Source organism: Dermacentor albipictus, chromosome 4 (assembly GCF_038994185.2).
Source record: "Dermacentor albipictus isolate Rhodes 1998 colony chromosome 4, USDA_Dalb.pri_finalv2, whole genome shotgun sequence".
Lineage (NCBI taxonomy): Eukaryota > Metazoa > Arthropoda > Arachnida > Ixodida > Ixodidae > Dermacentor > Dermacentor albipictus.
In genome coordinates, this window is record NC_091824.1 from 141,847,226 (window position 1) to 141,919,314 (window position 72,089).

Genomic DNA, 72,089 nt, shown 5'->3' on the forward strand with positions numbered 1-72,089 from the left:
GAGCAACCTTAGTGATAGGAGGAGCAACTTTAGTGCCATATATTCACCCTTTTCGCGGTGATCCCATGGGCGCTGCCATGTTTGATCACGTGATGAGGCGTCCATTGCTTGCCTCAACTGCCTCCGCGTTTACAGCGGGTGTGTGTGACGCCGGCGCGGCTTAGCAAACCTATGTTTCGGGAGATATCGTAGACGGTGACTGGGTGGACGACACGAAGCTTTGGTCACAGCTTCATAGAGCATGCGAAAGCGCTTTGTAAGCTGATTAAGCTATGTCCAAACGGCGCGAGCAGCGTATATGGTGCTTGTTTTAAAAGCGAGGCTAAATATTTATTCCAAGCTATCCAAACTTTTTCGCTCATGAATCAGGATCAGTGTGTCTTGCTCTTCGTTCTTTATTTGGCAAATATTTTGAAGCAGCGGCTTGTCACATTTCTTAGTAAATTTCCTTGGTGCGTTCACTGTCTGATTATTTCTGCCTAATGGCTCGCGGGTGTGCTCAGTTCCGATAGATTTGTTCTTGCTGCGCACAAGGCTTGAAACGAAGTCATTCTGTGCATTGTAATACCTTGTAACAAAGATGAATTATCGCTAGGAACTCGCTTACTCCTGTGGACCGTCACGAAACATTCAGCTTCGAACATCCTTGCGCTATCGGTGTAGTCCGTCATTTATTGTGCGATTATGGTGCACATATTCAAGTCCAATTTTTATTCAGCAACGATGTCAGTATTACAAAGAATAGTATACAAAAGTAGCACTACACAGGGAGCCCCAAAGTTAGAAACTTTCAGGGGGACTCCTGTACATAAACAAAATGAAAAAAAAAACGAGATACAAATCAAGCATTGGTTACGGTGACTTTAAAGACAATTTGATAAAATAAGGAAAAGTGTGAAAGAACAAGAAAATAAAAAGCTGTTTAGTAAGACAAAAATTGCGAAGAAAACTTCTGTAGTTAACAAGCAATGCAAATTTACAATATAATGAAAAAGGAGTAATATAACATGCAGTATAATAGCTAAGTCAATTATGATTACATTCACAAAGTCAGTTGTTCGGATGAAGTGAGTTGCAGCATTAAATATTTCTTAGCTTGATTCTTGAATATATGCTCTGTGGGGGATGATGTAATGGCATGTGGAATAGAATTCCAGTTTTATTCCCGCAAATGTGGTAGTGAACATACCATAGTTTGTGCGGACTTTAGGTAAAAGACAATTATCGAGTTCAGAGAACCTAGTAGTGTCAGTATTTACAAAAGTTTCAATAACAAAGCCATCTATATGTGAAGTATTACGAAATAACTTATAGATCACGATTGTTATCTTTAACTGAAAGAGCTGATGAAAAGGATTAATGTTTAAACTGCAATAAAGTGGCGTTGCACTGGATAGGAACTGGCTGAAGGTCATGAGGCGAAGCACCTGATTCTGCAGGCGTTGAAGTTAGCTGAGGTCTGCGAGGTATGTTTCCCCAGGCTGATACGCAGCAAGATAAATGGCTGTGAATGTGTGCATGATAAAGGGAATGGATAATGTGCGGCTGAAAATATGAGCGGGTTTTCATTATGGCACGTATTCATAAAGAAATTTTACGGACAAGTGACTGCGCATGAAGGTCGCATTTCAGATGCCTGTCTAAAACTACGTCAAGGAACTTTGTGCTATCAGGCATTGATATTAAGTTGTTTTCAAGACACACAGATATAGATTTCGAAATTAGTGTCAGGAAGGAATGAAAAACAACAAAAACCGTTTCCAGCGGATTGATGCACAACATGTTCTTTCGACACCACGAAGTTATGTTATGCAGATCAACGTTAACATTTAGCTATAGCTCGTCGACATTATTAGCGCAAGTAAAAATAGTCGTGTCGTCTGCATATAGTATACAGTCGGTAGTGGTCAGAACATTAGGTAGGTCGTTAATAAATAGTAGAAACAGCAGCGGGCCAAGGATCGAGCCCTGAGGAACACCTTGATATATGTTCTTAGCAGATGAGAGTTTGCCGTCAATCTGAACAACTTGAGTACGATTGGTTAGGTAGCTAGAAATAAGCTGAAATGGCGGGCCAGTTTTGCGTAAGATTGTAGTTTATGTATTAGAGCTGTGTGCACATCATTATTGGTGTCAAAAGCTTTTTGTTAAATATATAAATACACTTCCAACCAGCAAGCCTTGGTCGATTGCCTTCTTGGCTTTATCCGTGCAGGTTAGAAGCGCAAGTTCAGTTGAGCAACCCTGCCGAAAGCCATACTGTTTAGGTGATCGTAGATTAAATTTTGCTAGGTAGGATGATAAACGTGTATGAACAAGTCGTTCAATTATTTTACTGAAAAATGAAAGAATACAAATAGGTCTGTAGTTATTCAGAAGTTCACCATTGCCTTTTTTGTAAACAGGTGTTATTTTACCACCTTTCAGAGAACTGAGAAATATGCCAGCTTTAAACATTTTGTTATTTTGTTAACAATATCTGCTATGATAGGAGACAATTCATTAGAAACTAACTTGATACGAGATGGGTGAACAGAGTCTAGGCCAGATCCAGTAGACCTAAGCGAAGATATAACATGCAGAACTTCCTTTGCATTCGTAGGTCGCAAGTAGAAAGAATGCAGATGACGAGGCAATGTCGGTAACGGGGGTTTGTTTGAGAATCGCAAGTACTACTAAAATACTCACTGAAGGCATTCGCGATATCAGCTGGGTGGAAGTATGTTTGTGTCTCAGTTTTTATTTTTGTTGAATGGTCACGACATTTAAGAACTCGTTGATGGCCTGCCAGTTGCGCCTTGTATTATTGCCATTATTCAAGATCTGGTTCTGAAAGCAATCTAGTTTAGCACATTAGGTGCGACTGCAAGTGTGTTAGAATATATTTTTTGAAACAAGGTTTAAGTTCACAGTTAAATGGCTCACAAATTACCCTTTTGTGGAGCCGATTTTTCTTCAAGATACATCGAAGTAGCGCTCTCGTGACCCAAGGTTTTCGAGGGGAACTGAAGAAACGAGTTATGATAGATGTAGCATACAGTGCATTCATGAATGCAGCGTGTAACTTAAACCAAGAACAAACTGGTAAGCCTCTTCAGTGCAAGATTCACAGAGTACTGCGGTCCAGTCATTTGACTGTATCATAGAGATAAATTTTTGAGAGTCAAAATGTACTTTCTCTTTTTTTTTCAATCGATTTAGAATTGTCTGTACCTAAAGGAAAAAAATATAGCGTAGCGGTCGGTTATGCTGTGCTCGACGACTCCTGCTGTATGATCTGTAGTAAAGTTGGTTAATATCTGATCAATTAACGTATTAGATCCTGCCATGTCACGTCTAGTGGTAGACGTAATTAAAAAAGCAAGGCCACAGATAAGAAAACATCCGAGTTAATCAGAACATGATGGAATATTATGGTCGATAATGTTTATGTTGTTGTCTCCGCAAATAATAACATTGTTGTTTTCGTTCGCAACAGTGTGCAACAACTTTTCAATCTGTAGAGGAGGAGGAAAAACTTTATTTGCTCTAATTGATTAGAAATTAGCGGTGGCAGATGTGGTCGGCCGTCTTCACGGTCTTATTCCCCATCTGCGCAGGGTCGACGCCCCTATTCCAGGGCACCACTGAGGGTGGCTACTCGGTTAGCGTGCCTTACTAGTCCATGCTGGACTTTCGGGTCGCTGCTGGAGAGCACCCTCTCCCACTGCTCCGCACTCGGGTCTTTTACTTGAAGGAATTGATGATTCTGAACGCATTCCCATGTAATGTGGTATAAGGTGGGCGTGGCGCCGCACCAGGGGCAAATGTCTCTATACTGGGTGGGAAACATCTTGCTTAGTGTGTTTAGATTTGGGTATGTTCCTGTTTGCAGCCTCCTCCAAGAGGTTGCTTCATGCTGATTTAGGCTGTTGTGGGGTGGAGGGTATTTGATTCGGACTCCCTTATAGTAATTCAGAATGTCTGAGTAGCTTGCGTTGGCTGGTATGGGTTCCTCAGGGTCGGTGCTTGTGGCCGCTCGGTTTGTGTGCTCTCGAGCTGCCTTGTCCGCCCTTAGGTTCCCTTCTATTCCAGCGTGTCCCCGTACCCAGAAAATTGTATGCCTGACTTTGTTGTTAGCCCTGCAGGAGCGGAGGATGTGAAGCGCTCTGCGTCCTATTCTGCCGTTCATGTAATTCCGACACGTAGCTTGCGAATCGGTGAGTATTGTTAAAGACAAAACTCAGAGTATGACGATGATGGTGAACGATAAATGCACGCTAGCAATGTGTTCCGGCCATCAACTGAAAAAACACCCCGATGAAATCCTAACCATATAGACTCGCAGAGCAAATTATAAAAGGCAAGATCATTGTGGCGTTTGTATGGCAAGGACGATTTAATAAATATGGCAGATCCGCCGCCACGTGGCGTAGCACGATAGCAGTACTCTGCATTGTACTCTGGTAGCGCATATAAATTTCTATCATCCAGTGACAACGATGTCTCACATAGACAGATAAAAGAGAAGTTGTGATTAACTATAGGAAGAAATGCTATGGGACTGTCAGAGTTTTTCGTAGACTACAAATATTAAAATGTATCAGCGATAACTTGGGAGTTTCATCACTGAAATATTTGTTAAGATCCTGAGAAGAAACCATTATTGCGCAGGTTTAAGATACGCAGCCGCAAACACTAGTAAGCTATAGGTGAAAACAGATCACCCGCACTAGAGATAGGGTAGACACGGCTGGTCATCTGTCTTTCGCGCCGTGATTACGCAGTGGTCTGTCCAGAGGGGTTTCCAGCCTCTTGTTTTTTCAGTTCAAGAGCTTGTGCGAACAGCCACTTTCTTTCTTGCGTGAGATGTTCGTTTACATATAAGGGCTTCTTACCCTTTTGTGAAGAGCCAAGGGTCGCAGTGGTCAAGCGAGCCTGGAGTGCCTTTTCCACGATCTCAGGTATTTTTTTTTTTCGCGGGAGCAAAAGCGTGCAATAATATTTGTTTCTTTTTTTGGCTGGTACACGATGTGCAGTATCGACATCCTCAGGAGTGATTTTGCATCCTATAGCATCACCGGTAGACTGAACAACCGCAAGGCAGCTTTCACCTTTGGTTGCAGGGACACCTTTTATTTCTACGTTATTTAGTCGGGAGTACTGTTCCAGTTCAGAAACCCTGCGTGCCAAGTGGCTATTTTCATCTTTCAGGGCCCTGTTTTCAACAGCAAGATCGGTATTTTGCTTCTCAGTCGTCTCGAAAAGTTCATTGAACATTTTAAGGCTGTCACGCATCACAGCAACCTCAGCACGTAAGGCGTCCATTTCTTTTGCCGACTCAGAATTTATCGTCATTGTGTAAACAGCACGCAGTTTGGCAGCAGCGGTATACACAGAGAAAAATATGGTTGGAAAGCAAAGAAAAAAAAACAAAGACTAACAAGTGGCAGAAGTAGGAGTTGTGGGATTCTCAGCCGTGTTCTTGGGACAAAGGAACGACAACACAGTAATGCAAACAATCACAAGGGCATTTATTGCACCTTTCATAGATCAATGCCTGCTAGCCGAGTTGCTATCCCCAAAACATGCCGATGGGCGCGCGACAAATCGCGGAAGTCGGACTCACCGCGACCGGATAGCGAGCGAATATGTTCGCCCCATGCTGGATCCCAACGCCTGGTCGTTCACGTGTACGGTCACGCGAACGGTGACGCGTTCGAACGAGCCCTCGCGAGACGGTCTCGGAGAAGCATGAATCGACACGTCCGCGCTGCTTGCCGATCTAGAGCCACAGAAAGCGCCTTCTCCTTCCCGCGCCCAAGTAACCTCGCTGGTAGGCGGCGTTAGCAGCGCAACACTGGCGCCATCTCTTTTACTGCACTTCAACCAGACCGACTGCCGCAGGCATCACTCAGGCCACGCGGCGAAGCCGGATTGCAGGAGACGGAAGCTATGTGGGAAAACAACATATCGGGGCACGCGTGACAGTCGCGTATTCCCACAGAGTAGATTAGCGACTTGCTCGCGACCGCAGCCGCAGCTGGCAAAAGAGACAGCGCCAACGATGTCAGCTTATATGTTGGAACTTGGCCGGTAGAGGGCAGACGCAGCAGACCAGTCACTGTCGTGACGAGGTAGTCACCTGGGCACCCCACGTGCAGAGGTGATAGCCTTTCCTTGCTTCGGTTCGTAGATTGTTCCGCATGTGCTGTCCTGTGGCAAAAGTAGGAGTAAATTAGCGCCTTGCCAGCGACCACAACCGCTGCTGCGAAAAGCGAGAGACAGCGCCAACGATGCCAGCTTATATGTTGGAACTTGGCCGGTAGAGGGCAGACGCAGCAGACCAGTCACTGTCGTGACGAGGTAGTCACCTGGGCACCCCACGTGCAGAGGTGATAGCCTTTCCTTGCTTCGGTTCGTAGATTGTTCCGCATGTGCTGTCCTGTGGCAGAAGTAGGAGTAAATTAGCGCCTTGCTAGCGACCACAACCGCTGCTGCGAAAAGCGAGAGACAGCGCCAACGATGAGTAGATTATCCACTTGCTCGCGACCGCAACCGCTGCTGCCAAAAGTAATATTCAAATATTGACACGTTGGCGATAAAGTGGGCATAGGATTCCGTGCCAGTTGGGGAAGATGTGTGTAAATACTGTGTACGAAACGTATAGTACGACAGGAAGCGGCGCTACTCCCTTTGTCATTGTTCAACGGGTGGTACTCACTCTTGCCGACGTTCCGAGGCTGAAACACTTTCTGTGAAAGTTAGCGGTACAACGCTGGTGGAAGAGCAAATTTCTGTATCCTCGAAGAAAGCCGTACGTCTCGAAGGGCCGGTGACACGTACAGACAGTTGCAGCAACGGTCCGCCAACTTGGCTACACAGATTCATTCCATTCCTTGATATGCCAGTCACTACTTTTGCAGCCAACTACTGCACACGTCTTCAATCCACACCATCCGATCCGGCATGATTAGAGCACAATACGTTAGCGAAAACTCAGTTGCATTTCCGACAGCTGATCGCACAAAGTGGAAGCGGTAATGGTTTCGTATTCGTGCGCTTTAGCCATTGCTGTCGATGAGGCAACGTGCGCCGCGCCGCCAAAAGCGCCATCTCGTTTCTCTAGAACAAACTTCCTGGCGCAGAGGGTCGGTTGAATGCTTCGCGGCCTCAAATACTGCCGATATGAAGAGCTGGCCAGTTTGTTTGCACGTATAAAAAAAAATGGCTGTGGCTTAGGTATAGGTTAAGCCCAGGATGCGAAGCATACTAGCCTTTATTTTAGTTGTTGAACGACTGTTTAGCTGGGTGAACTGCTGTTGCTTGGCTATATTTGGTTCGGCTAGACGAAGAAACAACTCATGCGTTACTCTGCTTCGCCTTGGACGCCCCGCATTGGACGCGGTGAGCGTCGAGCAACGCAGCGTTCGGCGCGGCAACGAAATGTGCGCCTGAGCAAGCGACGCACGCCTGAGCTTTTAGAAACAGCTCGTTTCTAAGGCAACACCGCATTCACTAGAAGCGCTTTTGTACCGCTTTGAAGCATCGTACTCGTGGCTCAGCGGTAGCGTCTCCGTCTCACACTCCGGAGACCCTGGTTCGATTCCCACCCAGCCCATCTTGCAAGTGTTGAGCCAAAGCCACTTCTCCTCTGTTGTGACGTCACGGTGTCACGTGGTATTCAAGGCGACACCGCCGCGCCTGAGGAGCTGGGTTGAGCCCTTGTAATATGCTTCGCATAAAAAAAAATAACCGGCAGATCTCACGCCCTGTGGGAATCGATGTTACGCGAAGCAGTGTGCGGGGAAGCCTACCAAGCAAACGAAACGACCATGAGAGAGCTCCAAGACGTAGGCGACTGTTTCATGACCTATATGGCACGCATGTCATAACATTCATGTCCCAACCTACCGTTTCTGTTCATCATACGCTCTTGTCATACTATGCGAATTTTGGTACGCACTAAGACGTACGCGGCTGTTTGATGACCTACATGACACGCATGTCATGGCATTCATGTCATAATGCATCATTTATGTTCGTCATACCCTCTTGTCATACTATACCAATTTTGGTACCTCTCAAGTTAATGAAACGACCATGAGAGCACCAAGACGTAGATGGCTTTTTCGTGACCTACATGATCCACACGTCATGCTATTCAAGTCATGACCGATTATTTATGTTCGTCACATACTCTTGTCATACTTTGCCAATATTGGTACATGCGGTACATTAACGAAACGATCATGAGAGCACCAAGACTTTGGCGGCTAGATGGATACTGTCAAAGAGGCAAATGTTCGCCAAGAAATGCTTGGCATTTAGAAAGAAACTTAACTAGGGGAATGAGGATGACGAGGGCATAGTAGAGAGAGAGAGAGACAAAAGAAGGGAAAAGGCTTAGAGGTTAACCAGATGGGAAGACGGTTTGCTACCCTACGCTGGGGAGAGAGGGAGGTAAAGTGACAGCAAAGTAGAGATGAAAGAAATGAGCATATACATACAATCACAGTCGGTCACTAGCACCGCATACCGTCACCGCACGTGCACTTGCAGCACTATAAATCTGTTGAGGCTAAATGCAGCCGCTTGTCCAATTCTGCTGCCCTTAAAAAGGGCAGATAGTAGGTTGCAATTGCACACATGGGTTTGACGGGCCCATTCACAGCCTTGACTCTAGGTCTGCGTTAACTGCAAATTCTGCGAGAGCCTTGATGGCTTACTTCGTTAGTATTACGGGTGAACACTAGGAGGTTTCCACCCTCCCAGGGAGGGGAGGAGGAAAGCCCCGGCTTCCATGGGTAAATGAAAACTTTCCGCCTATGTATGTTTCTCAATAAGTATTCGTTAGAAAAAAAAAGCTGATAATGTCTTTTCTAATCAAGAACGAGAAGTGCTGTGAATTCTTCAAAAACATGAAAACATAACACGCTAGGACTTAAATACACGACACACGAAGACAGAACCAGAGACGGCAAGAAATGCAACTGAGCTTACGAAATTATAAAATTTCGCAAAGGTTGCTTTTCCCACCAGACATAAAGAGCGAACGCAGTCAGCGGTACACGTGGCGCCCTCTGTTATCCAGCAGGCGAAGTAAACTAGCAATTTGGCGAGTACCAGCGGCACCGACCAGGGTAGCCTACGATTGGTAGTGACCTTGTTTGGCATGTAAGTTGACTGCTTATTCTCTTGTTTACGTCGTAGTTGAAATTACCTGTGACTAGCAAGATCATCAAAAGTGTGAGGCCGAATCTGCAAGTTTGTCTGTCGATTTACCGCTTTCCTGCAGCCAATTAGGCCTTTCCTTGTGTGTCGGTGGTCGTTGCCCTATATTGATGTAGTGCCGTCAATATTGGATAGCCCGTGAAGTAGCCCTCAGGCGTCTAAATGAGCCGTGGGTAGTCACCAAAGTGAAGCGATATCTTTCACTGCATTGATTTGCGTGCTCACAGAAGAACAAATAAAGTAGATGACCACTGTGAAAAACATGATAAAATGTAAATCGACGAAGATGCCATGTATGCCTCTTAGAATTTTACTCATAGTCACCAACTGGTGCCTTAGCGGTCGCTCCCTAATATTTATTCAGAAAATAGATGGGACATTGAAGAAATTGGGAACAACAATGGATGCTGCCTAAGCGATGCCGTACGTGCGACTCTTTCTTTGGAAGCCTTGAACCGCATCGCAAGTTTTTCCGGGCAAGGCTCTTGGTGACTGAGTGCGGCGGGAAGAAGTGTGACGAGTCTTCGCTACTCGGCGGTGCTCTTATGCGTGGTTCTAAAGTAAAACTTGTTAGGAAGGTTACTTAGGCGCTTGTGCGGTGTGCAAAACGGGACCTTGGCGATCTGCCGCGCTCTGAACGTGCCAAAACTCGTACGCAGTGATGATTTCGTGTTCATAGTGTTTTGCGATAATTCGTCGCCTGTAGGGTTCGTGCAGAGTATGCTGCAGATGTCTAGTAAATGTGCACACACTGCGAACGCTTACGCAGTGTAAGACATCTGGGGAACACTGCAGACTGCACACAGAGTACATGCTGTAGTATTGCTTGTTCGGTTGCTGGCTGTCCAACGGCTTGTTGAGCAATGATAACATGTGCACATGCGCACGTCGCTCTTGTCAGCGGTATGTAGCCGTCGTAACGTGTCACCTGATGGTTTCAGATGAGTGTGCCCGCCTGCTGCCGCTACCTGTCGCCGCAAAAATGAAAAGACCAGGAAGGTGACACAATGACATCTGCTATCCTTGGAAGATAGCTTGAGGTAACCCACCTTATGCCTTCGAAATTTAATGCTAAACTGTGTGTTTCATAGTGTTGCTGTTGACATGTCCAGGTATTTTCACACCTCCACTGCATTGTTCACGGTCTGACTTTTTGTTGCGCTTTCTGACTGTTTCCGTACATGCGTCAAACTCTGACAGAAATGGCCATAGTTTTCATGTCATGAAAGTTGCATTTTGATACATACAGGTAGAGAAATAGATAATGCGCGAAGTTGCATTTTGCAAAATGTATGATGAGCTCCGTCAATATCATTCAATATTATGTCCACCTAACCTGATCGTAGGGTTGAATTATCCAGGGCTGTAGTGCCACTGTGGTCATTGGCAGGTCAAGAATGCAGGAGGCACTCCTTTCACTGAAATAAAGTGACTTGTCACTATTGTGCTGCGATTGACCTCTGTGTCTTAACACTCTCAGAAAATAGTTCACTTACAGTTCAAATAGGCGCAAAGGTTATGTGCCACAGTTGTCAGCAACAAAGAACACACCATGTCCAGGCACGAACAGCCAAGATCAGCAAGTATGGGGAAAATACAGTCCAGGGTATAAACGCATGCACAGTATTTAGAGTACACCGAAAACTGATTAAAAAGGGGCCTGTCTGACCTCTCCCAACTTCAAGAGAGCCTCATTGCCTATAGCTCAGAAGGTACAACATGGAACATTTATGATCGTACTAATTCAGTGTACTCGTATCTAATCCTTTTAGAGACAGGTGTATATGTCATATATCATGAACATCATAACTACTTGCTTCCATGACTTGCAGTATGACAGCATCTGAGCAAGAAAAGGTGAAGTTGATAATAGGTAGGCAAAGGAAAATCCAGATGAGGTAATTCCATGGTGCATGTGTACATGGCTTGGAGGGCCATGTCCCACTGCGTTCTTGACCTGTCATCAAATGTTGATGTGGGTATCTCCAGTCTTCCTTCTTTTGTATACTGAAACTCTCAATACCAAAAATGCGAGCAGTGCCTTTCTCAGTAGCAATTCAGTTCTGTATAGGTGCTTTCACACAGTTTCTTAAAGTCCACAGGACAAGTTTGCTGGCACATGATGACTACTTTCATTTCAGGGCTTATTCTTGACTGGGAGGTGCTGTCTCGCTCGTCAGAAGGAGGCAATCCTTAGGTGAGGCACACTGGGAATACATGAGCATGTGCACTTTCTGGATTGGCTGCTTTCTTGCGAACCTAGCACTCAAGGCAGGACATCGCAAAAGGCGCACTGTAGGGAAGCACCGTTGGCGGTGTATAGGCCATTGCTGCTCAGTAAAAGTATATGGCAATTTTAGCTTTGCATATGAGGCAGTCGCACAGGCAACAAGACACTTTCATAGACAACTGAAACACATACACGAGGCATCTAACACTGGGACGCACTACACAAGGGTGGCAATGCCATCAGGAGGAAGACATTGTTTGTCCAGGTCACAAAATGTGGAGGTTGTTGTCCTGTGGGCACTGGCAGCAGTGTTAATTTTAGAGCTGTTGTAGTAATGGGCACAAAAATTTTTATTGTCCTGCCTGGTCGCTGATCACATGCCACTGTAATTGTCCTCTTTGCTTGTGGCTTTACTGCCTGTGTTGGTGGTGCATCTGCATGTCTACTCCTGCATCACAGCAGCTGCATCTAAGGCAGCTCTAGCAATGTTTGCTTGTTCACTGCACTTTTGTTCTATCATTCATACATACCTCATTATGAGCTAGAAACGTTTTGGTGATGATAAGGGCTTGTCTAAAGTAAGTGACTTGCCATGGTGACTCAGTGGCTGGAGTGTTCTGCTAATGAACATGAGATCGGTTCTTTGATTCCAGGCCCCAGCGGTTGTACATTGACCGGGGGCGAAACGCAAAAAAGCTCATGCACTCTGCTTTGTGTACATGTTAAAAGAATCTTAGGTAGTTAAAATCGATCTGGAGCTCCCCGTTACAGCGTTCTTTATATCCCACTGTGCAGCTTCAGGGCATAAGGCTCACAATGTGAATTTTAAATTTTAAAGTAAGTGAAGTTGCACCATTGCCTGTGTAGAGGCCCATCTAGCCTACATCGATACTTGCTAATACATACAACACATGGTAGTTCCGTCTCTTATATGATATGCCGCTTAGCTGTCCCCGTGCTTCAAGTCATTGATTTGCCCTCTCTCTGCAATCTGCTAGCCTTCTGGTTAGCTAAGCTGCTCGAGTGACTACCCCACAAAATTGTTAGTGCCAAGTTCGATCCCTGGACCAGAACAGATTTTTCTTCCAACTCCAAAGCTTTCTTTCTGAGAAACCAGTTTGGGTTTCCTTTGTAGCTTCTTGCTACACATGGAAGGATGACAATTTCTCCCTTTTGTGCCACTTAATATTATAACTGTACCAAAAAGCCTTTATCAACAGAACCGTGCATGCAATTAGAAGTATTTGTGAACTTCTAGAAGTTCAATTGAGCAAAATCTTGGTTTGCAATAAATAGTTGGTTGTTCATTTTGGAAGACACAAAATGACTCTAAAGCAAAGGGACAGGATTGTAGTGTGTGAGCAGGGAAGTCTAAGTGTTGACGGTCCTGCAGCTAAAAATCACTTTTTACTTTGCTCAAAAGCTTAGTACACATTATCTTCGACAATTTAGCTTGCGCACATAACTGCTTCAAACTTTGTTGTGAGTTCTATGCAGTCTCCTTGCCCTCATATGTAACTACGCCAACTTTGATGAAGAAACTATCCTTCAGTACAGAACTAACAAAATAACAACTAACAACTACCTCTGAAACATGCAAGTGAGAAACAATAATTTAATTGGCTTAATTAAGATGTACTGCTGAATAGTAGCACAGAGTAGAAAAAATATGTTACTCCTTCCCTTACCTTTCTTGAAGCCAGGCAATCATAAATGCATGCCTCTTGTTGAAGTTCAACTTTGGGGGTTCTTATGCATTCTTTGAATCTTATTTGACCTCTCTATTCACACCTACCTTGCCACCGCACTCACATTTAGATGGGGGTGAAATGAAAAAAAAAAAATACCTGTGTACCATCCATTGGGCACACGTTAAAGCACCCCAGGTGGTCAAAATTAATCCGGAGTACCTCACTACAGCATACTTCATAATTAAATCGTGGTTTCGCCATGTCAAACCTCAGAATTTAATTTAATTTAGTCACAGCTACTTTCTTTATCTGTTAGATCACTGTACTGCCGTGTTTAGATATACCACAAGCGCGTGACTTGCAGAGCAGCCAGTACGGCAGAGCGTTGGCCACTGAGACAGCACTCAAGGCTGACATGTGGTCATTGACTACAGGTGCTGCACCTATGGTCATGATGATGACTCTGACCCAGTGGCCAGCGCTCTGCGATGCTGGTAGTTTCACAAGCCATGCACTCGTATGTTTCGGTTAGGTCTGACGATGGCCGTACAGTACCACATTGATTATGATTTGCTTTTTAAAAATAGAAATAGAATACTCCTGCATGTTTGTGTTCAACAGTGGGTCCATTTTAGTCTTCTGCTGTGATCTCATTAGTGGTGCTGAAAGTAGGCAACAGTGCAGAATAACTCCTCCCTGCGTGTGATGTGATTGTCCCTAGAAAAGTCATATAATGTTTACAGGATTCAGTGTAATGCTGCCTTGCAATCCTCTGATGGCTTCTGACAATCTCGGCCGAGTTTTATGGTTTTGTCTGAGGTACTGGTGTAAAATGCTACTAATATTAAATGTAGGCAGGTCATGTGCGTTCTTTTTGTGCGTTCCCCGTTACAGCGTTCTTTATATCCCACTGTGCAGCTTCAGGGCATAAGGCTCACAATGTGAATTTTAAATTTTAAAGTCATGTGCGTTCTTTTTGTGTGTCTATAGTTGGTCTGTTCTATGTTGCATTTTCGCTTGTTCATGCTTTTGCTTTTCTCTTGCAGGCAAGGAAAATGAATAATCGAGAAATGCTTGCAAAAGCGGTCCTCAACAATGTGTCCTGTGAGTTATGTTTCTTTCTTTGCAAACATTAGAGGTCTGTTGTCAACAACTTCAGTGCTGTAATGGTCACTGGGAGACATGCACTTCACAGGCATGTTAGCAGAAGGATTTGTGTGGTCATGACGTTAAGTGATAATGTTGGCTGGTTGTATGTATGTATGGTTGTATGTCCCAGGTCCACAGGTTTTGTCACACTGGAGCAATCCTCATAGAAACGAGGATTCACATCTCAGCTCCTTTCACAGTGTAACGGGACACTAAAGAGGAACATTGTTTACTAAAATTGATGAGCTATTTCTTCAAAACTCCGTGTCATTCATTTGCTGAAAAATGTTGATGGACCATCTGTGCTACCCTCTATGGCTATGAATTCTCCCAAGAGATAAAGATCTGTTAACCTTTACATATAAGAAGGTCAACAAACTTCCTAAATGAAAGGAAGACATTTATGGTTAGAGTTCCATGAGCAAACCACAGCATTGATGACATCAGTACAGATTTCACTATATCTTTGTGTGTTTCAGCGGCTTTTATGCAGAAAATGTGCTTAAAAATTGCTAGTTTGAATATTAGCATAGCTTCAAATACAGTGTAAGCGTACTTAAAGGGCCCCTCACCAGGTCTGGCTATGTTGAGCTGACAAGCGCAGAGCATACATTGCACGGTAATGATTGTGTCTGCAAAGTATTACATCGCTACGTGCTGCGGAAAGACCTGACATTTCAAACCGAACACAGTTGTCCCTTCTCCTCGCCGCTGCCACACTCCAAGCTGGAGGATGACATACATGTGCTAGTGCACCTACGTACATGTATTTGCACTACAACGTCACTTGTGGTGACACCTGACTTCGAGAATTATTCAAGGCAACATCTGTTATTTGTGTAATATGTTGCTTGAATAGACGAATTAAAGCTTAGAGAAATAATAAAACACACAAACTGTGAATGTCTGCACGTTTTTGTTTTATTTCCGTAGCAAGAGGGATGTACTTCTGTTTCGTCTGCTTGTTCCCACGTTGTGCAGTCCCACGTGCAGACACCGAAACGATGTGTTATTTTGTACCATGTTCCAGCGCGGGATCATGCTCTGTGATCTGCTTGGGTCTGCCTCGGCATTCGTGTAGCACTGAGTTATAGCGTTAGTCAGGTATTCTCGTGCACAGTGCACAAAATGGTGCACAGTGTACAAAATGGTGCACTGCGAGAAGCGAGACGATCACAACAGCTCGCGCGCAATGCCCTCAGTGGAAGTGCGCCATGCCGCAAAAAAACAAGGAGAAAAAGAAAAATGAAGGCGGGCCCATGACGTAGGTGTCATGCGATCCTTGAGGTTTTGTATGGGAGAACGCAGGAAAGGAATTTTGCTTGCAGAGGCTAGACGGGGTAAGTGGAGAGAGTGTCTTGCTTGGCAGTAGAGCTCGCCTCCTGCAATATTTCTATCTCCGCTATTAATGAGCTGATTTGAAAAATTTTTGCAGCAGAATGCTCCCTAGAGGACATGTAAAAACTTCCAGCGTATAACCAAAATTTGCTCTGGGGTCTGATGAGGGGCCACTTAAAGAACAGACGCATGACCAGTACCGAGTGAATACTAATGAAATCCATGTAGTCACAGGGTAGTAATACGGGAATATCAAAGTGGCATCACCATCATCCATAATGAATTTTGTGTCTCTTCTGGCTTGCCAAGCCTCTGCTCATGGTCAGATGAACCTTTTTAGAATCGCAGCAGTGTAATGTACCGTTTAATTATAATTATCTTGAGTGCCCCCTTGAGCCATCTTGTTCACATTTTTCACATCTTGTGCGCATTTGGTCCACGGACACACACAGAGGCGTCTATGAGAGGCATTTTTTCTGGAGTGGACTAAAAAGAAGGTTGTGATGAATAGTATTTCAAGTAGGAAAACACAGTTTTGATCTGTACACTGGGTAATGGCAACATTTTTTTCCCGATAATTTGCAGTTATGATTCATCATTGCAAACAGCATCGAAAGCCTTAGTTCCAACTGGCAATAACTGCCATATCACTATTTAGCAGTTATCCCGTTGAATTCACTAACATTTGCCTGAACACATAGGGAGACTATTGAAGGACAACAAGCTGAAGTGTGCAAGATCGTAGCATACCACACTGATATTTGATGCACTCAAGCATATTATGCCGTGTTATTTCTGCTAGTTTTTTTTTTTCAAATCCTGTTTGCTAAGCATTAATTACTCTGCATTCTTTTTACTTTACTGTTGGATCCATTCATGTAAATACTTGAAGTAATTGAGGTATTGCAGCTGAAACAATTGCAACTTTCTTGCTTCTTTCTTTTCCTTCATTTCACAGGAGTTAAAACAAATGGAATGCATATTTTGGCATCTTTGCCATTCCATAGCACTTTAGCTATGCACACATCATTAATTTTACCACTAATTGCTGCCATCATTCATGCCATTGCAAGAATACATGCCCTCGAGTAACATTTTCTTCTTTTATATCATCTGGAATTACATAAAGCAGCAGCTTTCCGTTTAGTTTTGTTTCTGTGGTAACCAAAAGTCTTTTGCAGTGCATTCTGCTGTATTACATAGATAATACTATTGAATATTATTATTGAAATTATTTGATAATATTGAATAGAATCGTCCTGTCAGTAGCTATGTCATTTGGCAGCTGAGCACGAGTTCGCGGGTTTCGATTTCTGGCTGCTGAAGCCGCATATTAATGGAGGCAGAATGCAAACATCTCGTGCACTTAGATTTAATGCATGTTAAAGGACCTTAGCTAATAAAAATTAATCTGGAGCCCTCCACTGCAGCGTTTCTCATAGCCCCAGCATTACTTTTGGGTGTTAGACCCCACATATCAGTCAGTCAATCATCCTGTCATTAAGGCCTGTGTTGATTACAGCGATCTCCTTTCTACTTGATGTGTGATGATACCCATTCATGAAGGGCTGTTCATGCAATTAACCTTGCTGTGTTTCTTGCTTGTTGTGCAGCAAGACAAGTTCCAAGTCGCCCTGAGCATCGCCTGCCACCTTCTGGCACTTCATTTTCAAGCACACCTGTTCCAACTCAGTTGACTCGGAATAGTCACGTGACTGTCACGTTAGATGGCACATCAAGCGCACGAAACTTGTTGCAACAACATACTCGACCATACTTTGACTCACTTCTTCGACGTCAGCTGAACAAATCTGCCATGGGCCCAGCAGCAGCAGTAGGAACACCATCAGCAGCATCCAGCAAGGGCCAGCCATTAGCCCCTGAGAGGAGCCTACTTGCCCAGCACTTAGCTCAGAGAAATAGTGAGCCAAATGGTGTGGAGCTAACCCCCACTGAAAGAGTGCGCGTATTGAAAACATCGGGTGGGACAGTAACGGTGCGTTCGCTCAGCCCTGTGGCTGTGCCCATCAGGGTACATGCAGAACAAGCCAGAGCACCTTATAGCACAGTGCAGACTGAACCACCTAGGGCACCTCCCCGTAGCATAGAGCATGGTGTTGCCAGTGTCCCCTTGCAGAGGAGAGCACCACCATCATCGCCCATCGTAAGTGCACCTGTTGCGGTACCACGCAGAATATTGCCCAAGCCCGTGCATAGCCTGGCCTTCATGGCCAATGGGAGCCGTACACATCAGAATTCATCCGTGGTCTCTGTTCAGGATGCAACCTCGAGAGTGAGGTATGTGGATGCGCCTGTTCATGCCAGTCCAAACGATGTGATCACTGGTCTGAAGAATATGGCGGTAGTTCACCCTCAGGTACGACCTGCCATGTCTGTTAAGCCCATCGCTGCTGATGAATTAGCCAAAGATGTGCAGCTGTCAAAGACAACCCTTCAAAATATGGCCGCTAGCGTGGCACAGAAAATGACACAGTCAAGCACCACAGAAGTCGCTTCTGCTGCTGAGCACAGGGCCCTTTTAGAGCCAAACCTTGTCGTGCCAGTGTCAATCCAGCGAAGTGTTCCTGAACCTGTACAGCATGTAGGAGAAGATGAAGGCAGGAAGTCGAAAATGATCATTGTGGACCTCACAGAACCCACAGAAACTTCTCCAGCCGCTAAGCAGGATTCATCTGCCATGAGCGCACGAGCTGAGATGAGGTTGTCAACGCCTCCTACTGCGACAGATGAACCGCTTCAGTTGGAAGCGGGTTGCCTCCAAGTGCCATCGGGCCTCAAAGTGGACTTTATCAACTTAGACGACTTGTTAATAGGCGACCTAAGCTATCTAGCCAAGTACTTTGGCCTGAGCATACTGGAGCCCCTGTCTATGGATGATATTGCCAACAAGGGACTGTCAGAGTGGATAGATATCGCGGATGAAGCCGAGGTGGAAAGGACATTTGTAGAGTTGAAGGCCCTGAATGGGAGCCCTGGTCAGCATCTTTGCTGGGCTAATCAAATGACACCAGAAAGTTCAGACGTTGCGTATCCCATTATAGTTCCTGAATATGAAGAGCTTACCACTAGCCTCCCAGCTGATGTCACAAAATCTGCATCAACAACAGTGGAAACAGCTGATGGAAAGGCTTCCCCTGCAGGAGCTAGCCGCAGTCCAAGGGGCACCAAGGAAGGCACAGCCAAGAGCCCTCTCATCTTGATAATCAAGAAGGGAGCCAACAGCAGTGCTTCAAGTCCAGCATGGCAACTGTCTCCATGCAAGAGTAGCACTGCAAAGGAGGAAAAAGAGGAGTCCAAGACGCTTTTCTGCAATGCACTGAATCTACTGCCAAGTTCGGGGGAACAGCTGAAGAAGATGCGCAAGGGCAAGTCGGCCCGTGCACTGGCTGTGCTCAAAGACAAAGTGATGTCGGAGTACCTCAAGAATCACTTTGTGCCACTGAACCGTGTGCAGGGCATGTACCGGTATTTGTTCAAGAAGGGCCACTTACGGGAGGGCAAGCTGACGTATGCCTGTGAGGTTTATCGGAACCTGCGAAGCCGAGAGAACCGGCCAAGGGCGTCTCTGGTCATGTCACGGTATGACGATGAGGGTGAGTCACCTGAGCCATGGTTTCTTTGGTGTGCAGACATTCTGGTCTGTTCAATTCCTGAACACTAGTACATGTAAAGTTTAAGTAATGTGAATAATATGATTACAAGTGCTGGGGTAGGTCTCTGGATCTAGCCATGCTTTTTTTTCCAGGGGCTAGCTTTCTCAAGTTTGGTGCCATCCTTTGGGCCCCACATTAGCTTGATTCCGTGATCTAGTAGATTTTGGTGTGGCTGAAGTACTATGGTTGGCCTTGCTGTGTTACACGTCTGGTGAAAGCGTTCATTGTGCTGCTTCATGAAACTTAAGCTGGGTGTACACCTTTTACAGAGGTTAGTTTGCAGAGTAAAAGAGAGGGTGCTACCAGCTACAATGCCGTGTGACTCTATTGCTCGCATTCTGAATGCAGCCAAGTACCTTAATTGTGTCAAGAAGGCAATGGGGTTGTGCCAACTATTGACTGTATAGGCTAACATGTGCATATGAAGCAGGATTGCACACCAGAAAAAGAATCTTCCGACACTATACAATCTTCACATACCCTGCAGCACCAAGAATGAGTGAGATTTGTGTTTTGCGGACATTGTCCTATAAGTGGTGGTACTGGTCATGATTAACAGCTATCTACAATATCAATAAACTATTGTATATTGTAGGTGACTGGGTATTTTTAATGTTTAGCTACTCAGCTTTCAAAAGAAATGTTTAACCACAGCGGGGACCTTGTGGTTTAGCATCCAACTCGTATTCAGGAGGTATTGGGTTCAAATCTCAGTGTCACCGGAAACCCACAGGATTTTCTAATTAGTAGAGATGCCCCCATGCCTGATGCTTAGCTTATCTTCTCAAAAGCATCTCCAAAGAGATTTCTAGGAGGAGTCTCTGGATGCTCCTTGCTCATTCACTGTTAGCCTTTGTGCAGAGCATCCACCGCGACTGTGGGAGGCAGACTAAAGCTGCCACCAAATACCTACTGGTAAAATAGGTACAAGCATGCTCCCTGCTTGGTGATCGGCCATTACGGGACCTCAGCACTTGGAAAGGGGTGCTGCTTCCCAATCCAAGGGTGTTCTCTCCTTATAGGTGCTTTAGGATAACACATGGAAGATTGCTGCCATGGGATCAGCCTAGGTACCCTTTCTCAGGGTTTTGCTGTGCCCACCAGGTTTCATGGGGTTGGCATGGTGTGGGCTTATTTGAATATTCAGTTGGTAAACGGCAGCAGCATGGCTTTGAACCCATGTCCTCCTGCAGCCGACGTGGACACTCAACCACGAGGCCACTGCTGTGTTTCCAGCTCCGATATGAATGTATGATATATATATGCTTCAATATGAATGTGCAGGCAAGTAGGTAATGGTCTAAACTCTCTAAGGACTTAGTGGCAGTGATGAGGATCGCAAGCACAGGTCTCAAGACAGTTTTAGAGAAGGCCAAGAGATGGCGCTAGTAGTCGCAGACGCACTGGGAAGCCAACGTGTTGGTGGAGGTGGAGCAGTGAATAATGAACTGTTGATTGGACATGTGTTCTTCCCTCCTGACAACTGATTCAATACTTCTCTGTAATATTCCTCAGGTATTCACAAGTATTCATAATATCAACTCACAGGGCTTGTGCATTTTTATTGCATGCTGTTTCAGTGCAATTGCCTGAACATTGTCACATTTTGTTACTGCTTTTGCAAGCTTGCTTCAACTGATGAATTCTCTAAATAGTTTGCACAGTTATGTATACCTGCAACTTTTTTGCCCCCTGCAGACTTCATTCCCAAAAAGAATCAACCATCATCTCCGGGCCTTCTTTGGCACTTGAAGAAGAAGAAGAAAGTTACTTCGAAATATGGTAGGTACATAGATATTACCTCTTGTCTTTTCACAAGGGCACCTCAAATCAACAGCCATGACGTAAACATTTTCATAAGTGCATGTAAAATCCTAGAGGGATGCCTCCGCCTGAAAACAGTGGCAAAATAGGTGCCATTTTACATAATGGCAGTTTTCAGACTTGCATGAAATTTTATTTTAGCGATTCATGTGGCAACAGCACACCATGCGTAAAGACACTGCTGAGTCTTTAACTGGGCAGCTTTAAAAAAAAAAGGAAAAGAAAAACATGTTTGACATATTTACTCAGCAGTAGCAGTGGCTACCAGTGCAGTTTGTATTGCAATGTACACTTGTCTAATGCCTAGGAGGGTAATACTTTAATATTGCATTTGTAGAATTCACATGTGACTGGACTTCACACAGTTTCTGTGTAAGTGTGCACTGTTGCATGGACCGTATTTTATGGTGATAGCTGTGAGAGGCTCTTTTCTGGCATAGCTTTTTAGCATACTTTTGTTCCGTGCTTGTATTATAAAAGACATTGCACTGGTCTGAATGTGGTTTGTTGCATTTACCCATTCGCTTTTCTTTTGTACTGTTATCCCACCCTTGCTGTGGCCTACCAGAGCTGCAGCATGTGTAAATCAGTGAACAAATAAATAAGTGGCAATAAGCAAAGTAGAAAGAGCACTAGACAAGCTAAGAAACCAGTTTTGTCAGTTTGCTGTACAGAAATTATCATAATTTTGGCATTAAAGCATTCAATTTCCAAAGTTCTTGTTAATGCCTCAGCATGCCCTCGCACTGCCTTAATAGCTTTGTGCAGAGCTGATGTCGTATCCAATGAAGTGACAACTGAGGGCGACTATTGATAGTTGACTTACTAGCCATCACTTGAGAATCGATGCATTTCAAACTTTGCATTGCATGAGGGATGGTGTTGGTCAGCTGACCAACACAAATCAAAAGGAGCTTGGAAGTCAGAAGGTTGATGGAGGCAAACTGATTGAATGCAAGAGCAGCCTCAGCAAATTCTCAAAAAGCCCTTGTTAGGTTAATCAGATATGCATTGTCACTGGGCTAAACTGACTTTCAAGCATTTCGTCAATCAAGAGAAGTTGTGTATCCAAGATCTGTGTCATCTGTCTCACAGTTGAGTCTTATAGTACCTCCTCATCAGCAAAAGGTTAGGTGTGGCCTGTCCCAATGCCCCGTAGTTGCACATGTAATGTGTGTGTCAGCTTGTTTAACACAGCACCCATATCTGGAGTGCCTACTGTCTTTTCCATGTTAGTGGCTGCTGAGGACAATGCTGGCCATTGCATTAGTCGGCAGTTCGTCAGCCAATTAGCCGACCAGTATCTCCTTAGCAAGCTTGGGAAATTGCCCTGGGCAGAGTGTAGTTGTGGGTGCTAAAGAACTGCCATGACGGCAAACATTGAACGTGCACTTCAGTAACCCTTGGTCCTTCCTCCTGACAGAAATGGACGATGATTACATCCCAAGGAAAGGTCAAGTCAATGGCCAGAAACTTCGGCGCAGCCTGTGGGGCCGGCCAAAAGGTTCCTGGAGGACGGCAGCAGCTAACAGCGATGCTAGCAGCAACAGCAGCAGCCCATCTGTTGAAATAGCTGCAGCCAGTCTAGCAGAACTCGAAAGTTGCTGCATGACGCCACTGTACAAGCTGGAAGCAGGCAACTGGACTCCCAAGTGTTCCGCAGACGACTCTAGTCGATGGGACATCTGGGTCTCTGAGAACTCTCTCGAGAGCAAGATGTCGCGTCCCATTCCAATGGTGGTCCTGACCAGGATTGAAGACTGTGATGCAGGTTAGTTGGGGTTGCTGCCAGCGATGTGGCAGAGGTGTTCATCGGCAGTGTTTGACCTTGTAGTCTGTAGTCTACAACCTGCTCGCATAAACATTGTCAGTAAAGATAAAGATAACAAGAACCTGTGCTGGTAGGCATAAGCTTGCGTCATGTAGATGGGCAAGCATGACGTTGTATAAGTACAATGAAATCTACAATTTCAACTGGCTGTTATAATTCAAACGATGGGTTCCTGTCATAATTGCATTAATTTTGATCTGCAAAAACTTTCTGGTATAGCTGGTGTCAATATCATGTTGAGTGCCTAGAAAGATAGAATGAGTGTTAATTCTGTGGCCACCCAAAGCTGTGCTCCTAAATGCCTCATTCACCCTGTATTTCTTTAAGCAGTGTCTAGTTGGCACTATAACAGAGTCCTGCTTATGCATAAGGTTTTGCATGGCCTCCGATATTGCGCAGTTCCGCTATTGCAGCAGCACATTGCCCCATTGCCTTGAATGTCACGTTTTAGGCACGTACTCACACCAGCAAAATGTTTTGTACATTTGCTGAAATGTACGGGGAAAGAAACAGTGAGTTTGTCTATTGAATTGCATTTTGAGCATTGAAGACATAGTCGACAGCCAACTCTAAAACACTCGTTGGAATAGCTTCACCAGCTTTTATGCAACACGAGTAAGCACTGAAGCTATGGCTGACGAAATCTGCAGGCATAGGATGGAGTTGGCTGATAATGCAGCTGTGGAATGCCTTCACTTCGGCTTGGCTCAGCTTAATTATGATCGCACAGCTAGCTAACATTGTAGAAGGCGTATGACATGAAGCACTCTGCTTAGGGTTCTTTCGTTGAGCAAAGTCTTTCTTGAGTGCGTACAGGAGACCAACATTGGAGATGGACTGTTGTTCCTGCTTGCCAAGAAATGGATTCCAGATAACAAACAATTTCTTTCTTGCACATACTTGCATTTGTGGACCATGCCTATAGGGGAAACTTTAAATATTGCCATGGTCTACACAGCTTCCAACCTGGAAGGGCCATCTAAATTTCCTTGCTTGATAATCATGGTGCATCACATCAATCTGCCTCTTTCATTTTCCTGTGCTGCCGCATGCCGCTGAAAACGTTTTGGAAGGGTCCCGGGGCTTTCGCCGGTTGACTTGTGTACCTGCGCCCACGTTGACTGCGTGTCTGTTGAGCATTTCGTGCATCACGAATCATTATTAGTGGCTTCTTCGGGACAGCATGTCATTCCTGAAGCCATGTAGCACTCAATAACTACTGGGTGAACAGGCCCGAGTGCGCTGTTCTGCAAAAAGTGCGGCCGATAAAGCCACGCATAGTTTCGTTTGGCGGCACGGCTGCCTTGGAATTTGTCACCAATTTCTGCACTTGAACATCACTTATTGTATTCTTTTTACACATCATTTAGATGTTTCGCACATTCAAAAAGTCTTCGAGCGCAGCCTTCTGCGTCGGATTTATTAAAGTGGTGCACTTTGTTTACATCGACATCTATAGCCGCAGGTCGTTGTTATCGTCAAATATTGTGGAAAAGGTCCATCGCCGATATGAAATACAGTGAAACCTCATTAAACCGTAGTTGGCCGCAGCTCGGAAAAAGTACGTACTAAACAGTAGTACTGTTTAACCGAATAGCATGAGATCGCCCACTTACCTGTCGAAAACGGAACTCAAAGAGAGTGCGATGAAAGGGGAAAAAAAACATGCAGTATTTATTCTCTTCGTGCGACAAAAGTGTTATTTTCATTGTTATTTTATTGCCGGGTGCCGGAGTTTGGAATACTTTTCATTTGGAATAAAGTTACGCTATCGCGCCTCTGTTCTCGTCGCGCCGATTGCATTTATGAAGCTGACGTAACGCGCAGCTTATGCCACTGTCGCCCCTGAATCGCCCATGCTGTCGCATTTCGTGTCGTCCTCATCACTGTCGCTAGTCGACACTTCGGCAACAACACAGGCAACGATGGCGAAAAGTCGAACCTCGTAGCCGACATCTCTTCGCGGTCGCAGCAGCACTGCCGAGCAACTTCGCATTCCAAATGCCACACACTGTAGTCAATAGCAGATCCCTGTTGCATGCCAGCGCCGACTTCTTCGTGTCATGTTTGATAGCACGGACGATGTCTAATTTTTCTTCTATGCTGAGCACCAGGCATCTTTTTTATTGGAGCTTCGGAATGACACGAGCCACCGAACGATGCGAGCTTGCACAACGCCATAACGCTCTCTGGCACGGCGTGGAAATGGTGTTGATGTTGATGTGGCTTCACGCGCAAACCAACAGAGCGCTTGGAGGCCGTTTTTCCGATCTCTGAGGCTTGTTGTTCTGCCGGGCCGCCCGATGGAGAAGGCACACCGTCGTGTTTGCACAACGAAAAGTTGAAACGCTACGTTTTAACCGATGCGTACGCAATAAGCTGGTACAGTTTATGCGGATACAAAACACATTATTTTCAATGGCCGCTGAGTCGGGGATTTTACTTTACTACTTTTAAAACGAAGCTACTGTTTAAGCGGGTACGGTTTAACGAGGTTTTTAGTGTCAAAATGTAGCAAAACATGCATATCTGCGCAGATGTGCCATGTTGTTACACCCTGAGACGAGTCAATATGAGCGGCCGAACCACTTAAACAATGGCAACTGTGATCCAGATACATATATTGCGGGCTGTTAATTAGCTGATTCTCGCTTTTCTTTAACTCCATCATACTTACAGTTTTAGCCTGCCATAGAGCATTATTAGAGAAAACTGTGCTAGCATAAGGGTTTAATCGTAGGCCATGTTGTTCTCTCAGGAAAATGCGCAGATGCCATTGCTCACATGGCGTCGGTATAAATGAGTGAGGCAGTTGTTTATGCTTCTGTATACCGAATACACCGTCTCGTGTTTGCTGCTTGGCACAGAGACAAACAGTGCATCTCTGAAATTGAGAAATGTGTCTGCAAAGCAATATACGTAGCGAATGCGGCCGACAGCCTACAGGTACGGTGACGTACAGATGTTGGCACAGCGCTCTGTTACCGCTTACCACTTATTGTGTACCGCCGTGCGAAGTGAAGTGTAGCTGATTTCAAATCGTTCAGTCCAGAATTGAACTATAAAAGCAGTTTCGTTGAACCTAACTGCTTACATTTCAGTTCAGGTCCGCCGGTAGCGAGTGCACGAACTCAACGGCGCCAGGTTAACCTTCGCTGAACAGGATTGGCATTGGCTCAAACATGTGGGCACGGCTTGAGAGGGCTAAAGCTTGTGCATTTCAACTTGGTAGGCGTGCTTGACTCATTTTGAGCACGATTAATTATATATATACAAGCAAAGACGCTGTCGCTATTGTGTTGTCGGTTCGATGGCCGATTGCACAGGGTTCAGTCGAACGATGGTCGGCATGCTGATTTTGCCAGTGCCTTCGACAAGAAAGCCTGTCACAGTAGAATTTGCGCTCGTCAATTGCATTGTTATCGACCTGGTATGATAAAAAGGTTTCAGTGACGCACAGTAGTCGGTCAATCATTAGAGTTAGCGTCTTGTCGGTCTCGTATCGACCCAGTGTTGCCGGACCTTACGAGTACGTGCAGTCGGAGCCCGCTGCCACCACCACCAGCAAGGGAGGATCGACGCTGCAAAAAGACTTCGTCAGCAGCGTGATGTACTTAAGTGTTGCCCAAGTGTAACGCATGGGTTTTTCGTTAAATTAGCGAGCCATTCATAAAAGGCGGCAACGGTGCAGTCCGGACAACTCGGACGATGCCCTGGCCGCCTTCTCTTTTAAAGTGGAGTTGCAGTTTTATGCTACGCACGTTTTCGGCACCGTGCCGACGTCGAGCTACCAGTAGAGTTTCAACGTGGTACACGGCAGGAGTGTTTGCAGCAGCGCGCGTCCGAGCGCTTTTTTTATTCGGGGGACTTCCCAGCGTGCGGCCACGTGCGCGACCCTTCCAAAACGTTTTGTGACTAATCCGCTAGGGCAGGGCGCATGCGCCGTTGCGCCATGAAAGAGGCGGATTACTGGTTGTGCAGTCCACAATCTTGTCTCCGTGACTGTAAACATACTTCAGAAGACCACATATATAGGTGCTGAGACCAAGTTTTGAATGATTCCATATCTGTGGGCACTGGTGTTATAACTTGTTTATTTGTGTATTCTTTTTATGTGGACACTGAAACTCTTGTATGTAGCAAGAAAACCCTACCAATCTGTAGACAGTGCTGCTATGAACATGTAGGCTAAATATTACTTTGTCACATGCAGCAGGAAGCCCGTCCACATTCTTTCACGATAGCTTGCATGCTTTGTCCCATGGCTTTTCAGGCCCCTGCTTTTCCATACATTGGCAATGACGTTACAGCCAGCGTAATATCCATAGGCACCCGGCCACTGGGCAATTGTTCATGACCATGAATTACTTGTAAACAGAAGCTTGCGCATTCATGCGCACTCTTCCCAGAGCTAGGAAACTGAAGCGGCGGTCATTAAGGCACTCGTCCACTCTGTCACTGCTCTGTTGTAGTCCTCAGGCATCTTTTTCAGATGCCCATCCAGAAAGATTACCATAAGCATATCGCAAAATGAAGAAGAAAAAAAAGAAACGTGCGGTAAGTGGGGCACGTCTATTCGCACTGCTCCATCTAAGAGAAATCAGTAAGTTGAGGGGGAATGAGGAAAGTAAACATTGTGCTATCGCTGTTAATATTTGAAAAATTTCTTCAGGAATAAGTTCCTTGAAAGGCATTGCACTCCAGTGTGTTTACCTGATATGAAGATAGGTAGTGTGGGGGTCCTGCTTAAGAACAGCATATTGTAAAATAAAAGTGAACCCATATTTAACCCTTTGAGGGTCGAATTATTTTGAAAAAAACTTTATTATTTTGTACAAATTACTTTATTGTAGATCTTGAACGTACAAAATGTATAAAGTCGGGAATAAATAGTAAAAAAAAAAAATTAGGAACAGTGTTTTGGTGTCGGCATCACTCATAACTGCAAAATGTTCAATAATATTTCAGTGTGGTACTCCTTGAAACACGGGTCTACGCACAGTGCCTTATCAGAGTCTGCACACCTAAAACGCGTCTGTTCTCCTCTTGGAGCGACGAGTTGTGTTGGCACACACATGACATCTCTGTATGCGGCTGCCTTGGGCAGAGGTCTGAGGCACCCTCTCGCGTAAGCGCGTTGCCGCAGAGAGCGAGAATACCTCGCGAGCGGCGGTGATAAACTAGCTAAAAGCAGTACCAATAAAGGTAGAAATCAACGTCTGCCGCCCGTCCAAAGGAGTGCCGACAAAGAGAAAAATCACGTTTCGCGGGCCTCCATTGCAATCACACGGCGAAACCGGAACCGCAAAAGGGGTGTTGCTGCAGTCTGTGCAATACACTGAAGCTACAAATCAGTTCTGTTTATCTCCGCAAGGAGTTAGCACAAATTTCAAATGCTTCTTGTAAGTCCTAAGAGGTGGCAGCACCTCCCAGTGAGCATGCATCGTCATTATGGCGTGAAATTTCAAACGGAGGGTCGAAACTGCACCCATACGGCAAAGACCTTGCGGGACAGAAAACCGCCGCCGTACATGTACGGCAAAAACCTTCAAAGGGTTAAATTCAGCACATCAATATGTACGAGAGCTGCAAGCTGCATCAATTCGTAATGGAAAATAAGCAATATGGTTGTAAGGAGCAAGGTTCACTTTAACCCTTAAAGGATGGCAAAAAAATGAAAGAAAGCTTGCAAAGGAGTTGGAACCTTTTTTTCCTTATGAAAAAAATTAGATTGATCATATAAAGCAAAACCAAGGGAAAAGTTAGTGTCAGAAAGACGTTTATTAGAAAAACATTTTATGCTGTTATGAAGGTGGGCTTTGCTACACACTGGTGCATTTCACCACTAACAGGATTTTTGCACCGCCTGGTACTGTTCACAACTGGCACTGAGCTAATGACAAGCTGAAATTGTCCTGAGGTCAGCATGAAAAATAAAATAGCTCTGGATGAGTGGGACTTGAAATCCGTCTTTTTGAAAGTACAGTAAAAGCTCGTTAATTCGAACCGCAAGGGGAAGCCGCTTCAGTTCGAATTAACGAAAGTTCGAACTAACGAAAGTGAAGGAGAGCAACAGTACACTGCGATTTGGAAGCAGTAGGGCATGTCAGAAATTTGGCGAATCAGAAAGTGATGCCGTGTGCCGCGGGCACACGCCATCTTCGAGTCGAAGCTCTGGGTCCGACTGTGCCACACCACCGATGTCCAATGAAACAAACGTTAGCCGGGGCTTAACACCATCACAATGAATCGCGACGGCCGATGCCTCCTAAGCTGAAAACAGAGGCGCACAACCGATGAAGACTGCCGAGACAAATACGCTGAACATGTGAAGGTGGCGAAGGCCCTGATTAGTTGGTTCTTGATTGCAAGCGCAGCTGCGACGTACTTGATTCGCTGTGTTTTGGCGCTTGCCGTGCCATCTCCGCACAGCATTAGCAGCTGTACAAGATTTGCGAAGCCTCCGAGATTCGCAGCAGGCAAGAAGTCTCGGAGCTTACGTAGAACGGAGAGGCGGCAGCCGCCGCCGCCTTCTGGCTGACCCCGCGTCGGTTAGATTTTTTTTCCGATTTTGCCTTCTCTCGCCGTTCTCTCCGTTTCGGAGGCAATACAGCCTTGTTTGTAGGCAGTAGGCGCGTTTCTCTGGCCGTGGGCCAGGCGAGCGTAGTTCGAATTATCCGTGAGGGAACCTTCTCGTGTTCGAATTAACGGACTTCTTTATACATAGACTTCTGTGGAGCTTGGCCGGACCAAATCGTAGTTCGAATTATCCATAAATTCGAATTATTGAAGTTCGAATTAACGAGCTTTCACTGTATGTGCTTGACAAGCTGAGGTCATCTTCTATATGGAGACGGTTAAGTTCAAGTTCAAGTTCTTTTATTGATCAAATGAAGATAAGCATGTTGGGTATGGTGTAAAGGCCCTATAGCTCTCATAGAAGTTTTGAAGGGCCCCCTAGGTTATATGCTGTTATATAAGTACTAGAGCTTGTGAGAAAAGAACTATATGTGAGACAGTACAAATACGGTACATACTCATTCAGCAAGTGATGCGAGCAAAAAAGTAATGGTTAGTTTTGTAGCTGATAAATGGCTGTTGTGCTTTTAGGTCTGTTGGTAATTTATTCTAGAGCTGCGATACAGTATGCGAGAATGTAAATTATCTATAATTAGTGCGAGATTTTGGAATGGTTAGAGTTTTTGAGGTGACTGATTATAATGGGTAGGTGGTATTTCTGTAATTTTTACAGAAGGATATAGTATAATTTTTTGCATGATCTTGTAGAGCAAAACGAGAATGTAGTAATCAATGCAATGTGTCATGGGTAGTATAATAAGTAACGGGTATGCGAATGTGATTGAATTCTATCTTTTTAGGAAGAGAAATAGCCAGAAGTGCTGTATTTTGTGCTGTAATAATTGGCAATAAAGCAGAGGGGTACGCAAGTCCGTATATTGCTAGAGCATACGTAATATGGGAGTGTACAAAACTGACATAAAGAGTACAGAGTGTGGTCAAAGGAGAAATGTAACATAGTTTATACAGTATTGGAATTTTCTTATAGATGGTTAGTGTAAATTCATGGATATGTTTATGCCACTTTAGTTGACTGTCGAGGTAGATGCCTAAAAATTTTGGCTTGGTAACTCTTTGTAAAGGAGAGTTGAAGTTTAATTATGCAGTGTTCATTAGTGAGGTGTTTTTTGCAGCGAAAACTATATAGTTACTTTTCTTTGTGTTTGCCAGAAGATATATTGAAGGCAGTTAGATTTAGCTGGACATCATTACCTTTTCTGTATATATCTGTTTCCGTACCAGTGGTCAAGAAAATATTGGTATTGTCTGTGTATACAATGCAGTCTTCTGAGAGATAGTCTGGTAAATTTTTGATGTATGCTATAAAAGTGCCTAATATAGATCCTTGGGGAATTCCACTGTTAGTTATAATTTGGGATGACAACATACAAATATGAACCACTATGTACTGCTGCCGGTTTTTTAAATATGTGCTAATTAGGCTGAAAAGTGGTCCACAAATACCATATTTTCCAAGTTTTTTTAGTAACATGTCGTGGTTCGCAAGGTTAAAAGGCTTGTTTAGGTCCCTGGAGGTACCCATGGTTGATCGTTTTCTTTCCAAGTTTATTTTAGTTATTTCCACAATGCTAATTAATGTTGTTTCAGTCAACTTTCTTTTTATGTATCTGAATTGCTCTTTGGCATAAACATTGTGCGCTGTGAAAAACTTATCTAGACAGGCTAGCACTACTTTTTCAAAAAACCTTAGAAAACGGGGACAATACGGATATTGGTCAGTAATTGGACATATTCATCTTATCCCCTTTCCTAAACATTGGCACAACCTTGGAAACTTTTAGTAGTGTCGGGAACAACCCTGAAACAAACATATTGTTCATCATATGTGATAGGGGTTCACATTGTAGGGGTTGAAGGACGGACTTCGCGGATGAAAACCACAAAACTTGGGAGTATTTATTCTACATTATGTACAGGGAGGTGAGCGTCAAGTGACAGTTGTACAGTCATTACGGGCCGGCAGCAACTCGGACGCTGCGGCCCGCGGCAAGAAGTTCGAGAGAGGTGAATCAGGGAATCAGGGAATGTCCCAGCATGCTCAGGTCTCTCTGGAAAGCTTCTTATAAACCCTTCGAGCACTGTAAGTCACGTCATGTTTGACCAATGAGAGAGTCCGCTCCGATGACGCCACTTTCAGCCAATGGTAGGCGCCCGTGTCGCGGTGTCACACCTGGCGGCTCTCTGCGGTCTTGCCTCGCAGACTGGCAATGCACTTCTAACGAGGAGAAGGGGAGGGCTGCTCATGCTCCATTGTCCGAGGCCCACCTGCTAATCCCGGCGGCGCACGAACTTGTTGGCACGTGAACTTGTTGCCTTAAACTTGTTTGCTCGGCCGCTCCTCTGGAATGTGCTTTCCTGCTTCGGCATTCCTCAATTAGCTGTGCTGCGACTCGAAGTGGTTTGGGGAACTCGAAGTAATCGCAGGAAACAGCTCCATATCTAACAACATATAATAATCAGTGTTTTAGCAGTGATACAGATACGAAGTCTAGACTGTTTGATGAAGCATTTCTTAAAAAGAGAAGTATGTTGTTGACTTCATGAAGGTCAATAGGCCTAAGAGAGAACTAGAAGGGTTAGTTATTGTGACTGTCTGATTGTGATGTATGTGAGTTATTTACAATTAAACTATTGGTCATTGTAGTGAAGTAACTGCTGAAGCTTTCAGCAAGAATAGAAGGATCACTTACTATCATGTCATTTACAAGGATTCCACATATACTGTTTGTGTTGCACGTGTCTAGGGCGGTGTTTATCGCTTTCCATGTAGCTTTTTAGTCACCATGTGCTTGTTTAATTTTAGCGTGAAAATAATTTCGCTTAGCAACCGTGATTAGACTTTCAAGCTTTTTCTTGTATTTTCTATACTTGTTTTTTAAAGTGACATGTGGTTTTTGCTTTAGTTTTCTATACATTGCCTTTGGGATGTATTGACTTCAGAATACCGGCTCTTAGCCACAGTTATCGCTTTGTGCTTCTCCTGGATGCCGTTGAAACACACTCACCTAGTATTTTACATCTGTTAAATATTTTCATGAATTGTTCGTATTTGTTGTCGATTGTGCCTGCCGAATATACAGAGGGCCAATTTTCTTTCATAAGGGCATCAAAAATGATGTCATATTTGTATGTTATATGCTTTTGCTGAGTACATAACTGGCTACTGGATATGATAGTCGCAAAAATAGGAAGGTGATCAGCAATGTCAGATACTAATGTTCCACTTGTAAAATTGATCTCCGATATGTTTGTGATTATGTGATCCAATGTGCTCTGTCTTGAGTTAGTAATGCGTGTTGCTAATCTGATTACTTTTTGTAATCCGTAGCTTGTTATTAAGTCTGTGTGGTTATGTCCGTTTGATTAACGTCAATGTTGATATCACCCAATATAATAATCTGAGCAGTATTGTTACTGTTGTTATCAAGCCACTTATCTAATTGAGATACAAACTCATTTTTGTTGTTTTGCAGTGACCTGTAGATGACGCCTACCAATGTGAATTTTTTTTGGTGAGGTACAAAGCTTCTGGCTGCTTATTTTTTTAAGTTTCAGTTTCAGTTTATTTCTTTAATAAGTGGATATACATGCTTACACAAGTATACAGAAGGAGGTCCCAGAGCATTGGGCTGAAAGGGGACCTCCTGTCAGAAAATGTATGCATTTGTGCCAGTACGCAGCAAAGAACGGTAATACAGTAGTCACTAGGTAGAAAATTATACAAAGTAAATGTAGTACAAACTGCAAAATAATATGAAGTCAGCAGCTAGTCGTAGAATTAAAGCAGTAGTTTAACGTGTTCGTAACATAACGAACCAAAAATATTTTTAAAGGCTACAAATGAAAAAAGCAATAAAGAAAAGGAAAAACGGAAAGGAAATAAGCAAGAGTGAAGTGAATATAGTTCAGATATGTGGATTATTTTGGCCATTTAGCAGAAAAGTGAATAATGTTTTTTTTTTTAAGAAACCTAAAGACAAAGAGCGCTTGACATCTAGTGGGAGGCTGTTACAAGTAGATAATGCTGCGATATATCCAGATAGCTTTCCATAATTAGTATGTATTGGTGGGAATAAGAAATTGTTGTTAGCTGCAAATCTTATGCGGTTCAAGTTAACCAAAGTAGTCTCAGAAAATATATTTACTATGGGAGGATTACGTGTTACCTTAAATAACATTACGGCTAATTTTTAATGAACAAGATTTTTTACTGAAAGTATTCTGTGGTTGTGAAGCATATCAGAAGCACTGCAGTAGAATGAGCTGAATGATAATATCCGGATGGCTTGATTCTGCAAATGCTGTAGTGGTGCAATGTGAGTTGGATATGTGTTATTCCATGCTGCAATGCAATAATGGAGAGGGCTGTGAATAAAATAATAATACAAGGTTAGCAATGTTGGTTTGCTAAAATAATACGTAGATTTATGTAAAATTCTAATACCGGGAGAAATTTTGCGCTTCAAATAGGCGATATGCTTCATAAATTTTAAGTTTGAGTCAAGAATTATTCCAAGAAATGAGCATTCGCTAACTGCACTGATGTCAAGAAAGTTTAGGTTGACAGTGGGAATGAATTCTGGTGTCCTATGATTCGAATGAAAAAGCATAAAAGACATTTTGGTAGGATTTATTCTTAACGAGTTAAGCTGACACCACGTTAAAATATTTTTCAGATCACTGTTTAGCTTAGTAGTTAGAGAAGGTAGTGAACAATCGGTTGCAAGTAAGGTAGTGTCGTCAGTGTAAAGGAAGGCCTCAGTTTCGGGTAAATCATTTATATAAAGCAGGAATAGTGGACCAAGTATAGACCCCTGCGGGACCCCTTTATTGGTTATTCTGAAATTAGAAAGTGAAGAAATAAAATACACAGCTTGTTTCTATCTGGTAGGTAACTTTTTATAAGTGCTAATGCTGGGCCATCGACGCCTACTGCCCATTGTTTAGCAAGTAAGATGGCGTGGTTTATAGATTCAAATGCTTTGGATAGATCGATAAAGACTGGTCCTGCATAGAAACCGGCATCTATAGCGCTTTTTATTTTATCCGTGAAAGAAAGTATAGCACAGTCAGTCAAGGATCCTACCCTGAAGCCAAATTGATTTGGCGAAAGAATGTCAAATTTTGAGAAGTATTTGGTTAAGTGCGTTTTGATAACCTTGCTACAGAAAGGAAGTATAGCAATAGGGCGATAATTAGAAATGTAGGAGCGGTCACCCTTTTTAAATACTGGAATAATTTTTGCTATCTGGTGGTATTTTGATAATGAGTACTTTGCACCATCTAGATTTAAAAACTCTGTATACTACGTTGTTTCTTACATAAAGAGCTACACCCCCATGTACAGTTTCGTTACTTTTAGTACTTGATAGCTTTGCCTACAAACGAGCTCTAGGTTATATCCAGGGAGTGGATATGTTTGACACATGTTTTCAGGTAACCAAGTTTCTGATAAAGCAATGGAGTAAAACGTGTGTGGTGTAGTGTTGCGCAAAGGTCCACAAATGCATCGTAATGTTCCTGGAGGCTCCTTATGTTCAGATGGAGTAATGATAAATCAGATGATATAGGTGACTGATTAATAAATGTTCGTGGTTCTAGGAGTTCGAACGCCATCTTTTTTTCCCCTTCCATCTGTTGTTGAAGCTTAACCTTATGTGTTGACATGCGACTCATCTGGTGGTCTTGTGGACAGCACTGGTCATGGTTTTTCTGGTTTTTGTGACACATTGTTCCGTCCACAGGAACTGTCATTGTTTGCTTTTCTTCAGTTTCAATGCTTCACACAAGAGTGCTTTGCTTTGAGGACTTAAGTGGTTGTTAAAAAACACTTGGCTCATCTTTTGTTTCGCCAAGATCTTTTGCAGTCACCCGTCGCTACGCACACCTCATCGGCCAATCGAACAGCCCTGATTGTGTACACTGCCAGATGCCCGAAACACTGCAACACGTACTGTGCGACTGCCCAGCATATATGCTGGAGCGAAGGACGTTAGACAGTTTCCTAGCCAGCGTTGACAGACAACTACTGTCGGAGGAAGCTATTCTCAGCCCATGGCCTGACACTGCAATTTCAATGCGTGCCACAAAAGTATTGTTGAAGTTCCTGCAGGACACCAAGCTCGACGAGCGGCTCTAGCGAGGCAACTGTCTCATGTACATAAGCACTCACCACTTCTCTTATCATCATCATCCATCCCAATACTTTCACTCCCCTTCCTTCTTCCCCAGTACAGAGTAGCAGACTAGAGCGCACTAGCTCAGGTCGACCTCTCTGTCTTTCCTATCAATAAATTCTATTCATTCATTCGCAGTCAACCGAGCTTTCTTGGCTCTTCTCTGGAAATGGTTATTTTTGTCTCTTGAGACAAATTGAACAATTAGGTTATTTGCTCTCGCGTTATTAGCAGTGGGCACTCTGTGAACGGTATCAATGTCTGAAGGGGTTATAGGGCATTGTACTTTTGTGCCTACATCAACTACTAGTTGTACAAGGTTTTTGTCTGTAGTGTTTGGTATGCAGCGTATCTCAACATCGTTCAAGCGCGAATATTGTTCTAATTGAGTGATTTCTTTTGTGAGGACGGCATTCAATTTTTTCAATTCCTCATTTTCTTTATTCAGAACATTGCCCTCAGCAAGTATACCGTTTTGTTCAGCTTTAATGCTGTCATACTCATTGCTCAAAAATCTAAGACTGTTTTAAGTTTCCAGAATTTCCTTTTTATGAGATAATGCATTTTTCTCACTGAAAGCAAGTGCTCTTCGAAGCTCGCCTGCTAGCTCTTGAGGTGACGTCTTTAGGGACTTAATCTCTTTTTCAAGTTCTGTATTTGGCGGCATAGTGAATACCAGATAAGCGATCTGCAAGGGCCCTTTTCAGCTGCGGTAACAATATAAAAATGAGCATTACATATCTGAAATCTGACAGAAAGATGTTTGAGCCTTTCCTGCGGTTTGGGCTGGGGCTGGGCTATGTGGATCACTCAAATGGTGACAGTGTCGCTGTGTTTTGTCTTTGAGTAGGTGTTGCCAACAGGTGACGTTCCTGGAATTTTAATAAGCTGCAGGGTAGGTGCAGCAACTATCGGATACTTGTCAGCTTCGTGGCGACAGCAGCAGCTTGCAGTGAATGCAGTCTGAAATGTGACAGAAAGACATTTGAGCCTTTTCTGCAGCTTGGGCTGGGGCTGGGCTATGTGGATTGCTCAAATGGATGTCGAACTGAAATTGTGACATGCTTCAGTGTGTGATGTGTGGACTTTGCTCTTGCAGATGCTTCAGGGACTTCCAAGGTTGAGTCGCCACAGCACACAGTGGTGTCCGAGTTGTTCTGCAGCCAGTGTTCCTACAGCTGTCTCAACAAACCTTCCTTGGTGAACCACTTCTCTTCGAAGCACAAGGAAACAGACATCTCCTTTAGGACTGTGGTCATGAAGTGCCGCATAAACAAGACTGCCCCTGCTGCTAAAGGTAATGGTAAGACTGGCCGGTCACTTAGCAATCATTTACAGAGTTTACATGGCTTATAAGTTCGAAAATGTTGGCAGTGGCTTAGCTAAGCTAACCCTGGATATGCAAAGCGAAAGCTTGGTTTGTTTGCCTGGTCAAGTGTTGGTTTCACTTGGTTAACTTTTGATTTAGCTGTAATTATTGTACTCAGGTATACAATCATCGTTAAGCCAGGTACGATGGCTGTGCCTAGGTCAGTGGCTAGACGTGACTGTGATTAGGCTTAGGTAGAACACACATCGTTCGACGCTGCGACAGCTGTTGTGCCACAGGGAAAGCACAAGTGCTAGACATGCAAAGAGACGCTGGAAACATGCGCAGCATCGAAGCGCAAACAGATGGGGCACGAACGCGGTCGCTATATTGATCTCAACGGTGTGGCACATGTTGCATTCTGAACCCTCTCGAATGAAGCAGCTCGCCGGGCAATATCTGTGGGGAGGTCAGACGAGGACTCAAAGCCTCCCGCTCCCATGCAATGTTAGAGAAGACGGCCTGGCCTCACTCTCATCCATGGCCAAGCTTGCACTGACTAGGCAAGTGCGGCGCTCCTCTTAGCCAGACGCATGGTGTGGTCAGGCGGCGACCCAGCTGCGGAGAGAGCATGCGCCGAGCTGCCACCACTGAGCTACGTGCGGCAAGTCACGTGATGCGTTGCCAAGGCTACGGCGCAGCTGCAGTCAAATTAAGGTCAAATTGCTGGCGACGGCAAAACTCGGTTCGGCGTGGTTAGTAAAGCATTCAATTTAAAAACACTTCTTAAAGGCGTATTAACATATGTTCGACTCTTCATTTCTTGCATTAGATAAAGGTCAGGGACCTCCAAACCCTAGAAAAGATACTGGCAAGCCTCAGAGCACCCTAAATATTTTATATAATAGCTTTCCTACAGCCGGTTTTGTTCTTGTTTTTCACTTTGTCGTGATGTCATGATGCAGAAAGTAGTCAGGTGGGAACAGGACATTGTGATGTGATGTTTTGACACTGGCTCTGGCTCGCTCGGTTGTCTGCTGTGCTGCTGCATCATCTCTTAGAATGAATCGCAGCATAGGAAGTGCCGACATACACAATGCCAAAGTTGTCTGTTCTGGCACATACCCAATGGCACATACTGAGTGGCACATACCGTATTTACCTGAATATAACATGCTGCTGATTCATAAAATAAAAGTAAAACATGACTGCCACATTTGTGATTAAAAAAATATGAGACATGCAGTATTTACCTTAGCATGCAAGAATATTTTTAAAATAAACTTTCATAATGAAAACGCTGCGTCGTCATTTGCACTTTGATGTCCATACACACCAAGCAAGCTGGGGCGGTATTCTTGAGCGGTCACTTTTAGAGATGCTACTATCACTTTCGCAAGTCTCTGCATTGGACTTGTCAAAGCACGCGTCTGACAGAGTTCCTTGCACTGTGCACTGATAGCAATCTTGGCATGGCACCAGAAACGCTGGGGCATCTGGGGCCGAGTCATACGAAATCTCGCGAGAGTGATTGTATTCCTGAAATCTTTTGACCAAAAATACCGCTCTAGCAAAGAGCACAAAATGAAACAACAGCAACCTTCACAAACACTGGAGACCTTCCTTTTCATATTGGCGTGAACGTCTTGCACATATGTGAGTTGGGACAGATATCTAGGGACTTTTGCTTCACGGAATCTTTTTTCTAGGTACTGCTGTACCACGGAGGAAGGCAAACTTTTTCAATGCGAGGTGTACTAGGCGACAGCAACTAAATACTCCACAGTGAGCCTTCTCTCCATTAGTAATTCGTGGCACTGCAGGAAAGCACTGCGTTCATGACCGGGATGTCTATAGTTCGAGTCACGTCTTGGATGGGCTTTTTTTAGTCTGCATTATTATATAATTTTTCCCTTTTGTTTCTGCTGTAGTTGTATTTTACCTCTGTTTTACCACCAGGTCAGACACGGAGCATTCCTTCCAAGGGGAGCGAAGTGATCTGGCACGAAGTGCAGTAGGGGGCTTAGGTAGATGCCACTTTAGTGGCTGCTGACCATTGAATAACGATACAGTAAAAGCTCGTTAATTGAAGTGAAGTGAAGTGAATTCAATACTCATTAATTCGAAATTTGGGATAATTCGAAGTAGTCGCCGCGGTCCGTCCAACAATGTATTGAAACTTTGAAAGTAATATGCAACACATCCCGTTTATTCACACTGAAATCCGCACCGCCACCGATAATTCAAACTCTGCATCACCGTGGATGGGGAGAGTGCTAGTGCGTGAGAGCATGCTGGCTTCGCCACGCGGGTCGAGCAGCTTTGCTTTTTTGATCAGCGGCAAGGACGAAAACACCGTTGCTGCGCGCTGTCTTCTTTGTGTACGAGCGTGTGACGGTGAGCCGGCGAACGCGGCTCAATCTTGCGTGCGCGAGAGGGGAAGGTGTGGCGGAGTGCGCCCTATCTTGTCGCGCGCGAGGCAAGGGGGTGAGGCGAGGGAGGGACGGGGGGATGATCTTCGGCGGTTGCTGCTTACGGCGCGGCCATGCGGGCGCCGCATCTTGAAAGCGATTGCCACGTGGCCAAAGTGCGCGCCCGCGTGGGCCTCATCTTCAAAGCGGTCTGCGATGTTTGCAGAGTGCGTGTAGTGCCGGTAGCTTCATATGCGATGTGCTTTCTACATTTCGTTCGCGTTGAAGCGAGAGCTGTACAAACGTCAATTAGCTCGCTGCTACTGCTGCGTGTCCTCCCTCCAGCGTTTTTCAGCGAGTTTCCGCCGTCATCGAGCGAGATGCGTTCATGCTTACCTGTGCGCGCGTGACACAGTGCTTGTTAATTTTTTTAGTAAGCGAATGCTTACAATACGGCGTTTATACAATACGGCGTTTATACGGCCGATAAAACTATTATCCTTACTTCGTATAGCTATCTACTAATTTTCTATTGCAATCGATGCTTCGCTTTTCACGCGAGTCTGCGACATTTTTTTTTTCTCCGCCCCAGTCACCGTGACGAACGCGCGGATGGAACAAGAGCCATCTCGACGTCGGGCGCACTGGCCGCATCCGGTTACGTTGGCTGCGCCAGTGCTTCAAAGTATAGACGTTGTTCAAGCCAACGTGACGTAGCGTGTGCACGCGTGCTCACGCCACGTCAGACTATATACGCGCCTTAACCGAGCGATTTTTTTCTCTGACTTTCATTAGTTCGAATTTTGTATAATTCGAATTTTCATAGCATCCCCGCGGAATTCGAATTAATGAGCTTTTACTGCACATTGTTAGTGTGAATTCCTTTTATAGTCAAATAATAATTTGCAGTTTACCTAAGTTTTTGTTCATGGCTTGGTGGCGCATACACATAGCGTGCCCATGTGGCACGAATTCCTTCTGTCGCTGACAGCTGTGGCACTGGCAGCGCACCAAACACGCACTGCGAAGCAACGTTCCTTATCCTATGTGTGCCACAGTCACATATGTCAAGCACGAACAACAAATAACTGCGGCTTCGACATTACGGACTCTGTATTGGCATCAGCTGTTGTGATCACATTTAGACAGAAGTTTAAGTGCTGCTTACACAGGAGCAAAGTGCGCTGTCCTCCTTATACTTAGGCAAATGCATAACAGAAGCGAGCGTCCTGAGCAAAAATTTCTCAGACCTCGCAAAAGTCTCCAGATGTGTCTATCGCAACTCACACATGTGCACGAGACTTTTGCAAATATGAAAGAAGCTCTAGTACAAAAACAGTGCTCTGTTGCCATTTTGTGATGGCAGTGATACTGCATCTGATGGCTTTGATGGTAGGCTGTTTGGTTTTGCAAACCAAAACGGCCTGCAAACCAAAACACAGTTTTGGTTTTGCATCTGGTCCTAACGTGCAGGCAATTTTCGCACCAATTTTTTTCGAAAAAGGAGGTGTGCATTAGATTCGAGTAAATATGGTGCCCAATGACCCAAGTTGTCTGCTAAGCCGGACAGCAGCCAGCAGCAAATTATCCATTCGGGCATCTACCCAGTGGCCCATGTTGTCTGCTTGGCAAGGCAGCAGCCAGCATATATATACCAAGTAGCCCAAGTTCACTCTCCTGCCAGCTTTTATTGTGCGAGATTAGCCGACGTTCATCTAAAGTCGGAGAAGTGGCTAAAAAAAGCTATTGTTATAAAGATGCCTTCATTACCGGGTAAAGTAGCTAAAGAAAGCTATTGTTTTAAACAATGCCTTCATTACCATTCTCTAGAAGTTATGCAGAACCTGTGAAGCTGAAAAGCAGCCTGGGGTGACCTCCGATATTAAGCAGTGACTATTGCATGGCTCTGGGGTGGCCATGCCCTGGGGTCCGCGGCATATCTGCTAACCAACACGTGCCCATGTCATCTGCTTAGGTGTTAGGCTGTGAATAATAAAATTTGTCAATTACCAGTCGTGCGGTGTTGCCAAAATTGCCTTGATAGTACTATCTACTGCTCATTTATAACCAATTTAGCCAAAACCCAAAGTGAAATTCAGTCAAAGAAACGCCGCAAGGCAAGCACACTGCTGAAGTAAATCGGGTGGCCAGTGCCTGTATAGCTAGGTACCCTGTCATTTTTGAAGTGGCAACACACCGAGCTAAATGCACTGTTTGTTCATGCAGGGCATCTTAGACAACACTGCAATTGCGGTGCACAAGAAAACATGTTCCATGCACTTTTTTTAAAAAATATTTCGTGGGCTTTCTTTAGGACACACGAAAAATAACCACGCAACAAGTAGGAAGTTAGAAAATGAGGAATTAGATGTTTCTCAGAATGCCATGCAACTTTCTTATTTGAAGTTGTGCCCTAAACTTGATACTTGCGAAGTTATTTAATTAAGTAATTATGCGATTAAGCAGCATAAAAAGTAATGACAACCATTCCACTCTCTGAAAATGGAATGCGGTGAAAGCACTTTGCTTTTCGATTGAGAGCTTTGACTGTCGTCAGCTTTCGCTTCCATTCCATCTTCACAGAGTGGAATGGTTGTCATTTTTTTGCGTTACGAGTCTGGTGTCGTTGCTCGTTTGGAGGTGCCTGGGCTCGCGATTGTCGTTTTCGTTCAGCATCGTGGGAACATTCTTCATCGGTGGTCGTTTCATGCTGGCGCCGTTTACATTCTTGTTGCTGTTCCGTCCAGCGCTTCTCGTATGCATGTTGTTCGTCGGGTGTACGAACTATACGTGTCTGCCCCATCGATAACGCAGTTGTTTTTAGTGCCAATATCTCCTGCTTTTATACTGCAATATATACTGCGATAGCCTTGACGTCACGCTTCTTTTGCGCCGTGCGTTCTAATCTGTTCCGCATTTTGACATCTGCGCCACTGCACTGGACCCATATGCTTTCGTTAGAAATCGCTAAGTCCATTTCTGTTGTCGGATGCCGAAAAAACTGCGGAAAAATAGTCATATATACAGCTTTTGCTGCAAAAAATTACAGCAGAACTCATCTTACGATGATGTCGACAGTCATGTGATTGCATTCAAGCAATGTCACGACACACTGTATTTCTGAACTCACATTTAGTTAACATTGGTAGTAGTCATTCTGAGAATTCCGTTGCTTTGGCTGTATGTGGCATGCTGTATAGAGTCGTGTAAGGGCCGCACTTATTTTTCACTATTTTAACGAGGTGCGGCCCCACTGCTCTCCTCCTGACTGTAGTCTGCAGTCGGCTGGTCATCAAACCCATGGCCAAGAATATGCTACCTGGCTGCCAACTGAAGGCACAAGCCTTAGACGTCACCTACTCCGCCGCTGAACATGCTATGTACGTTATAGGGGTATTACTCAGGCTCGCGCGTGCGCACCTGACCCTTCTCTGGATCGCACAGCGCCGGCGGAGCGGCAGTCGCTCCCTAGCACTTTCGCAGCAGCCCTAGCAGTCAGAGCTGTGACCCCTAACCCGCGGTTCGCAGTGAGTTGCGACCACGGCGGGTTCAGGCCAGTGGGGACAGGGTGAGTCTCGACCTAAGGTGTTTATTCACCTTGGTGTACAATGGTTCCAACAGACAGCAACAGCCACAACACACACAAACACAACACAACACAACACAAAACCTCAGCGGCGGAGCATTCCGCACGTCTGGGGCGAAACAAACCGCACAATGTGGGAACCACAAAAGAGGCTGATAAGAGTTCAGCTCACCCAAAAGTGGATCCGCGCTCGGGCCCTGGGGCGGTGAGTCGCACACCAAGGTCCGGGCGCCACAGGGGGACGGCGTGCGGCGGTCTCAGCGGCTGATTTGAGATGCGGCCGTTCGCTAGCTCTTCCGCCGTGAGACAAAGATCCGTCGGGGGAATAGCGCTTCTCCCGAGCGGCGGAGAGGGGTCTCCCCGGTTCCAAGAAAGGGAAAGGAGGGCACGGGGTGCCTTGGCTACAGCGTCGCGGCCAGGCGCGAAGAACAGCGGGAGTGGCGAAGGTGCCCTCTCCTCGCTACCCTCCGCGAGCGAGCACGTGATTATCGCGTGATAACCGCGTGGCCGCTCCGGAGATATCGGGATGCGCGTGCGATCCCCACATCCCCCCCTCCTTAAAATAACCCTTTAGCCGCTAAGAGGCCGCCGTCACCTGAGGCTTTCCTGCGAGAGGGACATGCTACTCCGACAGCAACACGGTTTGAGTCCATGTTGGTGAGGGAGCAGCTCTAGCTGCAGACCGTCGTTGTCGCCGTGTAGGTGGTCGCGAGCCAGGCCGGAACGTTGAACGATGCAACGGAGCAGCTTGGCAGTAACGGGACGCAGCAGGAGGCAAGAAGGCTGCTGGGTCCGGGTCACCTTGCGTCTCGGCGGCGTCACCTGCCCAGTCGGACGTGCCGGGTCCGTGGTGGCGAAAGGGTCCCTGGATGTTTCTTGGCTGCCTCGATTACCAGCCAGCCTCGAGATGGCGCAGGACAGCTCTTTTGATGTTCTCGGAGGTCGATGCCCTCTGGTATGGTCGAACGCTTTTCTTCCGGTTCGCTCCGACACAGCTCGCCCCCTCGCGGGTGTCGGCACGCAAGATAGGCAAAGGCGCGCCGACCCGCCCCGACGATGGCTTGCACCTCGCTGCGCAGCAGGGGTCCACTCTGTCCTTGCGGGAGAAGTGTACGCTCGGCCTTGAGGCTGGATGCTTGGTTGCGGGGCTTGCAACTCGGTCGCGGAGCTGTGCGGTGCGGTTCGGCGAATTCTGCGCCGCTGCGACCATTCCGGACCGGAAGTCGTCCGCTGCACCTCTCACCTCGCTGTTAGCCGCAGGAGGATGTTTTCTCGCCGCCTGTTGCCTGCACTGGGCTGCTGACTGCTTGCGGCCTGCTCGTCCCCACCGGCAGTGGAGATGGTCTTTCCTTTTTGCTTGGTGGTTGTTTCACGGCTCCCGACGGGCGGTCTGCTGCTGCGACAATTCTGTTAGCCCCTCTCGCTTCTTCCAAAGAGAAAGCGCGTGCTCGCTCTGGAAGCCTGCATGCTAGACATCGGAGGAGCATTCCGTCCGATATCACGCACAATAAAATAGCCTCCGCGAACCGGACAGAGTTAGTTCTGCCGATATCGCAAGTTATAATGCCGCACCGGGCTCGAACGTCGAGCCGTGCCACCCGATGCCGCTGCCTGCGGGCGCGGGAGAGCATTCTCCTCGGGCCACTCGTTCCCTCTGTCATAGTAGGGTTTGAGATCGCAGACATGCACCGGTCGGCTGATCGGTCTTAGCTTCAAGTCCGCCAGCCTGTACACGAGCGAAGAGACAATCTCTCGCACCCGGTACGGTCCTGTCCATTTCGGCGCCAGAGAAGCTGAGAATTTCTTACTGGCGTCGCTCAGGACGTGATTTCGTCTCAACACCAGGTCGCCCACTTTGTACTGAACTTCCCGATGAGAGCGGTCGTACTGCGCTTTCTGCTCGGCACGTGCAGTGCTCAGGTTCCGTCGCGCTTTTCGTAAAGCCTCCGTTACCTTCGCGCGCAGCCCAGTCGCATAATCGGCGCGTGCCGACGAAACAACCAGTTCCGTGCTGCTTCGTTCCTGTAGAGTAAGTTCTACCGGATTCAACAGCTCCCTCCCAAGGTTGAGGGTGGCGGGTGTATACCCAGTCGATCGATTCACTGTCGACCTGATTGCAAATCCAATTTCAGGAAGACAAGCGTCCCACTCATTGTGCGTCCCCGCAAATGCAACTAGCATGTGCTTGATGTTGCGGTTCACACGCTCAGTGGGATTCGCCTGGGCATGGTACGTGGTTGTTCTCCTGTGCTTAATGCCGATAGCTGCACAAGAGTCCACGAAGAGTTTGGCAGTAGGACGCATTGTCCGTTATCAGCTGCTCAGGATAGCCGAATCGTGTAAACACCTCGATCAGCTTTCCCATGATAACGCGTGCCGTCAGCTTCCGTAGTGGGAACAGTTCCACCCACTTGCTGAAATGGTCTGTGATTACGAGAAGGAATCGGCTCCCGCTCGGTGTCCTGGGGTAAGGCCCCATGACGTCACATGCCGCAATTTGCCACGGTGTTCGGCTATTGATCGGCTGCATGAGCCCGGGTGGGCGTCCACCACGCGGCTTCACGCGTTGGCACACGTTGCACGAGCGGGCGTAGCGCATCACATCCCGCTTCATTCCAGGCCAGGTAGCAAAGCGGCACAACTTCAGATAAGTCTTAGGGCCACTTGCATGCCCGGCCAGGCACGTATCGTGAAAGTAGCGTAAAAGTGCTCCTCTCAGCGTGCGTGGAATCACCGCTTTGAAGGACTCGTGTGTATCCTTCTCCGCGGGAATGTATCTCAGCAGGACGCCGTCAGAGTCTAGCAGGTAGGAATCCATCGCGCTCACAGCATTACCAGCTGTTTCAGAGCGCCGCGCACCCACAGCAATACCAACTGCGTCCATGTGCGCCGCGGCCGCGCCGCCGGGCTCCCGGAGCCCCTCAAACACTTTCTTACAAAACGGATCCTCCCGCTGTGCCTCTAACAGCTCCTTTCTGCCGAACACGCTCCCCACTGAACTGACGCAGTCCAAGTGGTTCACGCTTTCGTCCTGAGAAGGGGGTTCATCCGCCCTTCCTTCGGGACCAGCGCCGTCGAGCATTGTAGCAGTTACTCTGCTCTTCGGCTGAGTCACTGAGGGGTCACGATGGGTATTAATATTACCCCTCCTGACAACCTCAATCGTCGCAGCGGTTAGTCCGCTCTCAAGCTCAGTTTCGGGCGAGGTGAGTTGAGTAGTAATATCACTCTTCTCACAGTCAACGGGCGCGCGCGAAAGTGCGTCCGCCACAACGTTGTTCTTTCCTCTCCTGTAGCGAACGGTAAAATCGTATCGCTGCAGGAGAAGTGCCCATCGCGCGAGCCGGCCGCTCGGCTCTCCTAAGCGCCTAAGCCAAGTTAATGCCATATGATCGGTCTCAATTATGAATGGGACTCCATCAATATAGTAGTCAAACTTTTTGAGAGCGAAAATGATCGCCAGACATTCCTTTTCGGTCACGGAGTAATTTTTCTCTGCGGCAGTCAAAGAGCGGCTGGCAAAAGCTACCGGGCGCAAGCTACCTTCGTGCTGTTGGAGCAAAACCGCTCCTAGGCCAAGGTCGCTGGCGTCCGTATGAATGACAAATTCTTTGTTCAAATCAGGTAGCCTTAACTCGGTGGTTTCCACGAGCGCGTTTACGAGGTTGCGCAGTGCCTCCTCTTGCTCGGGACCCCACCTCCACTGCTCACCTTTCCTCAACAGCATTGTCAAGGGGGCTTGCAGTGCAGCGCAGTTTGGGATGAACTGTCGATAGAAATTCGCCAGCCCCAAAAAGCGTCTCAGTCCGCCTATGTCTTCCGGTGACGGGTAGTTCAATAATGCCTGAACCTTGTCATCACACGGTAGAAGGCGTCCGTTATCCAGTTTAAACCCCAGTAGCGTTACTCGGGTTGCCGCAATCTGGGTCTTGGTCGGGTTTAGCGTTATCCCCGCAGACCTCAGACGCTCCAACACGTCCCTGAGATGGCGTAAGTGCCCATCAAAGGTACGCGAGTATACCACAACATCGTCCAGGTAAGCAAGAGCGTGGTGCCACCTTGCGTCACCCAAGACACGGTCCATCAGGCGCTGGTAAGTCGCAGGCGCACCGACAAGTCCGAATGGCATACGGGTAAACTGGAAAAGTCCCCTGTGACACGTGAAGGCAGTCTTCTCTCGGTCACTGGGATCTACCTCCACCTGAAAGTATCCTCTGCTTGCATCGAGCGTAGTGAAGTACTTCGCTCCGCCAACGTTGGATACGATCGAGGGAATGCTAGGAAGCGGATATGCGTCCTTGCGTGTCACCTCGTTCAGGCGGCGATAGTCAACACAAAGGCGGAATCCTTTTTAGGAACCAACACCACAGGAAAACCCCATGGGCTGTCCGATCTTTCAACAACGCCTGTATCGAGCAGTTCGTCCAGAGCGCTGTCTAGTGCTTTCCTCTTAGCCAAACTCACCGGCCGAGGATTACACTTCCACGGAGAGGCGTCGCCTGTCTCAATTTTGTGCCTGTATAGCGTAGTGCAACCAGGCCGCTCTGTGAATACGGCATCATATTCAGTCAGAAGCGCTGAGAGGCGAGCCTTTTCTTCCCCCGACAAACTGCTTGAGTCGTCCAGCAGCGGGTGGTATCGTTCGCCCCTCACTGCGGCACAGTCTGCCACCGCAGCGGGGGTTATGGGCTTTGCGGGAAGGGAGCAGTTACCCTCCGCGCCTCTTTTCTCAGCGCGGTTGGCCGGACGGCATTTCGACCCGGCCGCAACCGTTCTGAGGGACCTTTTCGGGCAATCGTTTGGTCGGTCTGCGCGCGAAGCATCATCGAACGAAGTTGTCTCTGACGCTTTTTGAAATGAAACGAAAGGTTTCAGGGTGCCACATGCTCGCTCCCTATATCCTCCGTTGCAGACGTCAATAACAATGCCCGTCTTGGCGAGGAAATCTCTACCAAGAATTATAGGAACCGACAGGCCGGGAAGGTGAGCTAGGCGCTGTCGCCTCACCCGTTTCTCCCACCGCACCACAAGCCTAGCAGCACAGCTCGCGTGTGCCGTGCCGCTGGCCAGTCGGAAGGTCACATTACTCTCTCTCAGTCGGATAGTGCTCCGACGGAGATGTTCACACACCTCGTCACCGAATAGTGAAGCGCTTGCTCCTGTGTCTAACAGCGCAAAAAACCTGCGCCGGGCGACTGTAACCTCTATGAGCGGGACTGGCGTGTCGCTGGGCAATCCAAAACGACAAGCCAGCGGGGCAAGGAGTTCGTGTGTCTCACTTCGCACCGCTGTAACCGCCGCCGGCCATGCAGCATTGCTCACCGGCGGCCCCGCTCGTTTCCCGAAAGCGCGTGCTCTCGGTTCGCAGGCTGTCTGCAATCCCGGGCGTAGTGCCCCGGCTGGTTGCACCGATAACAGAGGAGAGCCGGCCTTTGACGGGCTTGGCGTCCAGTGCCTCGCGCCGTTTGACCGTTATTCCTCTGTATCGACTGCTCCCTTGCAGGCACGCTCTGCTCTCGCATCATCGAGCCGGCATATCGACCACGATTCTGCATACCTCGGCCATCGGCAGCGCATGCTGCACGCATGGCATAAGTGTACGGATCGAGAGCCCGGTCGGATAAGCCCCAACCGTTTCTCAGTTGTCCGTCACTGAAAGCAACCACACCATCTCCACCGGAACGAGTGCGAAAAGTGTCCCCGTTCCACGCGCATCGCGGCTCAAGTGCCCTCGACGCTGGGGGTGGAGGTCGGTATGAGCGCAAGGCGAGTATGTCCGCCTGTATGCGCTTTGCCTCCGAGGCCAGCTCATCCAAATCCCTGAACTTGCTGCCTCTTAGGTACGCTGCGAAGGTGGGATGAGCTTGTCGTGTGACTCTCTCCACCTTATCGCAGTTCGGAGCGGTAGGGTCAGCGGTACGATAAAGTTCGTCCATCGCCCTGACGTACTCGAGCAAGGATTCGTCCGGATGCTGAGTACGTAGCTCCAACTCGCGCCGCAGACGACGCTCGTAATCTGCGGGCAGGAATTCCTCGCGTAATCCCGCTCGGAACTCAGCCAGCGTGCTAGACCGGTAGCCAGTAAGCCGGAACCAGCGGGCAGCGTGATCAGTTAACGACACTGGTATGACGCGTTCCAGCATCTCGTCATCGGACAGCCCCGTTGCGCGCTGGTAAGTCAGCACGCGATCGAGGTATCCGTTGACGCTAACTGAATCATGATACCCGCTGTAGGTGGGTAAGTCCACCCTCACTCTCGGTCTAGCAGCGGCGGCAGATGTCAGCAGAGTGTCCTGCACGGCACCTGTCAACCTCTCAATCAAGCGCATCGCATCCTGCAACAGCACCTGTTGAGGCTCGCTCTGGCCAGTAATGCCTGGCACAGGAGCAGAACGCGTCGAGCAAGTATGCCGCAGTGGCTCCATGCTCTCCGCAAACACTGGCGAAGGGTTCGGCGTAATGTGCCTCACGCCTTCAAGGGTACGAGGCTCGCTCTGGCCAGTAATGCCTGGCACAGGAGCAGAACGCGTCGAGCAAGTATGCCGCAGTGGCTCCATGCTCTCCGCAAACACTGGCGAAGGGTTCGGCGTAATGTGCCTCACGCCTTCAAGGGTACGAGGCTCGCTCTGGCCAGTAATGCCTGGCACAGGAGCAGAACGCGTCGAGCAAGTATGCCGCAGTGGCTCCATGCTCTCCGCAAACACTGGCGAAGGGTTCGGCGTAATGTGCCTCACGCCTTCAAGGGTACATCCTGCCGGAGAGAGCGCCTCGTGTGTAGCGCTACCCTCTTCGAAGCTTATCAAATTCCCAGGGCTAATGTTCGCCGCAGGGCATGACTGAGCGGTAGCAGTTACCGCCGCTTCGAATTGTTGCCTGTTGGTAGCAACCTGCGACAGCGTATACAACGGCTGTAAATCAGCCCCGTATGCTGCCATGGTTCGTTCGTGCAGTGGCAGACACTCACACAAACAGACTCAACCTGTCACACCTCTAGCCCCACGTTGGGCGCCAAATATAGGGGTATTACTCAGGCTCGCGCGTGCGCACCTGACCCTTCTCTGGATCGCACAGCGCCGGCGGAGCGGCAGTCGCTCCCTAGCACTTTCGCAGCAGCCCTAGCAGTCAGAGCTGTGACCCCTAACCCGCGGTTCGCAGTGAGTTGCGACCACGGCGGGTTCAGGCCAGTGGGGACAGGGTGAGTCTCGACCTAAGGTGTTTATTCACCTTGGTGTACAATGGTTCCAACAGACAGCAACAGCCACAACACACACAAACACAACACAACACAACACAAAACCTCAGCGGCGGAGCATTCCGCACGTCTGGGGCGAAACAAACCGCACAATGTGGGAACCACAAAAGAGGCTGATAAGAGTTCAGCTCACCCAAAAGTGGATCCGCGCTCGGGCCCTGGGGCGGTGAGTCGCACACCAAGGTCCGGGCGCCACAGGGGGACGGCGTGCGGCGGTCTCAGCGGCTGATTTGAGATGCGGCCGTTCGCTAGCTCTTCCGCCGTGAGACAAAGATCCGTCGGGGGAATAGCGCTTCTCCCGAGCGGCGGAGAGGGGTCTCCCCGGTTCCAAGAAAGGGAAAGGAGGGCACGGGGTGCCTTGGCTACAGCGTCGCGGCCAGGCGCGAAGAACAGCGGGAGTGGCGAAGGTGCCCTCTCCTCGCTACCCTCCGCGAGCGAGCACGTGATTATCGCGTGATAACCGCGTGGCCGCTCCGGAGATATCGGGATGCGCGTGCGATCCCCACAACGTGGACGTAGTGAAATACGGCTCTAACACATACGTAGCCTGCGCAGCGACGCCAACCACCACTCTCATCAGTGCCGCTACAGTGCGCGCACACTCCTCCACCACTTCTGAAGAGGTCGTGATCGCACTAGCCATCGCGAATCCCCACACATGCACGGTTCTCAGTGACTCCAAACAAGCCATCCAAAATTTCTCAAAAAACTCGCTTTGTCTCCCTGCCGCACACATCCTCTGCGGTTGTGCTCTCGACAGAACTGTAAGCTTAGTGTGGGTACCTGCTCACGCGGGGAACTCTGGGAACGAAGGGGTTGACCGTTTAGCCCGAGGCCTAACTAACCGGGAGGCCAGCCCCTCGAGCCCGGATGCTCTCGCAGAGGCCCCCAAATCCTATGCCGAGATTACTAACTTCTACAGGGAGACGAGACGCGTGTACCCGCCTCCCCACTCCAACCTTGACCGAGTGCAAGCCACCATGCTTAAATTAAATTACGAGATTTAACGTGCCAAAACCACTTTTTGATTATGAGGCACAGCCACCATGCTTCACAGACTGCAGACCAATTCCATTCTCAGTCATTCTAGACTTTATTTAATCACTGGCAGGGATTTACGACCCTGCCTGTACTAAGGGCAACCACCCATGGAGTGTTGGCCACTTGGGCACACATTCTCTGGGGATACGAGGGTAACCCTCCCCCACAATCATTACTGCCAGCTCCCTCCGAGGAGGGTTGGAACGAGCTGTTGACAAGAACAGACAAGAAAACACAACTTGTACTCGTCTCGTGGGCCCAAGATGTCGCCCTCACCTGGGAGCCACAGTAGGCCTACCTGCCCTAATTTCCAACCCTGCAGTGGTAAATAAAGTTGTTTCTCTATCTCTCTCTTTCTTACATGGGACTAAACATCTTGGTCAAAATGGTGTCAGTGCAACCGGCGACTACTTCACACTCCAGATTTCCGAATGTACGATTGCTTCAGAGGTCAACATGCAGCTCTCGCCATCTAGGAGGGGTACACAGAACTGCACAGCACGCGATAATTCGCCGATGCACGCTCACCTCATCGGGGCACTGAATGAAATGGCTTCTTGGATGGAATTTCTTTTTCGAAATTTTAGGCTGCCAAGTTAGGGCTGTGGCCCTTAAACAGGTGCGTCCCTTACACAAGTCTATACATTACTCCAATATCGTCCCACTTTGCTATGACACTCACTTGCCAAGGCCGCCTATGAGCATGGCGTCATGATGCTGACCCAATGATGAAGAAGGAATAACGTCGATGGAACGACAAAGGTGGTATGACGACGACAGCTTTTGGACAATGGGATGATGCTTCTTAAGTGATGATGGCATAACGACGACAGTCTGACAATGACAAGATTATGATAATGGGATGATGATTGTGTGTGACAATGTTGGTATGACAATGAATGCGTAATAGCAACTGTCCAATAACAGTGCAATGAGGTTGATGACATGACAATGACGCTTAATCACAATTTAATGTCGACAGCTTGATTACGGTGAAATGACAAAGAAGGAGTGATGTCAATGGATCGATGAAGGCTGTAGGGCAACAATGGGATAACATTACTGAAGTGACAACAAAAGTAAAATGACAGCATTGCGATGACTGCATGATGATGATGGCATATTGAGGGTTGGATGATGAAGTTAAAATGACGACAGTGGAACGACCGCGATGCCATCACGTCTGTGACCATGTAGTTTCGTACAATAATTACTCAAAGGAAATGTGGCACCGCTGTCTACAGGAGCTGCAAGCAGGGTGGTTTAGCCCGCACGGGTTTGCCCAAAGTTGGTCCTTCTGACTGTGAACAACTTTGTGACTTTGCAAACTCATCAATTTCAACAAAGTACGGCGTTATAAATAATTAAATAAATAATAATAAAATTGTCCAACGGCAAGATTCGAACACAGAACCTCTAGCACATAAGCCCGATATTGAAACCATTACACCCCGGATGTATGCATCGGCACTGACGCACGTGGACAAGCCAGCGCGTTGAGACGTGAAGCATGTTTCCATTTGGGCACCTCCAATTAGCATCAATAATGAGTGTTTGCAGTCTTGTTGCCTTATGCATGTAGAAAATGATAGATTGCTTTATTTTTTTGAAATTTAGGCTAATGAAGGCCGATAAAACATTGTAAATGAAGCCACAAGAACATCTGAAGCCACAAGCACGAAGATCAAACAAATCTATGTACTAATCGTCATTCCCATTATGACCGAATGATTGTAGTGCCAGCATTACCTCTAGTGATTATTGTAGGAAGCTGTATGTGTATGACAACAGATGCATCTTAGCAACTGTCTGTTGACGACGCGATGATGACGTAGCAGGACAACGGCGACATATGTAATCATGATTGAATGACGACAGCAAGGTTGTGGTAGAATTAAGGATTGATGTCGAAACGATGAAGATGGTATGACGACAATGGGAGGACGTTACTGAAGGGATGATGGTAAAATGACAGCAGCATGACAACAAGGGCGTATCGACAACTGTGTCACAATGATGGCATGACGACAACAGCTTAACGACAGTCTTATGAAGTTCGAATGGCGACACTGGAACAGCCACCACGGTATCGAGACAACGGATGGCAGCAAAAGCATTCGTTGTTTGTATGACGATGATGGTATCACGATACGAGGATGATAAGATGACAATGAATTTATGACAAAAATGGTGTGACGACAAATTTCACAGAACCTGTATGTCGATGGCATGACAAGAGTTAAATCACAAAGCTAAAGTGATGACAATAAAATGACCATGAAGGCATCACAACGGCGGTGTGACGACAAATGCTTGACAATTGCATGACGAAAATCGGATGACAGTTAAAGCTGGAATGACCATGACAGCGTTACGACAAGCACTACGTGGTTGTCCCAAGTTGCCCAAGCTATTGGGCAACTTGGGCCACCGGGTCAGTAATATTGTCACTTGCTCCATACAATAGCCAACAACATGCATTTGGTTGTGCCCTCCTAGAATGCTTCAACATATCTTAAAACCTTGGCTGAAGTTAGCTGGAACTTCCTGCATACACTCATGTGTATGTGTTCATAAGCATTCTAGAAAGCAACAGTTTTTGTATTCCTATTAGACAGTTTTAGCCTATACACATAAATATTTTAGCATTGCTCTCATTGTGGAAAACTTGAACAGATTAAAGAACAGCAGCACTGGTAGCAACATTGTGTGATGTAGGGCTCAATGAAATAGCGGGGACCCCCTCTGCTGCTCAATAGAGAAATCATCATTCTTATTGATCACATCAGTCTTGTTGCTGTTATCTTCTTTTGTTTCTTTGTTTCCTTCATTTGATAGCCAGAACTTTCAATTTTATTTTCTTGTTTGTACATCTTCAAACATAATTTCCTTTAAGGTGTGGAACCAACTAGCCCTAGTTGTACCTTGCTCTTGGTATTGTATCCTATGGCTGCATTTTATCTGTTGGCATAAAGGTTTTGCAGCTATGCCAAAAAGTGTTATGCCACAGAACAGCATTGTAGTGCATTCGGATTTCAGCTCAGCATTACCAGGTATGCTCACCAGCACAGGAACTTGCATTTGTCTCAGTGTTCTGCTAAATTGCAATACTAAATTGTTCATATGTGCTACTGGCTTCAAATCTCCATTATGCGCCTCTTATAATAGCATAAACAGCACAACGCATAATTCCCTGGTTTTCCTTTTTCATCACAGGTCCATCTACATGACTGCCGGAAAGGAAAAAGGCAAAATCTTGCGTCACTTGCCACCACGCAGCGAATGAGCCATGGCATGATTGTTGCTGACACGGCTTTCCCTGGTGCTCGTGGAACAGGCATCCGAGCTGCCTGTTGTGTTCCACTACACTGCCAGTTAATTATTTATGACAAAGTGACTGTCAGTCTGTGGGATGTGTGTGTCTGCTGCGAGAGAAGCACTGTAGTATATACGTGTTGCTGTTGTTTCTTCAACGCTGTTAACCAATTACTTCAAACGTATATTTTGAGTGATAACAATTTTCACTATCATGCAGGCGTATTTTCTACGGTAACGAAAATAAGTAATGCGATCTTTATTTAACATGTACGCTTTAGCTGGTTTGTATCTTTGTAGAATGCTGTTACAATATTCAAGTTCCCCCGTTCGATTATAGTACTGTAGCAAAAGCTACCGTGTTGGCAATAAGCGTTGTAGTATGTGGTAAATAGCTGTTGCTTCAAGACTCATCAACTGTTGTGCAGAGTGAATTGAAATGCTCCGACACAGCATGGATTGTATAATAGTACCGTATCGATTGTTCAACCATTTCAAGCGTTTTATGTATGTGAAACCTATCATCCCCGTTGTGACATCTTCAGCCGAAAGAACATTATTAGTGCATCTTGAGTGAAATGCACTTGTGTCACGTGCAATTGGCTATTAGCATGGAAATGCACATTCTTATAGAAAAGATCATATGGCCGTGCCCTTCAGTCTTGCAATATACTGCCTTATATAGAACTTTTTTCTTTCTTTTTCCTTCTTACCTTAACTGGTGCTAGTAAACATTTAAATAGGCCAGCCATTCAAGTGGGCAGAAAATGAGCAGGTTTGTGTAAAAGGAGGCGAGGCAAGGGTATTGGCGAGTCTGGCAATCACCATCTGGTGATCAAATCATCATCACTTCTGACGATTTCACGCAAGTAAATGTTGAGCTGAAGTTGTGTACGCATTGTTTGGCTAACATACTGCATTTGCATGAATATGTTAGGAATGACTTTTCAGGAGTTTGAAAAATAAAAATGATAATAATTATGGTCAAGAGTAGACTAATACCCCTATCGCATGGGCAGCTGGGAGCTCCTCTGAGATAACAGAGCTTGAGAGTTTTGAACGGTGTTCTGCATCACAGCAGTCGCAGTTGGGTCTCGCTACCTCTTACTTTTATCGGATGCTGTCAGGGGACTGTTATGTGCTATTTGGCTTATATGTGAGAGATAAAAGAAATTACTTCCGAGTATGAAAAGTGATCTTGGTTTTTTCTTTATTTTAACAAATAACATGTAACTTCAGTGGCAAAACTTATCACAATAGTTTATTAAAAATATGCAGTGCATCAGCAGTTGTGGCCACCCAGTATTTCTTTATGATCAGATGGCCCAACAAGAACGACAATTTAACCATGACAATAGCATTGTGTTATGCTTATTACCTCCCATCTGCTCCAAAGTTGGAAAGGAACCCTTCTCTCTCTTTTTCTGATAAAGCAAAATGGGCATGCCACAGTGGCTGCGACTGGTATGTGGTGCATAAACATGCTGCACAAACTGTTGGAGGAGAAAATTATATGAAAGGTATAATGTTTATCACAAAAGTCAAACTGTTATGAAGAGAACTTCATGAAAGTTCAATAAAACATAAATGCACTTAGCAAATCAGAGTGAGGATAGGATGCAGCTATCCAAATAGCCACACCAAAGTGGGGCCAGCAGCCAAGCTCTGCAGCCATGCTCTTGACGTGCAGATTCAGAGAGTTCTGAGCACAAATTGTTGAAAGAATTACTGAACTTTATCCAATGCAACAAAAATTATCTTAGGTGCATGTGCAAGTACATTTATTTAAACTGCGCTTGGTTCACATATCACTGGAGCACGCTGGGTACGACAAAATGCCCCTCACTTGTCAAGGAAGCTTGCTGAACTCCCTTCACCAAAAACAGAATGACACCTACATGACAGCATGTACATTGCCTCCATTTCCTTTGAGCTGACATATGTTAGTTGGCAACCATGCAAAAGGTTTGTAAATACAAAAAAAAGCAACCATAGTTGAAGGCTTATGAGAGCCTGTATGTGCCTAAAGGCAAGTTATGTTGTGTAGTGTTGCTGCTAACGTCCTCCTTATGGGCTGTGAGCCAGTCTATTCATGCTATTTTTGGAGTTTTATGGTAAACTGAGGTGGTTCTCTTAAGCAAAAACACATGGACACGAGCAGTTAGTCTGGGGGGTGTCATGTTGTAAGAAAATCTCGCACCTTTAACTGTATCAGTCAAGTATGGACAGGCAAGAACTGACTGCAACATTGTATTAGACTGGCAGGCCCCATTTGCAGTTCAAGGTGATGACCATTCTTTGGTCCATGGTTGCCTTCTCATGAGTTGGTGGCACTTTAAGAATGCAGAAGAGGTTCTATTCGAACAGGTTGATGTGCCTGCGTTTTATTACTCTGTACTTAAAGAAATGGTTCTCTTGCAAAGGTCGCACTGGCACGTAAGTGAAAGTGCCTGACCAGTTGAGCAACAATGAGCACACCTTGGCCATATACCACATGCACAAACAGCCGAGATTGGCAGGTGTGAGGACCAAGAAGTTGGCTCACACACTAACATATTATTCAAACAGACTTTAGTACAAGTCATCAGTAGCTCACATGCAGATGGTTCTTTTGAAAAGGTTTAAGACAAATTTCCCTGTGTTCCTGTCCATAGAATTTTCTCGCTCAGAACAGCACCTGAATGAGGCTTTAAAAAATTGCATATATAGCACGGTTAAAACACGTTGGCAGGCTAGTTGGCTAGAATCCATCGTAGAGTGTGTAAGCGCGACTGAATGAGGACGTAGAAAGAAACAGATGCACAGACACAGCGCTTCACTTTCAACTATAGATTTTATTTTCGCGCGCATCGATAAATGTATAATGTGCGAGCGGAAACAAACGTAGCAGCAAAAAAGAACATTCAGTGGTGCATTTCGATGAACTGTATACGTGTGCAAGGCAAGGGAAAACATGTACTGCAATGGTCTCAAAGATAAACCGAGGAATCATATCTCCTTTTCCGATAGTGACACTGAAGGCTTGCTTACGCACTTTTGCTCTAATTTTCAATCACGTAGGCCTCCACAATCTCCGTCGTCATTCTGCTATGAGCCTTATACAGATTGGAAGTGCTTTCAAACATGCGCTTGCAGGAACAATCTCGGCAGTGAATACCCAAATGACTCGAGATTACCCTAGTGACGTTATATCGATGCTCTTTTAATCTCTCATTGATGCATCTGCCGGTTTGACCAATATACATTCTTCCGCATGAAAGTGGGATGGCATAGACAACGTTATGAGTACAGGTTACAAATTGTTTGCGATGTTGGGTAGAACATGCGTGCCTTTTGTTATTCTCTGTGTTAACCTGTTTGCATAGCTTCTGTAGATGCTCAGGGGCAGAGAAAACCACGTCCACCCCCGATTTCGCCGCTATTCTTCTGAGATTATGTGAAATGCAATGAATGTATGGTACCACAGCAACTTAAGCAACCACAGCAACTTAAGCCGGAAGTGCAAAAGCGCGTCAAATGAAAGCAGTGCCAATGCTAGAGCAAAGAAAGTTGCGGTGGTACCATACATTCATTGCATTTCAGATAATCTCAGAAGAATAGCGGTGAAATCGGGGGTGGACGTGGTTTTCTCTGCCCCTGAGCATCTACAGAAGCTATGCAAATACGTTAACACAGAGAACAACAAAAGGCATGCATGTTCTACCCAACATCGCAAACAATTTGTAACCTGTACTCATAACGTTGTCTATGCCATCCCACTTTCATGCGGAAGAACGTATATTGGTCAAACCGCCAGGTGCATCAACGAGAGATTAAAAGAGCATCGATATAATGTCACTAGGGTAATCTCGGGTCATTTGGGTATTCACTGCCGAGATTGTTCCTGCAAGCCCATGTTTGAAAGCACTTCCATTCTGTATAGGGCTAATCGCAGGATGACGAGGGAGATTGTGGAGGTCTACGAGATTGCAAAATTAGAGCAAAAGTGCGTGAGCAAGCCTTCAGTGTCACTATCGGAAAAGGAGATACGATTCCTCGGTTTATCTTTGTGACTATTGCAGTACTTGTTTTCCCTTGCCTTGTACACGTGTACGGTTCATCGAAATGCACCACTGAATGTTCTTTTTTGCTGTAATGTTTGTTTCCGCTTGCACAGTAGATATTTATCGATGCGTGCGAAAATAAAATATGTAGTTGAAAGTGAAGCGCTGGGTCTGTGTATCTGTTTCTTTCTACATCCTCGTTCACTCGCACTTATACGCTCTACCATGGATTTATAGCACGATTCCCAATAAAGGTGTTTGCAAAGTATCCATTTACGGAAAAAAGAAGCAGCTCGTGTTATGTTCGCGCCTATACAGCATGTTGCCAAACAGCCATAAAATTTATGGTAATAGGTAAAATGGGGGCATACTGTACTACTTGGTGACAACCTAAGAATTCAGTACAAGCTCCACCCGCAATTCCACACTGCATCTGACCTCTGTGCCGCTCGTGTTCCAGAATATTGTTTTTGAGGGTTACTGATATTGAGAATAGTGTACCTCCGCTGTGATGTCAAAATGAGGTAATGTAATTGGCTAGCACATATCCCAATTCATGGAGTTGTTGCTGTACTATTGAATCATCACCAACTGTAGCTGCTGACCACAGTCAAATTCCTTGCATTCTATGCCGTAGGCTCGTATCCTCTCTCTGCAAATTCTTGGAAAGGCAGTTATGTCACTTCTCTTGGCATGGAGTTCTTACATTTACTTGTTTATTTAAAGATACATCACTCTCTGACAAGGTTTGCTATTTCTCTTAGGTAAGCAGTGTTTCTTGCAGCCATGTACTGTGTAGACTTGTGCAGGAGCTGCGCCTTCCGTACTACAATTTGGCATCTAGCTGTTACAGTGCAGTTCATTTAGATGCTAAGCCTAAAATATTTATTTCGGTAACTGGATGTTGTTGAACTGGGCTTAAGAAACAGCTTTCCAGCAAATAATGTTTTTATGCAGCCGCAGTCTAAGGGTCATGCTATTTCCTTTATCTTGTCGTGGCTGTTGAGTAATAAGAAGGCGGAGTCCCGCAGCTATCAGCTCTGTGGAAATGTTGCCAGCATCTGTGGCCAAAAATTGTTGCCACTGAATTTCATCATTCAGACAACAAAAGAAAAAGCACATAAGGTATTACTAAAGCTCCAAAATTCTTGCTTAGTTCTATGGCAACCGGTACCTAATAAATAATGCACATCACATACATTCACCTCACAGTACACCAATGGCAGTCATTTGGATTGCATAGTTGAACTCCGGATCATAAAGTGCGCTTAGTTAAGCATGGCCATCTGCAAACACAGCAGTCCTTATTGGGATTGTTCACCTGGTGGCATTTTATTGTTTTCTTTTAAATGTGCCCAATTCACTATAATCATAGCTGTTTCAAAAGGAGAATTCAGGTGATCGTATGCCATATTCATTCTAAAAACGGCTCGCTGGTAGAACATTGCACACGTAATGCAGAGGATGCAGGTTCAGCTCACACCGGCGGCAAGTTGTTTTCTTGCCCACTTTCATTTGCCTTTATTTCTACATTTGAATTAAAAACAACAAATAATTTCCCCTATGGCTTTCTTATCTTCATTATCTCTTGGTTTCATATGGTTGTGACTAACAAAAATCGAGCCTCTCGTTTGCCCCTCTTCATAATAAACTACAACTCTTAATTTTGTATAATTTGATTGTCACATCCATAGGTGATTTAAATTTTATTGATACTTGCATCTTGATTTCAATACATAGCGCACAATAGAAATAGAACGAAAAGTACAACCAGCTAATTGGAAAGATTATTGAAGTGGAACTGATAGCTAGGCTTGGGGAACTTTGTGTATCGTAACCATCAATCATGCTGTCGAAAAAGAAACTTGAATTTTTCAGATTTGATGTAAATGTAGGGGCCATACACGACTTATTCCATATACGTGCAAAATTTCTCGTCAATAAATAAACCAGATGAAAGTCAGTGCTGCATGTACCTTCGTCTCTCTTTTGTCCTTGTTTTTTCATGCGCTACATAGTAGAGTCAAGATATACCAACTTGCTTAAACTGCTACACTTGTGATATGTCCAGTTCCTTCTCACCATGGGGTCATGCAAAACCTGGTTTTGTTGCCCTGGCCTAATACTATGATTGATTCTTGTTATGTGTGTTGTCATTATAAATGGGCTGCACTGTACATTGATGGAAAAAAATTTTTTTTCATTTGCCAAACATTTTTTCACTTAAATTTGAAGCTGTGAGTATGGGCTGGCTTAAAGCTGAGGCCTAACGTAGAGTCAATCCCATTTGAGGATATTTTCAGCAAACAGTGATTTGCTAAAGCCCTTTCGATCACTGTGGTGTCATGGAAATGTGGAAGTAGAAATGTGAAGGTATTCATGAAATGATCAATTGAAAATTTGACCCCTGAGGGCAATCACGCCATCAAGTACAACATACTCTGACTGACCTACTATGGCTACAGCTCAGTGCAGCCAAGCTGGTTTTGTAACCTTCTTCATGAGGAGGTTGCACCTTTCACCTATTAACTCGGGGCTCAGTACTTGCCCCGGTAAAATGTTAACCTCTTCTTTTTTTTTTTTTTCAAGTTTTCCAAGCTAAGTGAAGCACACAGCTATTGCACAGGCCTATACGGGATCCACGACATTTTTCTATGCCCTAGAGATAAGAATGCCATATGCCATTTGCTGTGAAATACCATCAGTACTAAGACATATCAGACTTGTATGAGGGTAGTATCTCTACCAAAGGCTGTTAAAAATATGTGTTGTATTTCTTAAATAGCTTGTATATATTATTCGCCTCCTCACATGAGTAAAAAACATTTGATTTAGTTGTGTAACCTAAATGGCTCACAGTATTACACAAAAAATTCTTCGCTTGTGTTCTGGTTATGCGCGCAGTCAGTAAAGCTTCTGATAAGCTGTGCTGTCTGTGATATAGCTGTGGCTCAAATTATCACAGTCATTGGAGGTGCCATGCGTAGTTTGTGCTTTATATTACATTACCACTCCGTGAGGCAGTGGTTCAGTGGCTGCATGCTGGAACAATTTGTGTGAGCAGTGCTTCAAATAATACAACATTGGATGTAGTGTTCACTGCAGCAAAGGGCCATTAGTTGGCATCTTCTGGCTTTACTACAGTGTTCAATGGCAGCAGAAATTGAACACGCAGAGTTCTTGGTTTTCACCTTGAAAGTGGCACCAAACCCTCTTGGTGCATTTGGTGGGCCTGCGCTAGCTGTAACTGCTCATTTTCTTAGCAACATCACCTGTGCATTCGGACACATCAATAAAGGTGGCCATGCAACTATTTCAAGAGAAAAGTTTGAGTGTTCCATCCTGCAACTGCTGTCTGTGCACTTTGCAGTGATACGACATAAAAATTACACTGCCATGAAGCAGTGACAAACAACTTTCATTACTAGGCAAGGTATGAATAATGACTTTTGCAGTGTCTGCCTTTGTCTTTGTGGATTTCGGTGCACAGTGAATTCATATCACCCAAAATTATTGTTCCAGGACACAGCCCCTGCTTTTTTTCCGTATCCGCTTCGGAAATCAGTGCAGCTTCACTCACACAAGAGATTTTTGTTGGTTTGCAGCACAGTGAGGACTGTAGACATCCACAAGAGTGGATACTGAAGGAGTGCAGCTACATGGCTCAAAGGTTTATGATGCAGTGTGTGTGATACTTAAAATGCAGCACTGAAGGACAAAGTCAAAAGTAGAAATAACACTCTGCATTGGTCCAGCCAATCCAACTGTGCTTTGTATGGGTGTTGTGTACACTTTGTTGACAATGTCTAGTACTTTGTAAATCTCACCTTGTGGGGAAAACGAATGTTTTTAGTGGTGCCTGCCACCTCGTGTCACCTGAAGCTGGCAGTCCGAGATGTGACGAGGGCTTCACCCTGATGCCACAGCTTCACGGTGAGCTGGTGCAGTGTGATAGCATGCATTTAGTTGGGCTTGGCAGTGGCAGAACAAAGGTAAATGGAGCACAGTAACTGCAGTACAGCCATGTGTACATCCTAATTGCAGGAATCACTAAAATTTTGCTGGTCGTGCCAGACAGTGGCGCTAGCATGTGAGGCCTGTACGACAGTGAGATGCACTATCTCAGTGTCGCACTCACTTCTGGCAGCTAACACTTTGGTGAAATTGGAAACAAGATTATGTCTAAAAAGGGATGCATTAGAGAAACACAAAACAATTCTAGCCTGGTGGATAAGTCTTTCGAAATGCTTCATATTTTTGTGTGCGTGTGTGTGTGCATGCAATATGGTTGATTATCAGCAGAAAAGGTGGCAGCCAAACTTGCATTTTTTAAAGTTATCGTTAGCTCAAATACAAGAGCTGATCATGTCACTCGGTCTTCATGAATTTCAAGCTGTATTCTTTTATTTAGGCCGTTTTCTCAGCATAAGGAATACATAAAAATCAGGCCAGTGATGTCAGTCGGACGTTATAACTCTCAAGCCATTTCATTAATCTATACACATTACAAGCAGAAAATTTTCACAAATGTTGCCAGGTTGTCGTTGCTTACTTTAGAAACATGCCGTGTATTTGTTTTCATTATTATTGTTATTGATAAAGAAGTGGTTAACACTCAACAAGAGTTGCCAATATTTATGATGTCACACACAGCTAACGTAGAAACGCGAGTCAAACTCATTCTGGTCACGAAACTTACTATGCTGCCCAAAGTGACCACAATGCAGGGTCATTTGGAAGACACTAGCTGTCAGTAGAGGAGGCTATTTTGCATGCATATGTCCTAGCAGTCTGTGTAACCTTCCCTACTGCAGTGCTGAGGAAGGAGCACAGTAAGTGGTGCATTCAAGCGAAGGCCACCGAGAGCATGATTCCTTTTAGATCTAAAACTGCAAATACTAAATGAAGAGGTTGCAGTCCAGTTGCGATAAACAGTGACCAAACACATGCACACTGTGAGCTGTCCCTTGACAGACTGGCTTACCAACACTGATGCAATAGTTATTATTACTAGTAAGTGAATTTTAATTCACTTATTAGTAATCTGGATTCAGTGCGCTTCTAGTAGTTTTTGGATTTAAAGAATTATGCACCTAGTAGTCTTAACGCATTGCTTATTTTGCTTATCTCGGAAATTTCCAATAGGAAAGTTGCACAGCTCGCTGGAATAAGGTGGTGCTCTCCAAATGACACTGCACCACGCGACTACTCTATGTAACACAGTCAGCTTTCATAGATGGGAGGTTTTTGGGGCAGATAATAAGAATTATAAAAGGACTCGGCACTACCTGATAGTGTTTTCTGCACCCTCTTGGCTCTATGCTGTGATGCGACTTTCAAAAAGCATCAGTGGGCCACAGCTGCTGATTTGCATAAAGCAGCACGTAAATTATTGCCTTGCAGTGCTCCTTTTACGTTTTGTTTAGTGGTCTCCACCAAAACCGCCATTGCTTGAATGCCTGTGCTCGTCAAGATGGGAATGTTTGATATTGTGCTGAGAGATTCCACACTTGAGTGGATGCAGTACTGCTTTAAATAGGTTCCCACTGTATTTTTTAAGAGGTTCAGTGTTCTGCAATTTCTTGTCTTTTTTGCCTGTGTCTATTGTGAGAGCCTCAAAAGTGTAATATTGCAATTCTTGCATCAGAACTGACATACTTTCATCATTATCATTCATTCATAAGTTGTAATGAGTTTGATAGATCCTTCTTTTTTTCTAAATGCCCATGTTATTTTAGCTAGGAAGATTACTGCGAAATCTTGATATTTTACTATTTTTATTGTTGTCCAAATGCGAGGCATTATTTCTTGTGTCTTGATGTAGGGTAACTGACTGAATAGTGAGGTGAGGTAACATCTTTCTTGTAGTTCGTTTGTGCAAGAAAACCAGCAGTTGATTTTATATGCATAACAGATAAATGTTTCAATCTGAACTCTCCTCACAGGTATTGTATATATATGTATATATGTGCCACCTTCTGGCTGCTTTTTCTGCCCGGTCTAATTGTTACTGATGTTTATGTACATATTAATTCCCCAGTAACATTTTTTTCTGCTTTCATGGTGTCTTCAGTTTCATGATGAGTTAAGTTTTTGCTTGTAACACAAAAATGTGTGATGCTGGCTCAAAGTTGTGATGTGTGCATTTAGGAATAGTAGTACACAATGCAATATTGTTACCATGACAACAACTAGTTATGTTAACTTAGCATCATGAACTTGTCTTTTGTCCTTTGTTTAAAAGTCATGAGTAACAACAGTTCACCTGTTAAGTTCTGCAGCCTCGAAAAAAGGCGTTGCTCCACATTTTGGTCCTTTTTTTTTTCTTTCTGTTCTAAGACTCATTGCATGTTGATATATGTTTTTAGAGATTCTTCTATGATGAAACATTTAGCAGGTCAGTTTAGTTCAAGGTGTCTAAGCCTCTAAGAACTTTTGATATGTATTTATTTCATTTTGCTGTTCTTATTTCTCTCGTAAACATGGTTTAATGCCTTCACCAGTAGTCTGCAGGCAGTTCTTTTATGGTTTCTATCATACTGTGCACATCTTCCCTTAAGTATATTATAATACTACCTTGCCTAATTTCATTTTTGTGTACTATGTCAGTTATCTCATCCATGTACTCTTGAAAAATGCATTTATGGTTCTCCCATCAGAATAAAAATATATATGAAGTCGTCGTATGCACTTGAGCACAGATGTTGTTTAGAAAATAAAACATTTCTGTCTTGTGTCCGTGGGTAGTGCTGGATTGGTATATAAAGCCCTCAGTGTAGAAGCAAACTTTGTGTTAACGGGCTTATTGAGCCTAATTGTTTGGCTCAGCACTCATAGTGAAGCATTGCAGCAGACATTATTTAAATCGAACAATAAATCATGGAAATGTCTTCACATTAGCAATTCACCTTAACCCTTGCAGGAACACAGCAAGACCACAAATCACATTCTTTCTAAAGCATAATGAGTGTGTTCTTGATAAGGTATGGTTCACAAAAAGTCAACCCTCAAATCTGAGAAACATTTTGTTCAAAAGGAAAAAGCAGGACGCTATGTGTCTCGCTATCCACCTAGGCCATTTTCATCTAGCAGTGTGCATGTATCTTCATAGCTCACATTTCGGACCAGTATCATCTTTCAGGACCGCCCAGTGTCAAGAAAGTTCTCAGAAAACATGCTTTCTGGGATGCCTTTAAAGGCAATGCATTACTTCTGTAGCAATTTGATTGCGTGGTTGCTTTGAAAAAAGTTCTGTGATTTTACATGCCAAGACCACAATGTGATTATGAGGCACACCATAGTGGGGAACTCCAGATTATTGAGGACCACCTGGGGTTCTTTAACGTGCACCTAAATCTAAGCACAGGAGTATCTGTGCATTTTGCCCCCATCAAAATGCAGTCGCCGCAGTTGGGATCGAACCTGCGACCTCAAGATCAGCAGGGTAACATCAGCCACTGCGCTATCGTGGTATAAGTGGCTGTGCATACAAGCAGATTTGTCATATGCGTGTTGTGTCCAGTGGTGCGAGTGCCTGATTGAAAGGCACTACCATCCTCCTCTCCCGGAGCCCTCTTCCACAGCTGTTACAGGGAGAGAGAGGGGTAGGAGAAGAATAGGCCTGTCCATCCCAAGTGCCCCAAAGCTCTCGCACGACAGCATGTGCGTCTCAAGGAGCTATGTATGCAATAATAGTTGGCATTCAGCACACCCTGCAACTCAGTCGCATGGGAGCACAGACACGCTTTGCATCGGCACTTTCGTATTGGCAATGGAAGTTGGACCATTATCCCACCACCTTGAAAAGGGGTGAAAGAGCCAAAGGTAGTTATTTGCTTTAAACATAAATCAGGTTTGTATACAGTGGCACATGCATGTAATACCATTCGCTATTTTGAGAAGCCTGTAAATCATAAACTGCTTTCAATTATCTGGAGCACGAGATAATAATAGTAATGAAACAAGGGAGCAGCATGCTACTATCATCACTCTGGGTCCAGTGGTCGCCAAGAAAAATAATTTCTCTATTACTGTGTATATGAATAAGAACACTCCAGCTAAGACTTCTTTTTATTATAAGTGTGCAAAATCAATGGGAAGCTCAATAGATATCTTCAAGCTGTTCACATTACAAGAGAATTTGTTTGATTTGAATGTTTGACACTATTGTGTGCATTTGTTTGTGTGCAGGATCTCTAATAGGAACATAAAGGGACCTTAGAAACCTCTTGTTTGTAATAAACATTTAACATGTGAGATGAGTAGTAATTGGTATTACCCTTGAATCGAACATTTAGAGATCCGAGGTTATTGCTTGGGATGTCAAACGTTTGAATAACACAATGTTATATAAAATGTCACTAAGAGCAATTACGAGTTATTACATAAAGTATGTGTCAATAGCATTTAAACTGGTAAACAATTAAATATGTAAAGACAAATACACTAGTGATCCAGTTGTTTTCACAGCAACAATGTCGGTGGTGGCTGTTGGCATAAACATCAGCATCATAATAGGTACATTCTTTTACTTTTCTTATCAACCATGTTTCATGATACCTATTCATATGCTCTTGCACACAAACTAGAATCTCTCATTCCATTTGTTTGAATTAAACAGCTTCAAAATGCATAGAATGCATAGTAGTAGTTACTGCTAGTAGTAGTTGGGACAGTTCCGAGTCCTGTGTAGGGTAGTCCTGCAGTGCTCAAGGAATGAAAGATCAATGGATGGGAAAAAGTCTTGTTTGTGACGACACATTCTGGCACCATCTCTTGGAAGCTAGAGAAACTTGCCAAGGAGCATGACTCGCTGGTGGCACCTAAGGGTTATTATTACATGCGACCAACTAGTGGGTCATGGTGCACAGGAATTGGGATGTAGAAAATGAGCACCATAGTGAACATCTTAAAAATGCTGTTGCCAGACTTCCTTATTGCTACTGTTTCTGTATCACTTTTAATGTGAAGCACTCATAGCCAATTTAAGTACTTCGGCCCCAATGCCATCAGCTCGTGAGGAATGCAAGCCACGTGCAGAGAACCAAGCCAGTTTTTGAATGGTGCGGCCGCGACGGAGGCACTGCCTTCTTTTCATTTTTCTTTGGTCACCATGCCCTGCCACAGAATACATTAATAAACTGGAGATGGTACGACAGACCTTGCCATCTCCACAATGGTGACCACAGACGTAAGCAGAATGGCGCTCAATCTTGCCTGAACACTCGGCAGAGAGCAGCACCCTCAAGCCATCGCCATTCCCGAAGTTCTGGCCGGGGAGCCCAACCATCTAACTACTCAAACTGGAGGTGGGATTCTATCTACATAGCATCACATCATAGCAGGACAAATATCACATCATGCTAGCTATTCTTCATCCTGCTTTGTGCCATGATATCCCACCTCGAGGGCCACAAGCTTGCACTGCGCTATAGACTTTTGTGCTGGCACTACCAGAACCAGCAGTGCCACATCACATACTCACTGCCATAAAGCCAAGACAGGAAGTTTCGTCCGCCACAGCACCAACCACATTGAGCCCTTGCCCAATGGTAATTACTCCTCAAAATCCGTCACCTCAACTGCCTTTGGCAACCATCCATGGTCCTTTGGCAGGTTTTCCGACGGCTCCGGCTATTACATGGTGTACCTTCCAAGACGCCAGTTGGCCCAGACTGTGTTACAGTCACCATCCTTGCTTTCTCCCATATCTCGGCTTACCTTGCCTCATGCCTCATGGCTCAAGCATCGGCACGCCCATCTCCGCGCTTGCCGTCGAGCCCTTGAAAAGGCCTGATGGGGTGCTCATGGCCACAACCGTGGATGTACCTGCCCCTTGCACAGCACGATGACAAAAGCGCTACAAACTCCTCAGGGTGCTTTGGAACGGCAGACACCAGACAACAGGGCGCAGCGACTGTAAGCACCCAGTCTTCGCTCCACTCTGCCTCATCACCTGTTCTCCCGTGTGTGGATTGCATCACTGTTCAACTGGCTGCACCTGGTCTCCTAATGATCTCAGCCACATGCAGTCCTCTCTGAGTGAGATAAGGACACCCATCACTGCATCAACTGCTCCTTCATCCGACGGCACCCTCACACTGGACGACACTAGCAGTCATGTAAGCTCCAGCATCTCGAATGCAGCAGCTGTTGTCAACTGCACTGCACTGCAACCAGCAACTGCACGACCACACTGCTGCGAATGTCTCCTGCACAGTGCCTAGTAGCTTCGCATCTATGCCAGCGATCTCAACTGCACCGACACTTCCGTTGCTGGAGTGGTCGGTCACAACGCTACGTGCCTTTGAGCAGAGCACGCAGGCAGTGTCGACACGTTCAGGCACTCTGTTCCTGTGTCATAAAAACAGTGGCATTGCCACGACCAACCCACAGATCTGACATCTTTCCGACCCTGCCTTATCGGACCTCACGCAAAGAAGTATGCGTGAATAGACCAACATGCCACAGTCGGTCCCGATCACCTTTAAAATTGAATACCTGTTGGATGCCCTTCACAATATTACACCCAAGATATTGTACGAAGCAGAGAAGCCATTGTCAATTACCTGAGCCTCCAGTTCAATGCGTGATGCCCTACTTTCCCGACTACTACCGCCTGATCCTACATACATTCCGCAGTGTTCCTGTAGTCATGTAAGCATTTTCCATATATTGATTTGTATCGACAGTGGTTGGGCATCGCTTTTACCAAAGCCTATGCGTTCCACATAAGAATGGCCGACACTGCAATTAACCTGTGAATCGATTGGCCATATCTTGTGCAACTACCCACAGTACAGTCCACAGAGGGAATCCCTTTGCCACGAACTCAACCAGCTGGGTGACTGACCACTATCGGAAGAAGGAATTATACACCATCGACAGGACCTAACGTCACAGAAGGCTGTGCAAGCGCTACTGCACTTCTTGTATCTACCGGCCTTTGTGAATGTCTCTAACTAGGACACCCTTCGTGTGCATGTCATTGCATGTATCTTTTTTAACCCTTTCCTCTCTGTCCTCTTCCTAACCCCTATCTCCCAACCCCAGTGCAGGGTAGCAAACCAGAGACTAATATCTGGTTAACCTCCCTGCCTTACCTCTTCATCTCTCTCTTCCATTAGTTGACCAGGCTGCCCGCACATAATAGTAGTCAACCTCTACTTCGACCACTGCAGAAGAGCCAGCTACATCCGCCCGACACCTTGCCTTTCTAACCAGATCCTTTATGATAGCCCTCGTTATTCATCAGACAGTTTTGTGCCTCTGTGCCTGCGAATAGACTGTAAATAGTCAGAATGCATAACTGTACACATGGCACAAACTATTACTTTTTCTCTTTTTTCACGCGGTGCACATACGACCCTTCAAGTTGGTATCTGATTAAAGCATCTAAGAGTGACGAAGGAGCAGTGACATGATGCCTGCGATGTCTTAACAATCACCACTTACCCATCACAAAGAAGACCTGAGGGGTGCGCATGCGTACGTGAGCTTTTGTTCTGGAGTGATTCATTGATTCATGCTGTAGGGCAAGTTTAACGAAAAAATTTGTGGCCATGAATGGTTGGCCAACGGGTGGCATCTATGGGTTGACGTATGCATATGTGATATCAACAGCCGCAAGAGTGGGGTCGCAGGAGAGAGTAAGCAGCCTATTACGAGAGTTTGCTACATGCAGCGCAATATTTGGCACACATGTTCATGGCAGCACTGTCTGTGAACATTTTCCTGCCATGTTCAAAAAATGTTGCAGTGCCCCCATTAAACTGGGCAGGCCTGTGTGCATTTCTGAACTATGCAGGTGCAGCCAAACGTTTACAAACATTCCCAAAGCAGCACTGGCTTTGTATGGTGGTGTCAATGTGCCAGGCATGGCAGGCCAGTGTTTTCATTCGCTATGGTAGTTCAACAACAGATATATCCATCAATGAGCTCCTGCACTCACAGCAGAAGGCTGTACAGAAGTGTCTCTAGTAAAATATACTGTTTCATATATAGCAGGCATTGTTACAAAATTTACAGGGACTTTTCTCACTGTCACGCTTTTAACCAAATAATGATACATCACATACAGGTATGTGTCATATAGTTCAATCCAAACAAGTCCCATACTCTTATGTATAAAAATGCGACATAATTGTTACGTGGAAGGCATCACAGATCCGAACTTCTTCGTCAGCGAATGAGTGGAGCGACATGTTTCTGCGACTATCAGCCGCAGTGTACTGTCTGCGCTCACAACCAGAATATAGTGTGTTGCATACTGGAAGCACAAAGGTAAAAAAATATTATTTGACTTAACCTTACGTTCACAAGTTGTAGTATAAAATATTTATTTTCTGTTAAATCATCGGCGGTCAAAAACAATTGCACTGCAATATATGGAGAGCAAGACTTCTGTGACCACACTAATTGCATAGCTTTTGTAGCGCCGCCTGCTAAGTGAGAAATACATAGTGTACAGTTGATTGAACACGCTTGCTAATGGTGCACCCAGAATATGCTGTTTTAAATTGAACCAAGCTATGAGAGAAAGTGGTAAGTAATATGGATGGGAGCAATGCCCCATTGTTGGCAATTTTCTAGAGCAAGATTTTCTTGTGATGGGCGTAAGTGGCAAGTCAGAATCAATTTTCTTCATCATAATGCCACGAACAAGCTTGTTAATAGTTGAACAACAGAGGGCACTTTCTTTGCCTTTCAGGAATGAACCAGCCTCAAGTGTATAGCGATGTTGCTACACATTTCATGCAAAAAAAAGTACAAAGTTCAATTACTCCAAGTACAATGTATTTAGACAAACATATTTGCAGCACTGGTACTATAAGCAAAAGATTAAATGCGAACAGTAGAGCACGTGCCTGAAGCATAACTGAATGTACAGTGCATGAACATCGAGTTAGGCTGCTGAATGTGAGGGTGCTCGCCCTGCTGTAAATTTTGTTTTTTTTGTTTTGTTTGATCTAAAACATAGAAAATAAAAACCAAAGAAGACAGAAACAAAACTATCGCATCAATGTGAGCATCCTCGTGTCTGGCGGTCAAACAGGATGTGCACATGTCCGACGATGACAGACGTGTAGCACGCACTGTACCTTCATTTATGCTTTGGGCACGCATTTTGTCGTTCATAATTACATGTACAGCAATAATACATTAAATGGCAAAATGTAAATTTTAAAAAATTAATCGAAATGTTACGCCATCTTGAACATAAAGAAACGGGTATGTTAAGTTTCAGACAATCAAATTAGTATTGCCAACTACATACATGAGATGCAACATGAAATCGTTTTGTCACGCACACCACATTCTGCCTTATGTAACACACCGTGTGTTCAAGTTTACTATAGTGTACTGCTTTACAAGCAGTGGATGCATGAGCAAAATGCAAGAACCTA

The 72,089-nt window shown here is 45.4% G+C and overlaps 1 protein-coding gene across 6 annotated transcripts; it reads left to right on the top strand.

Moving 5' to 3' along the window:
- Positions 1-4,826: 4,826 nt before the first annotated feature.
- LOC135915436 (uncharacterized) lies at positions 4,827-54,792 on the top strand. Of its 6 annotated transcripts, none has more exons than XM_065448508.1 (9): positions 4,827-4,943; positions 10,155-10,253; positions 11,355-11,410; positions 14,181-14,238; positions 17,235-19,235; positions 20,994-21,077; positions 22,543-22,890; positions 36,826-37,023; positions 54,542-54,792. In XM_065448508.1, exons 4-9 carry the CDS (start codon positions 14,190-14,192, stop codon positions 54,553-54,555), a joined length of 2,694 nt encoding a protein of 897 aa, XP_065304580.1. In that variant the 5' UTR covers positions 4,827-4,943; positions 10,155-10,253; positions 11,355-11,410; positions 14,181-14,189; the 3' UTR covers positions 54,556-54,792. The 6 variants fall into 6 exon arrangements, with proteins under 6 accessions (XP_065304580.1, XP_065304578.1, XP_065304583.1 ...); XM_065448506.1 differs by lacking the exon at positions 4,827-4,943 and adding an exon at positions 9,026-9,156; XM_065448507.2 differs by lacking the exon at positions 4,827-4,943 and adding an exon at positions 9,253-9,636.
- The last annotated feature ends 17,297 nt before the right edge of the window (positions 54,793-72,089 follow it).

Coding starts and splice junctions, on each gene's coding strand:
- LOC135915436 (XM_065448508.1), top strand. CDS start 14,190: ATGAATAATCGAGAAATGCTTGCAAAAGCGGTCCTCAACAATGTGTCC. Junction 21,078..22,542: donor GAAAGTTACTTCGAAATATG/GTAGGTACATAG, acceptor TCCTCCTGACAG/AAATGGACGATGATTACATC. Junction 22,891..36,825: donor GATTGAAGACTGTGATGCAG/GTTAGTTGGGGT, acceptor TTGCTCTTGCAG/ATGCTTCAGGGACTTCCAAG.